We start from the raw sequence: 71,912 nt of genomic DNA, 5'->3' as shown, positions 1-71,912 counted from the left end.
ACCAGATTCATTAGCAGCCCCCACTTCCAAGATTAAACAGTGAAGAAGGCTAAAATTTCTTCCGGAGGGGAGACATAAAGCAATGATTACCCCTCCTCCTAAGGTCCCAATGACAAACCGAGGCAAAATTCCCCCAGAGTTCACTCTGGGGAGCTAATGAGTTTATTGGGACTTCCATTCAGATCATAGGTAGGGGGGTTACTTAGAGAGGGGTGGGTACTTCTCCCCCACCAGGCTAAAACTGAAAGGTCCTTTACCCATCAAGGATAAGGGCTTTTTTGTAGATGGAGCCCGCTCTCCGCATTATTCCCCAGGCTCTTCCAGAACTAGGCAAAAGAGTAGTCTAAAACCAGACATCAGCAGTGACCTCTCAAGTCACAGGAGAAACACGACAGAATGGTCTAAAATGAAAATTTGCTCCCGTGATTCCTTTGCCGCTCTTCTCCCTGTGTAACCAGATTCTTGGGGTCCCTGTTAGAATGACCAAGGAGTTTTAAAATGCGCAAACGGATAGCTGGAGAGGCGGCTCATTGGTTAAGAGCATCCACCGGCTTGCAAAGGACCTCTTCTCAATTCCCAGCACTCAGGCTCACAACCAACTGCAACTCGTACCCGGGCATCTGAGGGAGAGTCTGACGACCTGAGTTCAACCCTGCACTTCACGTGGTGGAAGGAGAGAACCGATTCCCGCCAGGGGTCCTCTGACCACCACGCATGCACGGTGGCCTGTGGGCACCCCTCCAAATAAACTAGTGTAAATACAAGAACACTCGACCCAGCGCCTGCTTCCGTGAGTTTAAAGCTTCTTAAAATGAACCAGCACTGAAAAGCACGGGTCTAGTAAAACTGTTTGGATGCAAATTTTACGTCGGGATTTCCGAAGGCGCCTCATGGCTGGGCCATCTGTCCCAGGAACGGAAAGAATTTGGAGAGTTTCCAGCGTCTTCCTGGCAAGGGGAGAGACCGTTTGGCGCCATCGCCCCCTCGCGGCAGCACTTGGTAATGGTTGACCTTGTTTCCATTGTTTTCAGTCATCCAGGCTCTTCTGAGCCTCCAGAAAAAAAAAAAATAGCATCTACGTGATGCTGGGTCATCAGGGTCCCCCCGATATGAGTGTCCGTTTGCCCCTGCCTGCCTTGTCAGCAACGGACTTGGAACTATAAACCCAGGGCAAAGTTTAGGGACGTGCTCTTGTCGGGAGTAAACAGCTGGAGATAATATGCTACAGAGTAGCTTATCACACTTTGAAGAAAATTCAGGCAGGACTGGGGTGTGGGTGTGGGAAGGAAGGAGAATGCCAGTGTACAGTTCTTGCCCTTCTGTGAGGGTAGAAGTTCAAGGTCAGTGGGGTGCCGCGCAGCGAGAGACAGTTGGGAAGTCTAACCAGGGTGGACTGGGCCTCCTGTAACTGGTGTGTAGGGAGAGATGGTCTCTCTAAAGAACACCTGGGAAGCTTGCCCAGCAAGCTGCTGGCAGAGCCCAGTCCAGCCATTATAATCCAGGAGGCCTGGGAGGCTGGGAACGTGTGGAGAAGCAGAAGCCAGGACTGAGGGTAGGGGACTGGTCACAGGAGCAAATCCCAGGAACAAGTCAAGCCGGTCGTTTTCAAGCTGAGTGCCAGATGGAGATAGGAGGGAGCCTCGGGGCTGAGGTCACATTGCTCCCTAGGAGAGTAGGGTTGGGTATGGAGCAGAAACAGGGTAAGGAGACAGGAAGACAGGGTACGGCCACCAGGCAGCAGACGAGGCTAGGGGCACTAAACCCACTCAGAGCAGGGTGTGACTTAGATGGAGATGCAGGGCTTCTACTCTCCGGTATTGCCTTTCTCCTCTGTCAGCTTCTTGCCTGCCTCCTTTACCGCTTCTCTTGCATTCTTGCTCAGGCTTTCCCATTTCCCGCCCACGCGGGGGGGGGGGGTGGAGGGGGGACGGGGGACAGGGACGTTCTCTTCCTTCACACAGCCAAGGCACACCTTCACAGTCCATGTTCTCCTCAGGGTGTTAAGGAGAAACAGTCCTAGTCCTTAAAGCACTCTCCCTCCTTCTCAAATATTCACACCGAAATCAGGGGCTGTGCTTTAAACTCAGTTGGTTAAGTACTTGCTTAGCATGAGTGAAGCCAGGAGTTTGATCCCCAGGCTCTGCATAAACTGGGCGTGGTAGTGGATGCTTGAGGCAGGCTGAGCAAGAGTTCAAGGTCAAGCTGGGGGTGGAGGTGCTGTGCACCTTCAAACCCAGCACTCAGGAAGCAGAGGCAGGTGGATCTTTTTGAGTCTGAGGACAGCCCGGTCTACAAAACAAGTTTCAAAACAGCCAGAGCTACACAGAGAAACCGTGTCTCGAAGCAAACAAAAATGGAGTTCAAGGTCATCTTTGACTACACACCTAGTTTAAGGGCAGCCTAGCTTGCAGGAGACCCTGTCACACACAAATATCAGAATCAGACCGGCCAGCCAAAATCCATTCCAGTCTTTGCACAGTGCACACTGTCTCATTTGTCCCAAGCCCACCCCCCCCCTCAAGCTTTCCCAGCCCGGAGCAAAGCTCACACTGGGCTGTGAGGAGCTGCCTGCAATTCCCTGTGGCCACCACACTTTCCGGATCTCATGTTTAATGCAAGCAAGCTTCTAAAAGAGTTCAGGATGCTGCTGCAGACACACAAGTGCTGCCCTTTGCAGAGCAAATCCAAGTGCACAGAGCAGCCGGGCTCGCAGCCTTACAGTAATTGTGCTCTCATCTGTACAGATGTAAGCAAACCATTTCTGTCAGAAGACAAGAAAAATCTATATACAGGGGCCTCTGGCCTGGAGAGCCCTGGGCCAGCTCTATTTGAGTCTCTCGGTGGTTTCCAAATGAAGGGATGCCAGATTAACTCAAGGAGAGTGCAGTTCATTGCAAACATTTCTTATCAGTGACTTGATATTTTAACACACAGAAGAGAGTGAAATAACACTAGCTTCAAGGTAATTACAGGATTTTTAAACTGTCATCTTTCATCCTGAACATCGGTAACAGGGCACAAATATAATGCTGTGTGTGTGGACACTCACATGCACACGATCTTGCACATGCATATTCATGTGTGGGGGTGGGGGTGCAGGTGCATGTAGAGGTATCTTCCTCTATTGATGTCAAGCTTTTTTTCTTCCAGACAGGGTCTCTCTCTGATTCTGGAGCTGACCAGCAAACCTGAGGGATTGTCCTGCCTCTGCCTCCCCAAGCTAGGACTGCAGACATGTGGCATTGTGTTTGACATTTATATGGATGATGAGGATCCATACTGAAGCCTTCATGTCCCCACGGCAAGAACCTTCCCAACTCTGCCATCTCTTCAGCCCAACGAATGACTCCTTTCAGACCGAGCCATATCAAATTCCTTTGGAAATTGAGCCAAAGTTCTGGAATGGAAGTCTTGTGTGGCCAGGATCAAGTTCGTAACATTGGTGATTACGGATGTTTTCCTTCTACTGGCAGACATCCATGTCTCTGAGCAAGACCTGCCCTTCCTGCTTGGCTCCTGCTCTGGGTAGTTTTGATAGAATACCAATGTCTTTTATCCTAAGAATATTCAGGTTGAGAGAATTGCAGTACAGCAGCCCACTCCAGGCTATTTGGCCCCCTAGCAGTGAGTTAAGCATTGCTGTGGAATTGTTTCTAAAGAAACTCTGAGCTTCTTAAAGAACTAAAGTACAAACTGTATTAAATGAGCCTGAAATATCTTATAGTCCAAGGAAGCAAAGAAATACTCAACGCCAGACACAAACATGCAAACAGCCTACATGTTTCAAGAGCCCGACTGGACAAAGCTAGAACAATTTGGAGGGCAGGGTAAAATCAGTGAATCAGTCCTGGATTCCCACCACAGCTTAAAATAAATGAGACCATCCTGATTTAAAAAAAAATCAGAGGGGGACAGATTTATGTAGGTCCTTCGCCTTCAAAAAGGTGTAGTGTGAAGCGGCAGGGCTGCGTCCCGCCACCCGGCCGCCGGCTAACTTTACACCCGAAATAATTACACGGAAACTGTATTCTTTTAAAACACTGCCTGGCCCATAGTTTCAGCCTCTTATTGGCTAATTCTCACATCTTCCTTTAACCCATATTTAGTAATCTGGGTAGCACCACGAGGTGTGGCTTACCAGGAGAGATCTTAACCTGCGTCCATCTCGGAGAGGAGCAGCATGGAGTCTCCTATGGCGACTGCCTGAAGTGTCTCCCCAACTCTACTTCCTTGTTCCCACAATTCTGTTCTGTCTACTCCACCTACCTAATTTTCTGTCTCTTAAAGGGCCAAGGCAGTTTTCTTTATTAATTAACCAATGAAAGAAACATAGACAGATAACTCTCCTCCATCAAAAAGGAAACACATTTCATTAACTGTGATCATATACGCAGTGGTTTGCTCCACAGCAGAAAATATGGAAAGCGGGGTGAGGGAGTATTTAGGTTGGGGGGGTCGCAAGGACATCAGCACGCTGCGTATTTGCTCTTCGTGTGTGATGGTGAGATGGGAACCTAACGTTTGCGCCATTTGTTTTGCAAGCCTGCAACCCTGCTTTAACTGTGAGGAAGACATGGGAGGAATTCCTGCACTGGAGGACTCTACAAAGGACTGACCATACACCGCAAAAATTTCAAGGTTGTCAAAGACAAAATTCAAGAGCTGCTTGGGACACAAGCCCCACAGCAACGCCTTCGCTGGGGTCTGAGCTGCCACTCTGCAGGGCATCATTCTCTGCCCTTCTAAAGCCCCGAAGGCCACGCCCCTTTGGGTCTGCAGGCTAGGACGGCCCCGTTCTTGTTGCACTAATTTTCTCTTTAAAAAAATATCTCTGTTGTTTGTTTATGTGTGTTTTGAACTGATGCACAATTAATAAAAACTCCGAGAGAGAAACTGGAGTTCAACCTGAATGTCAGAAAAGCAAAACAGCCAGCCACTGGCTCTTACCTTAACCTCAGTCTGAAATGGCGATCCTGCCTCCAGGAATCTCAGAATGAGACTGTGTCTGAGGTCTGTCTCCTCCCGTTTTATAATCCTCTAGGTCTGGGACTAAAGGCATGCACGGCTTGGATTAAAGGCTGTACCACCTAGTTTCTGTGGCAGCTAGTGTGGCTACTGGGATTAGAGGTGCATAAGGCTGACCAGTGGGGCTGTTTTACTCTCTGATCTTCAGGCGGGCCTTATTTATTAAAAAACATATGAAATGCGGTGGCAGTGAGCCTGCATGTGTGCATGCATGCCACTTGCATGCTGGAGTCACTGGGGGCCGGAAGAGGGTGTTGGTGACCAAGGCAAGACTGAAGATCTGGTTAATCCAACATGTTTTTAAAAACAAAAAGAAACAGTGAAGTAATTGGTATGAAAAGGAAGAAAGGAAAAAAACAGCAAAGAAAGAACGCTCTTGTGTGGTTTCTGTTCTGACTGAGCAGACTGATACTGTTTGAAAGAGACCCTAGGAGATGAGCTTGGAAATTGGTTTGGTTATTCGTTCTAAGTGTGCTCTTTGTCTACAGGAAAACTATACCAGTGCTCCTCAGCACAGAGAGGCGGTTCCATCAGCACTCTCAGGGGCCAGGATTGTAGTGGGTCTTTCTTTGTACCACTAGTTCCTGAATAACGACATGGAGGCTTCTTATTAAATATAAAAGCTTGGCCTTAGCTTAAGCTTGTTCCCAACTAGCTCTTAAAACTTGAATTAACCTGTTTATATTAATTAATCTATTTTCTGCAACGTGGCTCATTATGTCTTCTCGGTATCATAATCCGACTTCCTCTGCATCTAGCTGGCAAATCCCTCACCTCAGATTCTTCCCCCAAGTTCCTACCTCTGCCCAGAAGTCTCTCCCATCCTCTCCTGCCTAACTATTGACTGGTCAGCTCTTTATTAAACCAAACAGAAGGTGCCTTAGGCAAGTGAGGAAGGAGAATCTTCACAATGTGATCAATTGTTGTGCAACACAGAATGAAATAGCTACTCAGGGGGAAGGGTCAGTGAGAAGGTTCTTTTTTTTTTCATATACAAACAGAATGGAAAGGGACAACAATTTCTACTGTTCTTTGCTTACTCAAACTATGCTAAATATGTCAGTAATTATATGTGGGCAACTGTCTCTTTTTTGGTTTTGAGACCTTGTCTTCTGTCTGGCCTTCAACTCCCGATCCTCCTGTCTCTGTTTCCCAAATGCTGGTATTACAGATGTGTGCCAGATTGTATCACGAATCTAATATTATAAACATGAATACCAGGAAATGTGTGATAGTCAATACTGTCTACTTGATAGGATCTAAACCACCAAAGGGCCAAGCTTCTAGGCCTAGCTATGAGGGGAATTTTTTAGATTAGGTTAAGGTGGGAAGACCCATCCTAACTGTGGGTGGCACCGTTCTATGTGCTGGGTCCTGCATTACATACATAGAAAGGAGAGAGCCAGCCACGCACAAACATTCATTGTTTTCTCTGATTCCTGGCTGGGGGGGGGATGAGCTGTGGTCACGTGTTTCTTACCTCGCCCCCTCACCGTGGACTGTATGCCCTCAATCTGCGAGCCCAAATAATCCCTTCCTCCCCTAAACTGCTTCTCACTGTGAATTCAGTCACAGCACCAGAGAAGTTTCTGAGACAATGGTTAGGACGGCCTCAGCCAACCGGCAGTTTTCAACGCTGCAATTACTGCCCACGACAGAGAACCAGAGACATTCTCTGGCAGCGCTGAGGTGACCTCGTTTTTTGTTATTAGTAGTAAGGACCAATTTTACACAAAAATACAACCAAAAGACTCAGTTGGACATTATGATGCAAACTGCACTTAGCCTACCCATGACATTGACTGGAAACGCATTATTTGGAAGGGGTTTGGAATGGCCACAACTGGGAAGAGTCAAATGAAGTTGACATTGTTAAAGCCAGATTCTTTCTCTGCCAATGCATGCTTTCAACTTTTAGAACTATAACTGGGGTCAGCTCTCAAGTCCTTTGAGAAAAAGTAAAGTCTAACAGAGGAAAAATTAGACTCAACAGAATGCAGTATCTGACTGACTTGTACAGGCAGCAGCCTGGGGTTTACTGTGGGAATGAAGTCATGGCCCATTATTAAATAGGTGCATGGAATTGGAGTCTGGACTTAATATGTCAGTCTATATAGTTGGAAGCGTCACTAGACTTTTCTTGGTTGATTTAACGAAACACACACACACACACACACACACTTACTGGTAGCTAATGTCCTATGAGCTGAATTCCAAAGTACACTAATGTAGCAAAATAATCCGCAAATACAGGAAGACAGGGATGGGGGCATCCAAAGCACACTAATGTAGCAAAATAATCCACAGATGCAGGAAGACAGGGATGTGGGCATCTGCAGCACAGATTTCCCAGCATAGCTCCTGGGGCCAGCTGGTAACCTCTTTACTCCACTCGAGAAATTGTTAGTGAGGAAAGTTCCAGAGTCCTTGCAAAGCCTTGGGGGGGGGGGGTTCTCCTCCAGAGCCCTGCATTAACACTGGAAGATGCTGCCATGGAGAAGGCTTAGGGAGAGAGAAACAACAGAAGAGAGATTCCAGCAGGAAACTTAGCATTGTGACCTCGTTGGTGATGGTGAGAAAGACTAATTGCTGAGGTCATCAGAAATAACCCAGGAAGCAACTGCCATTACAGGGGCTCTGCAGGGTTCTAGGTGGAGATGCTAGTGAGGAGGGGTGCACCCTGGGAAGATAGAAGTCGGTCCTCTGATGGAAGCTGCCACTCTGCTGCCTTGGAGGCTTAAAGAACATGGAGGGTTTTGACCCTTCCTGAACTTATTGCTTAGGTGACCTTGACAAACTCAAAGGAAGGTCCCTCCTCCTCCTCCTCCTCCTCCTCCTCCTCCTCCTCCTCCGCCCCCAACAAAACCAAGCAGAAAACACATTTGGAAAGGGACGGTCCCATCTGTAGATTTTTTTTGCCCAGACACAGCGCAGGACACAGGCGTGCAGACTTGAACTGAAGGACACAGTACTTTGTCCCTTGGATCTTAAGAAGCAAATGTTGAACAGGCAGGGACCTCTGTCTGTTGGAAGCCCCTCCCCTTGTCAGAGCCAAACAATACTTTTTTTTTTTTTTTTTTTTTTTTTTCGAGACAGGGTTTCTCTGTGGCTTTGGAGCCTGTCCTGGAACTAGCTCTTGTAGACCAGGCTGGTCTCGAACTCACAGAGATTCGCCTGCCTCTGCCTCCCGAGTGCTGGGATTAAAGGCGTGCGCCACCACCGCCCGGCGCCAAACAATACTTAATCAATATTTGCTGAACATCATGCTTGAAACAGTATGTCCCAGTTTCAGAATTCAACTTTATAATGGCTTCCAAATACGGGATTCTGTGTGTCTAGTTAAACATGTCTCTCCACTCTGAAAAGGATCTTTAGGAAAGTCCTGTCAGAGAGCAGAGCCCCGCCTCTGCAGAGAGGAAATGTCTCTTGGGGTGAGTGGTTTGCAAAATAGAGGTCCTGAAGGCAGCTTATCTGCTCCTGGAAAAGGACTTTTTTACAGGAAATGTGATTGCAGTCAGATAGAGTGACTCCCACCTGTAATTCCAACACTTGAGAGGTGGAGGCAGGATTATTGCAAATCCCTAGTAATCCTGACCTATATAGTGAGTTCCAGGCTATCTAGGGCTACTTGGCGAGACACTCTCTCACCCTCGGCAGCAGGGGAGGATGGACAGAAGTCTTTGTTAAGGGTTAGGAGCAGCTCCCATGGTAACTGTGTTTTTTGAAGAGTTTGCAGGTAAAGATAAGACATAGGTCTGAGGAACTGGTAAGGCTCAGGAGTCAACAGAAAAATCGAGCATGCGTGTCTACCCAGCGTCTTGCTTTAACCAAGAGGTCCATGGCAGTTGAACCGTTGATGACATAGATCTAGAAAAGGGACCAACATGCAATGGCTTTGTACCAGAAAGGATAGCAAGAGCGAGCAGTACAAACGGGGACAAAGAACTTTTAATAATGCGAAGGCCTTAAAATGGTGTTGAGATTGAAATGCTCAACCCAGAATTATCTGTGTCAAATTAATTACACTTCCCTCATCTTTTCTTCCCATTGAAATAAAAATGATAATGAGCAGCACTGTTCCGCAAGATGAGTATCAGCTTTTCTTCTGAAACATTTGGAACTCAATGAATATCAATTATAGTATATGCTATGCATGAGAAGATGCCAGTCATTCAGGGCTGTGAAAAAGTATTTTTATTTCAACATCAAATTTCAAAGAAAAACACTCAGAAATTGCTATGCGCATTTGCCTTTATGGCTTTTATTTTGGGGATGTGATTCTGAACCCAGATTGCAATGAGTCTCATGTGCGCCTGCCGGCAGTGTGTTCAGAGAAAGATTCAGTTGATGTGTGCCACACCGGATCATTTTGTGGGAAGCAAAAGCCTTTACATCATCAAATGTGCTTTTGTCAAGGAGCCCATGGACCATGAGCCCACGAACAAGTGCTTGCTTCCTTCCTGTTTCTGTTGGAGCCCAATACTGAGGCAGCTGAAGGATGGTCTGTTTACTAAACAACACTAAAACAGGCTAGAAACAAAGGCCACAGACGCTCAGCTGACATAAGGAGCCAGCTAAGCTCACAGAGCCTTAAGAGGTGTCGCCCAACTGCTGATAAAGTCAATGGAAAGGAAGTATCAGCACTAGTAAACGGGTTTGTTTGCTTCTAGAATGCTCCAGTCCAGGGGTCCCTAGACATGTCTAGTAGCCTGAGCCCCTCCATGCTGGCCTACTGGAGAATGGAACGAGGGATATGGAATACATGGATGAACGTCATCCTTCCAGCTTTGAATGTAGCTCTTCCCACACCAGTCACTGGTGTGGCCGCCCATCCTTCTTCATCACAGTAACGTTGATTTTATGATGGCTCTCTCCTCGGTGTCCTACTGGAGGGCCTGTGCTGTCTTCCCTCTCCCGGGCTGGGTGCATCCCTTGCTCTTTTGCCCACACATCTAGCTCTTCCAGCCTGCAGTTCTGGTAATGTTCTCCATCTTGACAGGAGTGCTCTGTTCAACACGGGATGTGCTCTTGGCTCTTTTGGGGCCTCTACACCGAGCATACGTCCTGGCATCTTCAGCCGATCTCTGGAGAGAGGGGATTGAGACTGGCATGGATACAGCGAGAGGATCTGGGAGGAGCTGAGGGAGGGGAAAGACTGAGATAAAAATACATCCTATCAGCATCCACCCCATCTATGACTTGCTGGAACGCGTGAAGGGACGGGTCCTGCAGAACTATGGTTCATTGGTCTACATGACTCAGGGCCACAGCGGGATGTCCAGGGAGTTTCTGCAGGGATCCAGTGGTGATGGTGTGCGGGAGGCCAGAGGCCGTGAGCCTGGCCAGCAACGCATCACACGGTGAACATTTGTAAGGAAACCGCCTGGTTCATAGCCGCTCCCAATGCCTCTGAGATGAAAGGAGGTGACGGAGGGCAGAGATGGAGGATCAAAGAGCTTTGTTTTGTTTGCTTGCTTTTCATTGATTTGTTTGTTCTTATTTGAAGTTGATATTCTTCTTTTTTTTTTTTTTTTTTGGTTTTTCGAGACAGGGTTTCCCTGTAGTTTCTAGAGCCTGTCCTGGAGCTAGCTCTTGTAGACCAGGCTGGCCTCGAACTCAGAGATCCGCCTGCCTCTGCCTCCCGAGTGCTGGGATTAAAGGCGTGCGCCACCACCGCCCGGCTGAAGTTGATATTCTTATTTGTAGATTTTATTTTTATGTATTTATTATTTTGTTAAAAATTATTTTCTTTTAAAAATCTATCTTATTCATTATTATCATTAATTAGTTTTCCTTTGCAGAGACACTACAACGGTGAGGGGTAGGTGTAGACGTAGAGGGACTGAGAAGTGGGTAGAATTGGGATGCAAAAAAGTTGAAAATTGATTAAAAATATGAAAGATCACATGGTCACCATATTGTAAACAAATGTGTGTCACAACATAGGTACCATTATGAGCTAACAACTGTGAATCCAGGAACACAACCTTCCCCTCACCTCCTGACACTAGAACAGAGGCCCAGTGTAGCAGTCAGATTTCTGGGAGTCAGCTGGTGTGATCTGCTTCCCTGGGAGAATTTGCTCAGCCCATTGACAGAATCAATACCCTAATGCTGTTTTCTTTTTCAGAGACCCCTGACCAGTCCCCATATACGTTGGCTAGCCTATCCATAGGGAAGAGTGCAGTTATGTCATCGCATGATGTCATCACATGACATCATCGAGTAAGCTGATGCCATCACATGACATCATCAGGCACACTACCTTTCCTTTTCAGTTCTTAGATGTCACACATACTTGGGAAGGCAGGAAAACCCTTTGCCATAGATTGACTGGGATGAAAGCAAACTGAAGATATTATCTTGCTTGCTGACAGGTGTAAGCCCTGGCTTGGTGGAGTGTCAATCAGGGGACGTTTTACCCTACACCTCTCTGCACACATGATGTGGGATTCCTCTCTGTATGCTGTGAATACCATTGGTTAAGAAAGAATCTGCTTTGGGCTTACGGCAGAGCAGAATATAGCAAGGTGGGAAATCCAAACAGAGATATATAGAGAGAGTAGGCAGAGTCAAGGAGATGGTATGTAGCTGCTGAAGGAGACAGATACCACTGGAACCTTCATGGGTAAGCCATGGCCTGTGATGATACACAGATGAATAGAAACGGGTTAAGATGTAATAGTTAGCTAGAAATATGTCTGAGTCATTGGCCAAGCAGTGTTGTAATTAATTATAGTTTCTGTGATTATTCAGGTCTGTGCAGTCGAGAAATGAATGAGCAGTGTCCACCTACAAAATGGTGCACCAACACGGGGCAACTACATCTACATGAAAGCAGAGAGTTTGGGAAGGAATTCCAGACACAAAAGAATAGAATTATGGTGTAGGAGGTCCTTCTGTATATGTGTTATTTTTATTGGCTAATGAATAAAGAATCAGCCTTGGCCTGTGATAGGGCAGAGGAGAGCTAGGCAGAGAAACTAAACTGAATGCTGGAAGAAAGAAGGTGGAGTCATGAGAAGTCATGTAGCCCTGCAGGAGACAGATGCCAGATTACAGATGGAACTTTGCCTAGTAATACATGGCCACGTGGCAATAAACAGATTAATAGAAATGATTAACCAAAGATATAAGAGCTAGCTAGCAATAAGCTTAAGTGATTGGCCAAGCAGTGATTTAAATAATATAGTTTCTGACTGGTTATTTAGAGTCTGGGCAGTCAGAAACAAACAAGCACCCTCCTACTACAGATTGGTGCACCAACGTGGTTAAGTACATCTACATAAAAACCTGAAAGAGCTTGAGGAGGATGGGCATCAAAGAGGCTCCTCATAGAGTTTGCTAGCCATTTGGGCAAGAAACTGCTCTTGCCTGGACTGCTTGATGCTATGCTGTATGAACTGGACAAGCAGGGCCCACAGAGAAATGACTGTTGAACTTGCCTAAAGGGGAGATGGTCCTTTGGGGTTCCTGCTTCATAAAAGATTCTGCCAGAGGTTCTGCAGGACACAGAAGAAAGTGACTGACAAACTGCCAATAGAGGAATTATTGAAATTTCCTGCTTCATGAAAAAGTCTGCTTGATACTATGGGCTGTATGCTGAAGATGGATGCCCCAACGGTACAGAAGAACTTTGAGTGACTGTCCAGGCAGTGAGATGTCTCCGTTAATTCTAGAGTTTTGGAAGTTGCTTACAATACACTTCCTGTTAACTTATATTCTATCCTCTGGGATCTTTGATGGAGGTGAAGAACAGATGGTTATAGTTTTCCTTAGTTATGATAAAAGATAGTCAAAAAACTTTAGACTCACAAAATAGGATAGATGATGAGTTATTTTCCTTAATTTTCCTAATGTAAATGGACTAAATATTGTAGCTGTAATTCTTTTATTTATTTATTTATTATATATACAATATTCTGTCTTGCGTGTGCCTGCAGGCCAGAAGAGGGCACCAGACCCCATTACACATGGTTGTGAGCCACCATGTGGTTGCTGGGAATTGAACTCAGGACCTTTGGAAGAGCAGGCAGCGCTCTTAACCACTGAGCCATCTCTCCAGCCCCTGTAACTGTAATTCTTGATTGATATGTTTTGTTATATGTAATTTTACTATGTCAAAAACTTTGTTTTGTTTTTTATGTTTTGTTATATGTAATTTTACTAAGTTAAAAACTTCCTTCTTAATTAGACAGAAAAGGGGAGATGATATGGGATTCCCCTCTGTATGCTGTGCATGTTTTATTACCATTGGTTAAACAAAAAGCTGCTTCAGCCCATGGTAGGCAGAATAAAGCCAGGCTGCAAGAGATAGAAAGAGCAAGTGTAGTCAGAGAGATGCCATGTAGCTGCCAAAGGAGACAGATGCTGGAACTTACTGGTAGGCCACAGCCTGTGGTGATACACAGATGAACAGAAATGGGTTAATTTAAGTATAAGAGCTGCTAGAAATAAGCCTATGCTATTGGCCAAGCAGTGTTGCAATTAATACAGTTTCTATGTGATTATTCGGGTCTTGGCAGCCGGGAAACAAACAAGCAGTCTCTGTTTACAGCTGTGCTGCTTAAAATGCTGTTTTCCTTGGAAATCTATTGGGGAAAGTAATGGGACTCACATCACTTAAGCAAAACAGCTTGGCCTTCCAACCTAATATCCCCATTCATTCTAAAGAATCTGGGCAGCAGTGACTGAGTGGTCGAGAGGAACAGCTTCTCCTTCTAGCTGCCCACCCCCATTTCCAATTAAGGTATTTGGGCAAATACTCAAGTAAACGGGTAAGACTTGAGTCCATTTTAAATGTCAGCTAAAATGAAAGGTTTTAGAATGTTGGAAACATGCTCAGAAGCAGTAGTTTAGATGGCTGTTTGCCCAAGATTCCCACAAACGTCTCTTCCTTTGGGACACGCCTGTCAAGGAGAGAACTGAGAGGCACACGTGGAACTCGCCCAGGTAACCCACCAGATGGTAAGCTCTCCCACAAACACGGACTACCGTGACTCAATGACTGCAACATCCCATAACCCTTTGTCTGCTGAAAACCACGGGGGGGGGGGGGGTGAAGAAAACCACGGCTCCACAGTGTCTTCTGGCATGACGCTTCGGTGACACTTGGGAACCACAGCCACTGCGGCTACCTGTACAAGATGGGCCTGCCAACACGCCATCACGAGTGCAGGAAGGGTCCATGAGGCCTTGCTCCTCCCTAACATGCTATATGAATGATTGGTGGGGGTCATTTTCTTTAGTGGTGTAGCCACTGCCAAGCTACCTTGCTCAGCAAAAAGCTGTACACCATGCTCACACCAGCAAGTCCAACCTTAGTGGATTAAAACAAGACACAAAAACAAGAGAGTAGTGTTGGGAAGAAGGTGTTCAGCTGGTGGGAGGGGATGGGAGAAAGTAAAGAGGCAGTGAATTATATTCATGCGTGAAACTGTCAAAGAATAAAAACAAATAATTGTAAAAAAAGCACAACTTCAGACTTAGCAGTGGATAAAATATTTTCAGTTAAGAATTCTACAAAATATAAGACAATATTTTGCTTAAATTACATTGATTTATTTTCTTGATTTCCCTCTTAGTCCTGCATGCACTGTTAGCGCAAAAGCCAAAGCTGATCTCCACCTCCCAGGAAGGGACGGTAGGCACACAGTCATCTGAGAGCTTCTCCGTCAGTGACCACCATCAGTGACCGACATGATGTTCATAGAAAAATGTATCAAATATCCTGTTTAATGTAAACAAGGCAGAGGCTAACAGAGTATTAGTGATGATATTTTACAGGGCCCAGAAGTAGGATTATCTGTCTTAACATAGCAAGTGTCACGATGACATGCATATTTTACTTTATTGTACAATCCAAGTATGTACAATTACCACATAGTTTGTGGGTTTAGCATTTCACTGTGACTTCTGTTACACAGTAAACGTAGAAACTAAGTGGTAACTGTAATGTGATAACTTATAGAGACATTACCATCAAAGTACAAAGTCATTCTATAATTTGTGCCCTGTAAAATTAAATGTAACAATCCTTACACTAGCAACAGTGTAAGCAAGCTAAGGATTTTGGTCCATATACACATATGGACCAAATATGGTCCATAAACATATATATATACATACACACATTTAAATACATTTATGTACAAACACAGTAATATACAGGTAAGCCAAAAAGCTATGAATCCATCCATAGCTTCATATTGCACAGATACAGTATGAGAACATTATAGTTATAATGTGAGCCCTGTAATAAAAATTGGCAACGACAAATCTGATTTTGTCAAGTGAAAATGGCTTGTTGCTGAAAATAAACCCAAAGGCTGCTGCTAGAAAGTTAGAAAATAAAAAATGTGCACACCAATTTCCTATTTATACAACCACGGAGCAGGTAGAGTTCAGTTCGGAACTCACCATGGCAACCACTTGGCTAAGGTGGTACTTCCACGCACCCGGTCTGTGGAAATCCTGGAAACAGCCAGGTCTCTGGAACTGTGGGAAAAAGCCTTAGGGATGTGGCATATGGTTTCCTTAACAAATCAACTCAGTTCTCTGACTTGTGCTGACTCTAGGTCTGAATTAAATATGCAGAAGAAATTACACAGAGAAGAAGTCGACCAACCCTAGCTGGTTACAGATCAAAGTCATTACGGTGACTCAGGAAAACACTATTCGCAGAAGCAGCAAACACACAAATTATAGTTAAAGCTTTACTGAGCTCATCTGTGCGGATGAGCAATAAGGTCCTGCAGGGAAGTCAAGGACAAGTATTTGGTCTGGGAGGTAACCTCATTACTACCACACCTACTGAGCACTAGGAAGGCATTAAGAAATATCTGATACCTCTCAATGTCTTATTTTTAATACACCTTCATCTAAGTAGACTGCAGCAACATTTAAAAATGGAGGTGTTACGGTGATTCTCGCACAAACTGGTCAATAAATACAACAAAACCATTTCTCATCACTCACAGCCACAGAAGGAAAACACGCAGGGAATCACTGTCTCCTGTTGTTAGAAAGGAGTTCTTGAATGAGCAAAGAACTTTGCATCCTATTGGAAATGCATAGTTGTTTTGTTTTGACAAGGATGACTGCCCTAGCCTGAGGGAGGCTATTCACACTGTCAGTGTTTTGTTTCTAAGTAGCAGAAACTGAACTACAACAGAAGTGAACTAGTCAAATAGACTGAGCCAAGTGTCAAACGCAGCTCTGAGCACACGCCAGGGGCTGTGGCCCTGCACACACATCTGGTGACATCACAGAGGGGTGGAGGCGGACCCTCTGGAGCCAAGCCTCCCGACAGCAGAGAGGAAAGCACCTGCCGTTTAACACAGAAGCCCCACATCTGAGGGGCTGCAAAGACAGGCTGAGCACGTGACCCGCAGCTGTGCCCTGCAACTTGGCTCACCTACACATCCTGCATCCAGGCCACTCTCAGACACACTCAGGCTCCTCAAATCCTCTAAGGTGTGAACTCAACACGGAAAGACTTTTTAAAAATCTCTTTAGAATCTCTTAAGACAAAAGACGGAACGAAATGAAAGCAGATGTAAACAGTAAGAGGCCCTCGGCACCCGGACGGCCTCTTCAGACGTGTCAGTCAGCTCCCACCTGGACACGCCCACTCCACTAAGAAAGTCAATTACGAGACAATTTCATAAAGCCATTTTCAGAGAAGGAGTGGGCAGGTCTCAACCCAGTGTGTATTAAGTAGCTCTACAAGATATTATTTTAGCAGACGCTACCAATGAGGGGATGAGCCCAACGCCGCTGCAAACTGAGTGTGGGTAAACTACAGCCACACAGGGAAACCAACACGAACGTGGCACAAAAGAGTAAAAGAACATTTCTTTAAAAATATATATTAATTAATACTTTCTTTATCATATTAAATTGTTTTCTTACAAAAACTGAAGAAGTTGATGCTGTTCTCTGTGTTTCATCTCCTAGAGAGACTTCTGAGGGCTCCTCAACCACATTTCTTTCTCATTTACAATTTTCTTAAATATTTTGTATGATAAGAATCTTAACCTTAAAAAGTTATAAAATTAGTGATTTTTTGCTGCTTATTAATACAAAAGAATATAAGCATTTAAGTCTCAGAGAATGTCAAAATGCTTTGCTGTCAGATGTCAAAATAACAGAAGTAGCAGCAAAGTCCCAACGTCAGGAGTTTTGCAGCTTTCGGTCACTGGAAATGCTATCTCCGCAAGTTCTGATTGCATCCCGGGTTTCAACAACGTGCAATTTATACAGAGAATCATGACGGAGCCAGGGAAGCCACATCAGGACTGTTCACCGGCAGCAGTCAGGCAGTAGATTCCTACTTCATTGACAAGGTTTTTGTCTTTTCATGGCTGGGGGGAGCTGAGTCTTCTTGGATGAAATGTACACATAACGCAGGTTCCCAGAGATCATGGTGATGTCACTCACGGTGTGGCGGAAGCATGGTACTTCACAAACGCAATGGCTGCCAGCTCCTTGCAGAACTCCTCTAAGACAATCACACCCTCTAGCAAGGTGATGTGGTCGATACTGGAAAAGGCAGACAGAGGATCAGGGGACAGTACACACTGGGCGGGTAAGATCTGTGGGCAGGGTATGTAAAACACTGACTCACATCTGGCCTTCAGGCTCCAAGCCGAGTAGTCGCTTTCTGACTAGGAGAAGCTTGGGGGTGAAGTCTTGAATACGCTGAATTCGCACCATCAGGTCACCAACAACCTGCAGCAGAAGCAAGGCTTTAGCCCGAGTGACTCCATAGGGATTCTTGGCAGAGACACCTCCCTTCCCATCACCAAAGAATGCCAAGAGTCACTATTATCTTTGACCAACCAACTCCTATCTAATCTTCAAAACATAAATGTCAGGGCTGGGAGAGGACTCATGGGCAAGGGGCTTGCTGTGCCAGCGTGAGCACTGAGTTCGGATCCCCAGCCCTCACATGCATGCTGGGCGGGGCAGCAGGTGTGTAACTCCAGCACTGGTGGTGGATGCGGGACAACCCAGGGGCTCACTGGGCAGCTTGCCCAGCTGGAAGGGTGAGCTGTGGGTTCAGCAGAGGACCTGACCTCAAAAACTAAAGTGGACAGTGACAGAAGACCCCAGACGTCAGCCTTAGGCACACACAGAAGCACACACGGCCAAGCCCACCCCCATGTGCATGTACGCATGAAGCATGGGCCTATGCACACATGCACACTCACTCATACACACGTGCACACTGTATAAATAAAACAAACCTTGAGGTTTACTTACTTTATGTGTATGTGTGTTTTGTCTGTATGCAGGTATGTATACCACATGCATGCTTGGTGCCTGCAGAACCCAGAGGATGTGGGATCCCCTGGAACTAGAGTTACGGATGGTTGTGAGCCACTGTATGGGTGCTAAGAACTGAATCTTGGCCCTTTGCCAGAGCAAGTGCTCTGACCCTGCTTTCTGGCCCACATATCAAGAACTTAAATGGATTCTCTTAACCATTTAACGGTTCAGAAAGCAGAGCAATGACCTACAAGCAGGAGACACACCCTGCTTTACACTAACCACGCAGTGATATGAGGATGCTGAGCGCAGCTGGGGCGCCCAGAGAGCAGAACGTTAATGAACTCACCCTGACGATCACAGAGAAGAGCGATCTGCAGCCAGAGGCAAGGCTCACATAGGGGTCCAGAAGGTACTCATGGGTGTGGGGGTGGGGAAAGAGGCAGAGCCTGGACAACACTGAGGTCACCTGCAGATTCACATCATACGGCTGCAGGAAGCAACAACAGAAATACTTATCTCCTGTGCGGCCCAACACTCCCCCCACAGCCTGACCTCTCCCATTCTCTTCTGCAAGGGAGACACTGGCAGCTGAATTAGCCCTTACCAAGGAAGTCAGTGCACGTACTGCACAGTGCTGGAATTTACAAACAGAAAACAAACAGACACCTACAAAAGGCAAAGCTGCGATGCAGGAGACAGCTGCTTTACGTAGGCTGACGTCAAGAATGCGTGCTGCAGCCATCAAAGCTGCCAGCACGTCAGATGCAGTATTGATTATGAACTGTGGACACACTGACCCAAAGTCCTAACAAAGGTGTTTGAATTAAACACGGAAGTAACTTCAGGGCTACTCCCCACGACTCAACATGTGCACGCAGCTGCCCTGACATCTCTTGCACATTAATTGTTCACTGCTGTTTACAGGCCATAGAAAGCCAGCGTTAGAGAGAAAGGTATCTTTAGAACTTCTGACGGAGCCACTTGCCCCTGCCTGTTCTCTTTCACTGAAGCAGACAAGAATCTGGTGGACTCAGAACTAACTAGAAATAGATGAGGCAGCTGGGACAGCAGAGGTGTTCAGGACCAAGTTTAGAAGCAGAGTGAACTCTGCTTTATCACCATTCACCGACTACAATGAAAACAGACTGCCCTCTCTGGTGCTGAGAACGGCTGGACACGGCAGAAGACAGCAGGCATGCTGATAAACGTAAGCTCCCCCTATTCTGTTACAAGGGAACAAGTCCTGGCTCTAAATTCAACCACGGGTTTTCTTATATAAACTCAGGGTTTTGTGAGAGGAAGAGCTTCCTTCCAGTCACCCTTTCCACCATCTTGCCTTAAACAAGACAGAGGAAAGGAAATCTGAAGTTTAAAGGAGAGTTTAAAAGTGTAATTTTCCTACTTGTAAATGTTTACAACAGAACACACACAGAGAGAGCCTTCTTCAAGAGAGAGTCCCTTGGCCGTGGGAATTCACACCCTTTGGACAGTAATCTAACAGAAAGACTAAGCTCAGACAAGATTACTCAGGAGGTCTACCACATTTGTATGAGAATCAGTATCTTCCGATGAGTTACCTGATCAAGAATTCTTCCCATTCTGTCAAATAAAACTTTCAAAAAATGTCCTTCAAAGAAGGCTGCTTCTAAGTCACACTTCTCCAGTGGTTTGGGGGCTCCGGGCCACTCCCATCGCAAACAGACAGCGCAGTAGTCTCGGAACTGGGGGAAAGCATTGGGTCATTAAAGAGCAGCCAAGAAGTTAATCGGGATGAAGCAGTCATTTCCTCAGAGAGCGCATAAAGAAGCACACGGCTGTCGGCTGCACGTGAGGTGCCAGGGCCAGGTGGGAGCACACTCGGCCCTGACTAGGAGTACAGGAGACACTACAATGGCAGGGCACATCCAGGAGGGTGGGAAACGGCATATGTGACTCGAGAAGTCACTCCTTCAGTACCTGCTACGTCCTTCCTTTAAAGGATCGAATCCTTCAGTCATCCTGACAGACTCGGAGAACATTTACAAAGCAAGGCTCAGAGCCCAAACCTCATGTGTCTAAGGTGTTACATGTAGTTATGTTACATGAGATATGTTACACACATTGTTACATGAGGTGCATGGACAATGCCTGTTGTCAACCAAGCTTACTGTTCTTAGAACATACAGACATGGGCATGTCACCATGAAGGGACAGAACAGTACCCTCCAAAGGGTGGCCCATGGGTCAATGCTGACCCTCAAATTCTTGTGACCACCATCAGTGACGAGATTGGAAAAGGGAGAGTTAGTGTGCACAGCCCACATAGTTGACTAGGCAGTTTCATATTGGCCAAATCTAACAAGGAAAGGTGCTTTTTCAATTTTCATTTTTCTGGTAATTTATTCTTATGTTCAATGAAGTGTTAGTATATGATAGAGCAGAAATAAAAACTAGTCATTGAGAGCCACAGTTTCACTAATCGGTAATCCTGGCTCTTGGGAGATGGAAGCAAGAGCTCAAGGCCATAAGCAAATTCAAGGCCAGCCAGACTAACCTGAGACGCCAAATCAAAAATAAATTAATAGATGATAGATAGGTAGGGAGAGAGAGAGACACACACACACACACACACACAGAGAGAGAGAGAGAGAGAGAGAGAGAGAGAGAGAGAGAGAGAGAGAGAGAGAGAGAGAGAGAGAGAGAGACAGACAGAGAGAGACAGACAGACAGAGAGACAGAGATAGTGTCAGCAGATTGAAATCTCATTTCTCGGGTGAACTGACTCCTTCCTTCTGAGTAATGGTTGCTGGCAACTGGGCAAGGTAACAGAACGGGCAATAAATGTGTGTGCATTTTATGCCCACCCCACCCCAAGATCAGTCGGCTCTGTCACTTACCTGCCTGTGAGCATCTCTGAGGTAGGTGTCATAACCAGTGCCCTCGACATGGTAGGATGACTTTGCTTCATCTGGTACTAAACAGAGGAAACTTAAAGGAAAGAAAGGCCACAGTGAGCAGAGTCTCCGCCACAGTATCTCATACACTCAACCCCCAAATACACTGCGAGCTTAGCCAGCTATAAACACAATGGAAACTTGAACAATCAAAGTATACATTGCTTTGTAAAGGCTTTATTAAAAAATAACTAACTGCACGTAACACAAGTCTAAAACAGACAATACTGTGTCACAATAATGGGTTGCTTTATTTATTAATCTGAAAAACTGGCTTTAAGTAACTGAACTTGAGATATTTTTATAGACTGTAATTTTACTTTTGAGCCAGATGCAATTATTTTGTTATTATTTTATTTATTATTTATGCAATTATTTTATTTGCCATGATGTGGGATTCCCCTCTGTATGCTGTGAATACCATTGGTTAATAAAGGAGCTATCTTGGGCCTGCACAGAACAGAGATAGGTGGGGAAAACTAAACTGAATGCTGGGAGAAAAAAGGCGGAGCAGAGAGAAGCCATGTAGACACCGGAACTTTACTCAGTAAGCCACAGCCTAGTGGCAATACACAGATTAATGGAGATGGGCTAGTTTAGGATATAAGAGTTAGCCAGAAATACGCTTAAGCTACTGGCCAAACAGTACTGCAAATAAAATGGTCTCTGTGGGATTGTTTCAGAGCTGAGCAGCCGGGAACTAACCAGCGGCCCCCTACAACATTGCAAGGGCCAGGCATATCATTGTCAGCATTAAAAGCAAAGACACTAGAGAAAACTGTCATGAAAAAGATATTTTTTAAAAAAATGTAAAAATACACAATGAAAAAAATAGTTCAATGCTTAGCACACATGCGAAGTGAGAACATTTGTCAGACTGGCGCTTGCCTACTCTACTGTCAGTGCTGGGGATGTGTGCGATCCCGGCACACTTAACCATTCTCCTCAGTTAATCTTTCCTCTCTTCAGTGGCTGTGCTGAGGCTGGTCTGGGAAGCAGACAGACTGCCCGCATGCTCCTCCACTGGGCTGAGAGGAAATGACTTTTCTATGGAGCTGGGTTTTCTCATGGCATCCACTGTGGCCCCAGCTGCCACCTGCTATACAACTGAGACAAAAAAGCTCACAGCACCTGCAAATACTGAAGTCACAGTGCACTCCTGTGACGGCCTAGGGCAGATCAGTCACAGTGACTCACCTGTTGACGATTTTATGGACTTCCGTCTTGCCATCATTTTTGGGGTGGTCTGGGCTGGCATGGGGTGAACTGATCCACTCTTGGTTTGGCAGAATGTTATCTGGTGAAATGTCAGTAAATAATGGATCTTCCTCCAGATCTCTACGTTTAATTTAATGATGTATAAAAAACAACATTTATTATGACATTTTCTAAACCAAAAGTTTCTTTGCTAGTTTGAGAAATATTACATAATTTTTCTAATACAAAGAAACAATAATGTATTTAATATACAAATTCCCACTTTACACTAACAATCTCCAGTGCCCACTGCTACTTTTGTTACCGGGCTCAAGGGGTAGTTAGCATCCCCCGGAATTTACCCACGAGGAAGTGGCCAGACTGCTGGGGAGAGCTGCCCCCGACACTTACACGGCTCCGGCCACCAGCCCATTCTCCACTGCATCCTTATCTTCTGGGCACAAAGGCCTGTATTCCGTATAGTTCCTTTCCTCCAGGTTTCTCAGGACCAAGTTGTAAAGAATGTGCTCATTGGGCTTCTGCAGAAGATGCTCAAACATCCTCAGGGTCATGATGCTAATCTGAAAGCAACAATGACAAAAGCCCAAGGAATGACAGTGTCAAGTCAGCAGCCCTGCTGAAGCCACATAGAGAAACTCACTTGAAGGGTCACAAGCAGAGGCTGGTGAGGTGGCTTAGTGGGTAAGAGGGCACATGGCGGAGGAGAAGACCGACTCCTGCGAGCTGCCCTCTGACCTCTACAGGTACACCATGACACATGCATGCCACCACCCCCAGTCCCTCCACCACTCCTACCACCACCACCTCACCCCCTACCACCCACACCACCACCAAATTAATCACAAGCACATTAGAAACAGCACTTCGAGACTCTAAGCCAGCCCTGTTGCGCATGGCTTACCTCATCAGATATGTGATCGCAATGCTCGATTAACCTATGTCTTAGGGGATGCCTGCCAATTTCTGACAGCGTTTCTGGCTCTCTCTGCTCTCCGAGGATAAAGGCCACCATCTCCTGAAGCAGGATGTCCGAGGTCACTTGTCGAACAATGCGATGCAGCAGAGCCGTCGATGTCAGGATCCCCATCTCGGAGCTAGGGAGGCAGATGGGCCGTCAGTGGGAGGAGTGACAGCAACTACTTGACTACTCTACTCTACGGGAGAGGGCACTCACGTCTGCATCAGCTGAGGCTCCATGACACCGATAAAGAACCTTTCATGGATGGCTTTGGCGAGAGCAACAGCAGCAGTCTAGAACACAGCATGAACATCAACAAATCACCTTGGGCCTAAAGAGCATGGACTCTCACTAGAAGCCATGTGGAGATGGGGCCCAAATGTGGGGCCTCAGCAAAGCAGTTGCTTGCTTTTATCCTGCCCCATTCCCCCAAACTAAAAAGATCAGGGAAAAAATTTCCATAACTAAATTTAGAGTAATTAATATCACCCCGAAGGGGAAAGCTGGAGGGGAGCCACCCCTGCACAGTGAGCGTCTGTAAAGCGCGTGGGAGCCACCCCTGCACAGTGAGCATCTGTAAAGCACTGCACGTGGGAGCCACCCCTGCTCAGTGAGCATCTGTAAAGCACTGCACGTGGGAGCCACCCCCGCGCAGTGAGCATCTGTAAAGCACTGCATGTGGGAGCCACCCCTGCGCAGTGAGCGTCTGTAAAGCGTTACACGTGACACTTAAAGATACTTTTGGAATAGTGATTCACATTTTACTTAATAAGTACATTTTAAAACTATCAACAAACAACAAAGAATTCAAACCTTTTGTGCTTCCTTGATGAGTTGATCACAATAATCAAACCAGGAAAGAAATGAAATTAAGGCTCGCTTCCCAGGGAACGCTGACGCGTCCTCTTTATGACTATAGGAGTCCAACCTGCATGAGACAGAGAACAAACCTCAGGTGAGCATGCATGCCAACCTACATGGCACAGGGAACAAACCTCAGGTGAGCGTGCATGCCAACCTGCACAACACTGGGAACAAACCTCAGGTGAGCATGCACGCCAACCTGCACGGCACAGGGACAGTATGGGGCCAGGTGAGCGTGCACATGGCCCTTTGTGCTTACAAGCAGAAAGAAGGCCCTGAACTAGCTCATTCCATACACAGTGCAATGGTGGGTCCCAATCAGAAGAGATTTAGGAGACACAGATGAGAGCTGTCTCTTCAGACAAAGCCACAGATCAGTTCCCTCCTTAAGTGGGAAACCATCAGATGGCCGGGGTTTGGCCAGTGAGACAGTACAGGAGCAGGGAACTGGAAGGTCTGCCAAGGCAGGCAGCCTCTCTGCCCTAAGATGTCCAGTGCTCATGATGTCACCAAGTGTATCTGCCTGAAGGACGCAAGCAAAACAGCGTGGGAAGACAAGAGCAAAGAATAAACTTCAAGGAAAAAAAAGGCAAAAGGTTAAGAAGATTAAAGCATTAGCCTGGCCTTAAATTGTACTTGATGGGTTTAGAACAAAGGGGGTAATGAGCTGGGTGGGGAGGAAGGCATGGGTGATCTCAGGGGAGCTGGGAGAGGGCCTGAATATGATCAAACACACTCTGTGAAATTCTCAAATAATATAAATATTTAATTTTCAAAACAATGAAAATATTAGGCTGCTGGTAGGTAGAAGCTTCTCAATAGTAGGTAATGTTGCTTTTACCTTAAAACAATTCATAAATGTTACACAAAATTCGTATTTTCTTAAAGATTTTTGTTTTTAGTGTGTATTGTGTGGAAATGTGTGTGAACACAGGCTCCCACAGGGGCTCGAGGAGTGGTCCCTGGATCTAGGATTAAAGGCAGGTGTGAGCTACTCCGTGTGGATGCTGGGAGCCAAACTCTGGTCTTCTGCAAGAACAGTATGAGTTCTGAACTGTGAGTCACCTTTCTTGGCTAAAAGTCATATTTTCTAATGAGAATAAAGTGAGAGAGTTTGAGAAGTGGAATTGAAGTAGGGGAGTCTACGGCACAGCCACGGGACCCGACTGTCTAGTCTACGGCACGGCCACGGGACCCCTGCCTGTCTAGGGCAAGGGAAAGTTACTAAAAGGCAGTCTCTCCTAGGTTAGGTAAAGCCCAAGGCAGAAGTGGGTGGATCGAGTCCCAGGCCAGCCAAGGCTACACACTGAGAAATTGCCTCAAAAACAAAACAAAAAGTCCCTCTTCTGTTGTTAATATAATAATCAGTTATTGATCTTGACACAAACCCTATAATGGGCAAAATAAAGGGAGCTGGACTCTGTAACCCTGGGCTGTTCCCACACTGGTTTGTCACCCCCTAGGTAACAGAAACAAAGGTCACGGTAGAGCTAAATTTTCCAAACTAACATTCTCGTCACTGTAAAGCAAGGTGGACTTTGGCACGCAGGCACACAGGCAGGAAACAGAGCGGTGCTTACCCCCAGTTCACTGCCTCCACAGTTTCAATATCCAAGGGATCCACTGACTGAGGGAGGGCCTGGTACAGGGAGGCGAGTCTGCCGGTCAGCAGCTCGCTCAAGCAAGTGCTCTGAGCGAGGCACTTGGCAGCCGCAGGCTCCGGCAGGCTCACCAGGAGCATCAAGCCCTCACACGCTTTCACGGCTATCCGGCCGTCCTGAGAAAGAACACACATGTTATTTGTGGAGTTAGACATGAAAGGATTCAGTGTTTTCCATTAAAGAATAAACGTGTATCTACTTTAGACACGTATGACTGTGACCATGTTGGGAGCACAGGCTGGGACTCACAGGGCTCTTTGTCAGGGTCAACAGAGAATTCACTAAGTTGTAATCCTGCTTCGGCCGACCCTCGGAGGCCTCTGGCAGTGAGGTGACATTGAGGTCATCCAAGCTTGCAGACAGCTCATCCATCTGGTGAGGGGGCTCTTCCTCTGGCTCCGTGTGCCCCACCCCAGGAGCACCGGGCAGATCCTGCGGCTGGTGGCACTGGCTACTGTCTGCTGACCTGGGAACTTGACTCTTGGGGACATCAGCTGAGATGACACTCAGAGTTCCTCTGGAAGCCAGCGACTTGGACTTGTTCTGAAAAGGAGCGTGTGTCTGTGAGGGCCACGGTCAGGACAGACATCGTGCTGCGTGGGGAGGCCCTCCTCAAAGGAACAAAACACAGATCACATCGAAATGCCCCTCCCCTTCCTCTCTGGTGTGCTGGGGATCAAGGCCGGCGCCTCACTCGGGCTAGACACGCGAGATCTCTCCGTCTACCTCTGAGCTACACCTCAGTTGTAGATTTGGGGTTAGGGTGGCGCAGATGGGGAACACGAAGCCCCAAGCACTGCACTGCTGTGTAGCACTACCCGTCCTCTCCTGGATATTTAGTGACTCAGGCTGACCCTGGACCCACTTTGTAGCCCCGGCAGGTCCTGAAATGGCAAGCCTTCTGCCTTAGCCGTTAAGTAGCCTGCTAGCAGCTGCTATAGCCGACCTGTGCCATGAGGCCCAGCTTGGACTTTTCTAGGAAAAGCATTCAAGGTGACTAGTTAAAGTGGTAATAAGCGTTACGTCAAAAGAAGACGTACAGACTCAAACCACATTTTAGATGGATCTCACAGTCACACCAAGTTACCGACTCGCCACACTACATGCATTTGACCACCTGACTCCTGAGAGTTCCCAGCTGCAGTAGTTACTAAGTTATCACAGATACATCACCTCAAGGTCAGTCCTACTAGGGAGGGTGCAAAACCTCAAAAGTTCAAGGGTTGCCAGCATTAGACTTGAGGTTTCTAAAAAAGCCTCACATTTTCTTTAATTTGCTAAAAACTTTTTCTAAGGATTTTCAAAATCTCAACCTCTGCTTAGAACATAAGGAACCTCCCCGAGGATGGTTTTAATTGTGCTGGAGGAGTCCATTTGCCTGCCTGATCCCCACATCCAAACACGAAGAGGTTCTTAACAGGAGCAAATCATAAGTTTCAAGGCAAATATGTCTTGCTTCCTATTTGACATAGAAGAGAAATCAAATTATTCACAAGGCAAAGTTCCCCTGATGCCAGCCTCACCACAGGGCCGACAGGAAAGGCTGAACCAACTACTTCCCCGGCGCCGTCATCAGACACCATGGCCACCACTAGCCCGATCTTGAGAGACGAGCCCACAGCACACGATTCAAACAGCCAGCACTAGCCCAACCTTGAGAGAGACGAGCCCACAGCACACGATTCAAACAGCCAGCACTAGCCCAACCTTGAGAGAGACGAGCCCACGGCACACGATTCAAACAGTCCCATGTAGCCAACGACTTGCCAACTGCCTACAAAACCACAACTCTTCTACATGCATGTAACCCTAGCAGATGCCTGCAATGGCCGGTTACATGGACAGGTTTCAGATGCACTGGAGAGCTGCAGAGCAGTAGTGGGTGGTGACGATTGCTACTGTCCACATCAAGGTGATAAAGCTCCGTCGCCTGGAAGGCTCGTCATTCAGTGAGGATCAATCAGCCAGGAGCTAGGCTTTGTTCGCTGTAAGAAGCTGTGCAGACCCAAAGATTGACAGGCAAAACCACTGTCCTCAAGAAGCGAACTGACCATCAGGAGGACATAAAAGGCAAGTCAGGTCAGTAATTCCGGAGCTGGGGAGGCTGGGCCCGCATTCACTACTATCTACTCAGCACCATGAGCTATGCTGAATAAAGCAGACCTGAGTTTTAAATGGAAATGCTTCTCTGAAGACAGGTGTGTCAAGTACATCTTACGACCAACACTCACAAGCCCACAGACTTCCTCTGGTCCATGTAATCACAAGACGAATTTCAAAGATTTTCAGGCATGTTTTGGGGGAAAGCCATCTAAAGTACACTAAGAAAATATTAGAATAAAAAGAACTTTGAAAAGAAAAATCTTAGCCAGGAGTCATGATTCACACTTGAAATCGGAGCTTGCAGGGGCTAAGAGAGGATTTCTGCAAGTTTAAGGACAGCCTAGGGCTGTACTGAGAATGCTAGGCCAGGATGGGCTACACAGTGAAATTCTATCTCAAACATGAAAGCCAGCCCGGCACGCAGGCAGAGGCAGAGAGTGCTTCAAGTGCAAGGCCAGCCTGGGCCACATAGCAAGTTCCGGGCCAGCCTGGGCCACACAGTGAGCTCCTGTCTCAAAGCACACCACAGGGAGCCAAACTAATCTATTTCTTATCAAACATTAAGAACAAAAGAACTATAATGCAGGTCTAAGTAACTTATCTTTAGAAATCCAAATTCTTGACTAACAGAACTATTTTGATGCAAACTTGAAGAAGACGACCATACGGGCACATATTAACAGAACACAGGCATCTCATGGCCCTGGTATACCCACAGAATTAAATCCAGCAATTCTGCAACAATGCAGCTTGTCAGCCTCCAGGAACGTTGCAGATTATTTATTCAACAACAGAAGACGAAGCAACACATCACAACTGCAAACACTGAGAACATCTCGAGGCCCTGGACAGTAGGCACCGGCACACGCTGCCGACAGAGGGCTGACCACAAAGCCGCTTTCCCTCAAGGATGTCACTGCTAGGAAAAAGAATGGGACAAGGGCATGGCTAAGTTCTTAAAATGGCTGCCTCTAAGCACAAGGGCTTCAGCTGAGATTCCCAGCACCCACTACGGGTGGTGCCTACAACCCCTGCACTAGGCAGGTGGAGCCAGGAAGACAGATCCCTGGGGTTTGCTGGCCAGACAGTCTACAGTCTATCCCAATTGATGACCTCCAGTTTCAGTGAGAATCAGTCTCCCCCGCCGACCCCCCACGCACACGATACACAAACATACATTTTTTTAAAAATCTAAAGAAAGATTAAAGGAAAACAGTGAACAAAAGCAGAAAGTAGACACGATTTATTTTCCTTTTTAAAGCTGTAAATAAAATTTAAAACATCAATTAAAACAGACTGTGGCTATAAAAATAGTACAAAATACGGCAGCCATTCAAAAGGAAAGCAAAGCTGTGGGTAGCTGGAGATGCTGTGCAGCCTGCCCCTCTGTACCTGCTGTTCCCCCCACGACTCCCCGGTGCAGCGCGTGTCTGGTTCAACTGCATTCCCTGAAATTCCCCTTCCATGGTGACTTCAAGTTGAAAGAAACACTGATCTTAAATGAAAACTACTTCTGGCAGGCAGAACTTGCAGGCCTGAGTTGCTCCTGGGGACTGCATCTCAGTTTCCACAAGGAGCTGCGAGTCCGAGAGTGTGGCATACCTCCAGAAAGAAGTTGACCAAGTAGGGATCCTGTTTCAGCTTCGCGCAGACGATGCAGAGAAACTGGATCTCTTCATTTTCCGTCGGTGTGGCGAGCACCTCGCCACACAGTCGGATTAATTTCTGTCAAAACATTTTTTAAAGTTTAAAACTCTCTGTGATGTTGTGGAGGTAAAGCAACAAGAAACTTTACAGAGAAGTATAAACATGGCGAGATAAAAGAAAACCCAATGTCTGCTAATTTTTATGCTATGAGAACAATATCCTCTATTATTCTTACTCCCAGAAAAGCAATACAAAATGACTTGGATACGGGATCCAATGAGCTTTTAACCTGCAGCGGGGAATGCGCACCTGCACCGGCCTGTGAACGTTGATGTGCGGAAGCAGGGGCTGCCGGATTCTTCCCAGAAGCTTGGTATAGAACAGTAAAACCTGCTGCTTCATCCCCGGAGGACACTGGGCACAAGACAGACAACACACGCAAATGTTCACAGCCGGAAAGACTATGTCTGTCAGCATAGCCCCCCTCAAAGACAATGCCAGTGACCAGTTAATGACTTTGCCATAATAAAAATTTCCATTCATAGCCATGACTAGCATTCTAGAAACACAATTATACACCTGAGACCATACATGGCACGTGGGAACACGGCCTTAGATGATTACACACCAGGGTGTGCACACACTGTTAAGACTAGCAGGCTTCAGGCACCATCAGGCTGGTTACTGCTGGGACAACACAGGCCCATGAGGGCTGACTCCCTGCCAGACCAAGGGCAGATCTTGTTACTTAGAGCAGTGAGCAGTTTATAACAAATGCATGGATATTAATAAAAGGGATCTTGTGCATTGACTCCTTATGCAAACTGCCAAGATATCTGGATTATAAGCACTACAAAGAACATCAGTAGGATGTTCTTAGAGCACGCCAGCTACTGAAAGGCAGTAATCCTGATGCACACTCTGGATTAAAAGAGTGTGAGTCACCCAAGTCATATGCTCTGTAATAAAGCAGATGACACTGCCTACGTTCAGTTAGAACAGTCATGCGCATGTGTATGCCCACGGATCATCACAGACATGCTACATGGAAACAGGCTAAATATAATCCTCAGCACATGATATTTTTAGGGAAACAACTACCTTATGTTATTCAGATAAAATGCTAACAATATTTATAATCATTTATATCAGAAATAAGCTTATTAGCAGTAAAATTACTAGCATCCTACTAAAACATCCAACTAATTCAATTCAGTATGGAAAAACCGCACACTCTAAAGAATGGGGCAAGGGAACACAATACAGCTCAGGCTATCACAGAGCAGATCTGCTTCTCAGAGAAGGGCGTGCTTAGCTCAAATGCACTTAACTAGGACATTACACACTTCGTTAAAAACAAATTGTCTTTAATATGATTTACACTATGTGGAATTAAAATACCATCATCTCATTTAGTCTTTTACATGGCAGAAATTCGCAGAACCACTGAGGTTTCAGCTGGAGGAGGGTCTACCATCACTTCCAGCTGCCCGAACTGCAGTTCACACTAGAGAGTAGGTGTGCAGTGGGCAGCATTCTGGCGCCTGTGAACACCATGGTGTCCACACCACGACAAAACCAGCTGACACATTTCTCAGACAATGCCTCTGTGGCTAAGGATGCATAAATTTGAAGCTTCTGTGGTAAAAATACCACATTATATTATAACTAATATTATATCTAATATTATAACATAAAGGTTTATGTTATAATATTAGATTTGCAAAGATTTTTCAAAATTCATTAGGCCCAACATTTGCATTGCATCACTGAGTGGTTCAGGGACCGTCAGGATAACAACGCTGCTCCCTTTCAGGACCATGACCTCTTCCAGCACAGCTTTCCTCCCCTGACTGTGAGCTGTGGCCCTGAGCAGTGGCAGCTCCGCTCTCGGTGGCTGTCATGGTACACAGGACACAGGAGTCCCCCATCTCCCCAGTCTCAGGCCCAGCACTGCCACGTGCCATCCCCGTCTCCACACTTGGACTGTGCACCTGGAGCTTTGCCTGTATTACACAGGCTGGGTCAGGGGCTTACGTCGGCTTTCCCCAAGGTGTACAGTGTTTCCAAGATCTTGTGATGGAGCAGGTACTCCATACATGGCCCCGTCTCTCCAGACTCCCGCTCACTTTCCTCTTGCACCAGTATGTCCAACATCTGCTCCAGGTGGGACGGGATGTTCGTATCCGTCACAGGGGCTTTATCATCTAAACGATAGAAAAAATACATCAAATACTCGGAAAATTTCTTAAACTTTCTGTGTGCAACTACATTACCATCCTTCCTGCCTCCATCCCAGCTCTGACTGAACGGAGTTCTGAGCCACATGTCTGAGGTCTTTGTTAGCATGACACGGTCAAGCTGTGACCCACAGCCTGGAACATATCGTCAGTGAATGCTCCTCCGATATCATTTGGAAATGGTCTCTGAAGGCAGAACCCAGCCTCTGTCTCCTCCTGTCCCCTGTTCCTAAATTATTAGCTTTCCTGTGGCCCCTACACACACTTCTGCCTGCAGTGCCTCCTGCTCGTCTGCTCAGGGGCTCAGCTCCCTTAGAGCCCAGATTAGACCTTGCTCCCTCCAACTCTCTTCCTCTCCATCCTCCACCTGTCCCAAGACTCTCCCCGACTCAGACCGCATCTGTCCCGCACTAATGAATGTGCACACTTGCTTCTGCTACAAGATAGAGAAAAAAAAAATCCTTTAAAGCAAGAATATTTAAATCCTTTAAAGCAAGGCCTTAAGGCCAAAGAAGGAAAAGTAAAATCACAAAAGCTGACAGTAATATTAAATGTGGCTTGTCTCAAAAGAGAAACCTCTGCAGGTCAGCGGCTAAACACAACCGCACGTAAAGTGCATGTAAAGTGACTTTACATCTGAGGGCCACACCCTGGCCACACCCCAGCCACCACTGAATGCACAGCTGCTTCTGCACCTCAGCAGCATAGATCACACACACAAAAGGAGACTACGCGGCCTAGATGGGCTAAAGTCCAGTTTGCTAATCCTCAAGCTAATCTACCCAAGCCCTTCTCCTTACTGATTACAACAGGAGCAACCAGGAGATAACACAGGATTCGTGGGGTCTACTCCTGGCTGGTCCGCTTTCTGCCTTGTTTGCATGGGCGAACCATCCACTGTCCCCAAAGTCCAAGTCCCCACTTCAGTGCTAATTCTCTCCTTCCTACCTAGTGATGACGCTTGCCAACAACCCAGTCTGACTCTGGAATTTGTCCTTTCCTCCACTGGATTCTCTGAAACCTATCTTACATCCTTCCGTCTGTCTCTCCACTGTTTCTTTTTAAATGCTGGTGTTGGATGCTGGTGTTGTGGATGCTGGTATTGGATGCTGGTGTTGGATGCTGGTGTTGTGGATGCTGGTGCTGGATGCTGGTGTTGGATGCTGGTGTTGTGGATGCTGGTGTTGTGGATGCTGGTGTTGTGGATGCTGGTGTTGTGGATGCTGGTGTTGGATGCTGGTATTGTGGATGCTGGTGTTGGATGCTGGTGTTGTGGATGCTGGTGCTGGATGCTGGTGCTGGATGCTGGTGTTGTGGATGCTGGTGCTGGATGCTGGTGTTGGATGCTGGTGCTAGATGCTGGCTGGTGTTGGATGCTGGTGCTGGATGCTGGTGCTAGATGCTGGCTGGTGTTGGATGCTGGTGCTGGATGCTGGTGTTGTGGATGCTGGTGTTGGATGCTGGTGCTGGATGCTGCTAGTGTTGGATGCTGGTGCTGGATGCTGGTGTTGGATGCTGGTGTTGTGGATGCTGGTGCTGGATGCTGGTGTTGTGGATGCTGGTCCTGGATGCTGATGTTGTGGATGCTGGTGTTGGATGCTGGTGTTGTGGATGCTGGTGTTGTGGATGCTGGTGCTGGATGCTGGTGTTGTGGATGCTGGTGTTGGATGCTGGTGTTGTGGATGCTGGTGTTAGATGCTGCAACAAACTCGTGCCAGGCAAGTGCTCTACCACTGAGTTATCCCCCATCCTAGGACCTTACATCTTTCCAAGTAATTAAAACATTTCCGGGGTTTTGGGGAGGTGGCTCAGTGTGCAAAGTGCTTGCTATTCAAGCACAAGGACCTGAGTCCAGATCCCCAACACCCACGTAAAAGCCAGGTCTAGTGGTTGTGGCTGTGATCCCAGTAGTCTGGGGAGAGAAAGACGGGTGGACCTCAGGAACTCACTAGTCGGCCAATCTAGCAAACCCATCAGTTTCAGCAACAGACAGAGTCTCAAAAAGCAAGGTGGAGAGGGTCAACAAGATGGATCAACAGGCGAAAGTGCCTGCTGTGCCTGGTGACCCGAGCCAACCCTGGGAGAGAGCCAACTCCACAAAGCTGTGCTCTGATCTCTACACAACCCGGGAGAGAGCCAATTCCACAAAGCTGTGCTCTGATCTCTACAAATACACCAAGGCATGCTTATTCATATACACCACACACACACACACACGCACACACACACACTACATACATACACACATACATATCACACACACACACATACACTGCACACACACACACACACTACACACACGCATACAAGGGGGGAGGGACAGGGACAGAGGGGGATGGAGAGGGACAGAGGGAGAGAGAGACTGAGAAACTGACCAAGTTTTACAAACATAAAAAGGTGGAGTTACTAAAGGTGCCAGGTGTGGCCTCTGTCCCCACCCGGCTCCCACCCACCCTGGGTCTCCTTACACAGCACTCCGCATGGGAGCGAACCACAAACTGTCCGTCTATTTTCCACCCGTTTCTCCTAAGCTTCATCTATCACTGATCATCTCAAGGACACCCGTGTGGGGCTGGACGGACGCGTCAGCGGGTGGGAGCACCCAGTGAGGGCCTCTCCAGACAAACGTGACCAAGAGGCAGTGCTGTCTTCTCAGGACTGAAGTGGCCACCTGCCCACCTGCCCACCCGCCCCCAGCCTGCTTCACCTCCCCTAACACTTGGCTGCCACGTGATACGGAAGTTTCCATTTACTGGGTGCCCCCCCATACAAGCTCTGTCAGGACAGAGCTGCCGGGGCTGCTGCGTGTGCGAGGCAGCTGCTCAGTCCCCGCTGCTCAGAACAACAACAACATAGGAGGTGCTCCAAAGGGACACTGAGAATGTCCCTAAGAGAGGGGTCAAAGGTAAAATAACAATAAAGTTACTGAGAACTCATCTTGAAGCAGATCGTAGGCACGCATGTTCCTTACCTGAAGTTTCTATGTAGTAATGGGTGATTGCCTTCCAATGATAAACAAAATCTTCTTGTAATGGAAGAGACGGTGCAAGCTACAAACACAAAAGACCAGACTTTATAAGTGTGAGGCACTAGAATAAGGGGCAGACTTAACTTGAACTCAGATATCAAATACAATCAAAATGAGTTGAATCCAAAGAAGTAAAATGATTTACTAGGAAGAAGCCATCTTTATCAATACTATTACTAAACTCCCCCACATTCAACTCCCCCAGCTGCTGCTATCACATGGCTGCAGGTGACTAAACCAAAAGGACACGGTATCGCGAAACGGCTACTGATAGCCAGAGTGCGCACCTGGGACTTTGGAAGGGGAAGGGTGATGAGTAGCTGGCAACTGCTTACCCATCAGCACAGCAAACCCGCAGCACTGCCAACGTCATAATCAGATTAAACTGCTCCCTACTTCCCATGGCTTTCTGATGTAAATCTTTTTCTTTGTAAGCCTAGGTCAGGCAGTGTATATTTTTAGCAAAATAACTACATGAACAAGACACTACCAATTTAAAGTCTATAAAATGTGTTAAACAGCAAGCTTTGAAAGGCACGTCATAAGTTTTAAGGCCAGAATTATAGCACTAGCCGCCTTGCCGCAAGCCGACCAGCATTAGGGAATGCGTGTTGAACGGAAGAAAGGCAGATGTGGTCACTCCTCTGCCTCTGGGCTCTTTTGCTAAAAAGGGGTGGGGGATGGAGGGACAGAGAGGTGGGGGACACCCTAGAGGTGTCATCGACTTCTGTCAGAAGTACAGCTCTGATCACGGTTGTGCAGGGTAGAGGTTTCTATCCCGAGAACCGAAGTCTGACAGGAAAACTGCCGTTTCATGCTCGGCCTCTAAGTGCCAAGAGTGTCCAACCGTCCAACACTGCGGCCAGCGGTCATCTACAAAGCTCACGCTTGGCAGTGCAGCAAACTGAGCACACATAAGAACTTGAACAGGCATGTACACACTCATCATGTCCTAAGAAGTCTGTGGTTCTGTGTCGGCTGCAGGTTGGGGACAGCCATCAAAGGACCTGCAGGCAGATCTCTCCTACTCTTCCATTTGTTCCACGATGACCTTTGGTTTCCCAGCCAGCGACCTTGTAGTTGACAACTCTGTCAACACAATTTCTCAACTCTTGTGCAACTTACGGCTATAGTCACAGACATGCTAAGTGGCTCAATCTACCAGGTGAAATACATTTATGAAAAGAAACTGGATGAAGAATTTCACACCATCACTGGTTTCTTAAAGCTGATTCTTCCTACACTGGCCTGTGTACAGAGATCTTGACCGAGAAAGTAGAACTACCCAGGGCCACTGTGAAGGAGTGAACAGGCAGTTAAACTTTACTTAGTTTTGTGGAGTTAAATTTACTAAAATGGGGCAGACACGGGAGGAAATGAGTGCGTGTTTAATGCAGCAACAATTCGACCTTTTAGGTGGTGACAGTGTCCCTCCTCCAGCTTCTCCCCAGCAGTGACACAAAGCAGGCTGGAGGCTTTGCCAGCTGTATATAAGCAGCCTTGCCACAGAGTACCAGCAAATCCCAAGTAGGATGGCGCTATTACCTCGGTGTCGGAGGGAGGAAAACGGTGGAACTGTTCTGAATTGCCAACAACTCAAAAGAGTAACAATATCATTCAAACATAAATAAATTCTTACTTTGTGAGACTACAGTGAACTTGTCTTTTCTGTTACTAAGATGCAAATGACCTGTTACCACTGCATAAAAACATCTACCCTTTGACAGGGATGTGTGACTCAGCACCAGGAGACTGGAATTTAATGTTTTAGTATTCGGAGATTAAATTCTCAAAACTCTCATCTCTACAGCCACTTCAAATTGTCAGGTTACCTATCTGTGACTTCCTGTTGTTCTCCTACCTGAGACTTCCTGTTCTACCTGGGACTTCCTGCTCTCCTACCTGGGACTTCCTGTTCTTCAATGTGGAACCTCCTCCTCTTCAGGAAGTTTTCCCTCTCCACTCTGAGGCTTCCTCCTAGCCTTGACCCCAACCTTTACCACTGTTTAACTGCTTCTCTCCCTTAGGCTGGAACTGGACATCATTTAGACTCCTGGTTACAACTCAGCGATGGAGCTGAATCAGCACCAAAATACTCATTCCATGAACAACGGGTGACCCCGTCACCGTGGACATGCAGGCCAGCACTGCACTGGCCAAGCGCATTACCGAGTCTACTCACTGGCAGAAGCAAGCGCTCCACCATCGGGCCATACCCCTAGCTTGCTTTTAACTTTCTGGTGTTGCAGCAGCGTCTCACGGTATATTCCAGGTAGGCCTTGAACTTGCAATCTTCCTGCCTCCGCTTCTTGAGTGCTGGGATTACAGAAGTGTGCCACCCCAGGCACCCAGCCTAAAATGGTGTTAAAGTCTCATTCAGAGTTCCTCTTTTGCTCAAACTCCCATCAGAGACCAAAACACCAGTTAGCTGACTTGCCTTAGGTAACAATGCTTTCTGCTAGGAACCTGGACTTTGTCCAACATGTCCAATATGCAAAAGAACTTTCATCAACAAACTGGACAAAACTTTGTGGCCACAACCTCTGCTTTAAAGATCTACAAAATGCACATCCTAAAAGATCCTACCCCAAACTGTCTTTGTTCTGTTGTTTGTTTTTGTTTGAGACAAGGTCTCTTGCAATCCCAGCTGGCTTCAAACTCACTATGTAGCTGGCCTTGAGTTCCTGATCCTCTAGCTTCCAGCTCCTAAGGGTTGGGATTACAGCAAGTACAACCCACATCTGGGTTTGCCCTGTTTTTCTTAAGACAGGGTTTCATGGTACAGCCCAAGCTTGCCTGGCTCTCACTCAGGAAGGTCTCAGACACGTGCGAGCTACCACATCTGTTGCCAAGTTCCTTAACAGCCTCCCTCCCTTTGCTGTGTCTCTACTACCTAGTTCTAGTCTCAACCTGAGAACCTTCCCCAACCACACCTAAGATCAGTTTCCTTCTTTCTACAGCCCCCAGCCGGGCCAAACCAACCTTGGAAGCATTATCAACCAAGCACCACACAAAGCTCCCCTACACACCTCATTTACCCTCTGCAGCAATCTACTTACTCCCACTGCATGGAGAAGGAGCTTCAAAGAAGACACAAACTCAGTCAGTGTTGCTGTCAGGACAGAGGCTGGCCCGGACCCCTACTCTGGCTCCAGGGCTGAACACATCCTTGTGTGTACCGTACCGTATGACATCCCACGTGTTTAGCCAGTGGGCACTGGGAACCAAGATGCAGACACACCATCTTCACCCTGGCTGTTAAAAGCCTCACTCTGTGAGGAAGGGACTCGAGTTGGGCTGGGAAAAGAAGTCCCAGGATGGAGTCATTTTCTAGAATTGGTGACCACTAGCCATGCCACTAGGCAAACTGTTGAAGGGAGCAGAGGATCAAGGCCCAGAGGTAGAGGGCTTGCCTGACAAGCAGGAGGCCCAGGTTCAGTCCCCAGTATGGTGCATGGGTGGATGCTGTCCCCCACAACTGCCCATTAACTACACTTGGAAAACACTGATTCCATTCTGTAGGATGACTTCCACTGTGCTGGTTAAAACAGGTTAAAAGTCATAAAGGGAAACTTCCACTGTGGTACCCCGCAGGACCTGTGATACCCCCGCAGCACCTGGCCCTCGGCAAACACTACATGGGAACTGGTAAATAGTCTAGTCTAACCTTAGAACAGGCTACATCAGAGCTGAGACATGCGGCACCTGGCTAATGACATGTTCATTCCCGTGACTCTTCCTGACAGACCCATGCAACATGAGAGGAGCAACCTTTCGGGAAAAGGAGGTAAGAATCACATTCCACCCTTGGCTTCTCTCCTACCCTTATACTGTGTCTATCGGCTTAGAACACATTTATGAACGTGAAGCTTTGAAAACATCTTTCCCCCCCTCTGTGTAGTTACTGGCAAATGAGGGAAACCATTTATATATCCATGCCAGGTGTGAGAGCATGCTGCTGTAACCCCAGTTACCTGGGGGGCTGAGGCAGAAGGACCACAAGGTTGAGGACAGCACAGGCAATTGAGTGAGACCCTATTTCAGAATAAAAACATAAAGGCTGGAGAGATGGTTCAGCAGTTACGAGTACTTGTTGCTCTTGCAGAGGACCAGGTTTGGTTCCAGGGACTTTGGCATCCTTTTCTGACCCCCACAGGCACCTAGCATACACTTGGTTCAAATACATACATGCAAGCAAAACTCTCACACATGAAAAAGTAAATGTGTGTGTGTGTGTTTAAAAGTTTAAAAGGGGTAGGTACTGAGATGGCTGGTGTCTGACCACCTGTGTTTGAGTCCCCAGGACTCATATGGTGAAAGGGAAAGATGTCCCCAGACTTGCCCCTGATCAAGTGCTGTGGTCTCTCTCTCTCTCTCTCTCTCTCTCTCTCTCTCTCTCTCTCTCTCTCTCTCACACACACACACACACACACACACACACACACACACACACACACGCATGCACTCACTCAAAAAGAAAAGCCATGATAAAAATGTTCAGAAAAGGTCAGGGGTGGGTAGAAGACAGGTACGGAGCTCCCCTAGCATTTACCACGGCCCTGGGTTAAATCCTCAACACCAGAAACTAAACAGAAAACAAAGCACCAGCCAGAAGTCCCAGATCTTGGGGGAAGAGGGGGCAGAAAGATCAGGAGTTCAAGGTCATCTCTGGTGACTTAGCAAGTTTGAGTTCAATCAGGGACCTTGACTCAAAAATAAAACACAACAAAACAAAAAACTTAAACTCCTAATCTAGATGAATATATATCTGATCAACCTTAAAAAAATATAGAAGGCTCATCTGACTGCTATGGACACTTGGCCAGCGACAACACTAGGAGGCCAGGTAGGGCAGCACCGTTCTGAGGACGCAGGCAATGAGAGGTCCGGTCACCCACAGGCCTGGGATTCCCTCCCAAGTCTGCAGAACCCTGATGAGTCTATGCACTGGAATGCTGCACCAGAACATAAAAAAAGAAAACGTCAACAAATTATGGAATGGAAAGACTTGTTTATGAATAAAAACAAGCGAAAAAGTCAATGAGTAACCAGGAACTAATCTTGGGTTAGGAAAAACATTCAGCTACCAAAGGATGGCTTATTTACCATTATCTAAGAGTTCTTTCCCAGGAGAATGTTGAAGGGGGCATAAAAAATATTCTTCAAGGGATGAGAGGCCAAGTCTATAATTCCAGCCCTTGGGCAAAGGAGGAAGGAAGATCTACAAATTTACAACTCTAATTGTTTGCTGACCCTAAAACTCACCATGGTATTTGATTTTTTTTTTTCTTTAAAAAGGTATGTGAATTTGAAAGTGATTAGGTCATTCTCAACCTAAGCTCAGGACCAGCCTGGGCTATCTGAGACCCTATCCCAACGAAACAGCAGAGCAGAACCGGCTGGATTTCAGGAGCTGCACTTTCTCTTGGTAAACTGTGTAGGTGGCACAGCACAGCTTAGAAAGCAGCATTGAGCAAGCAGACTTGACATTTCCAGGGGCCAGACATTTCTCCCCAGACTAGGCAAACCTAGTGAACTCATTCCCCTCACTAACAGAGCAAGACAGAGACAATGACTATTACCTAGCCAGAGTCTCTCTCAGGTAATTTGGTAGATGTTAATGATACGTGCAATTATAAAAAGATTACAAAGTTAGAAAACACAGGCCTTAGGACAAAAACGAGCTAGAGCTAGGCTTGGGGACGTGCCTAGAACTTAACACCCCAGAGGCTAAGGCAAGAAGTTCAAGGCCAGTTTGGGAAACTTGGTAACATTCGATCTAAAAAAAAAAAAAAATATGGAGAGCTTCTGCCTAGAACATGACAGGCCCCAGGGCTTAATCCACGTAACTTAATTATTTCTAATTTATCATATTACATTTGATAACTCTTTATAATCTAAAGTATAATTCAAAACATCAATATAACTGTTCTTCAAACTTTTATTTTACGAATGTAGACTGACTATATAAAGCAGGAAAAGCAAGCGTCTCACAACCCTGTCCTTTGCCACCTGTGTCAATACAGCTCCTCACCCTCTTTCTTTCTTGGTCTGATGTGTCACCAAGGGGGGAGGGGGACAAAAACATAACACCTAAATTCCATATACTACATAACTGGCAACTGTATTAAAGATTTGTCTCCATAACTAAAATTCACAATTCTAATTCTGTTAGCTGACCCTTAACATCACTGTGGTATTTGGTTTTTTCCCCCTTTTAAAAAGTAGAGAGAAGTTGAAAGTGTTATTGTCTTTCTCAACATGTAAAGAAAATGTCATCTTAAAAATGAACTCAGTAACTTTCTTCACACAAAGTAACACTCAACCCAAAATAAGCAAGTTAAAAAAAAAGCCCTGTCGAGCACCGGCAAGGTATTCTCCTTCTGGGTTGTTCGGGTCTGTCAGGAGGTTTGTGTAAGGTCCCTCTGTGCGTTTAAGACCGGCCTCAAAGTACAGCGGTTGCAGGCTGCGCCAAGAGCGTCCGGGAAGCGCAATATTAGACAAGAAAAGGGAAACAGATGGTGCGAGCCCGACGATCGCGGACCTGCAAACTCCTGCAGATCCATCACCCAGGTCCGGCCAAGGTGGGCCGCCGGGCCCGAGCAAGCAATCGCCGGCACCGGCGTCACCCGGTCCCCGCGGTCCCACCCGCACGAAAGCCAAAGCAAGTCCAGCCCACCGGCGCCGCCGTTCTATTGTCTTGCGCGCGGCCGGCCCGGAGGCCCCGGGAGCCGCCCGGTTCGGGGCGGGAGGGAAGAGGCTGCGGTGGGGAGGAGCGCGCAGGCCTCCCCGCAGCCTCCCCCGCGCCCCGCAGCCCGGGCGGCCGATCCCCGCCACCCCACACCCCGCGCGGCCTCACCGCCTCCACGGCGTGCTGCAGGATGGACGTGAGCTTGGAAAACATCCTGTCCCGGGACTGCAGCAGCCTCTCCCGGGACGACCTGGAGAGCTCCTCGATGCGCCGCCGCCGCCCCTGCTGCGGCTGCCCGGGCCGCTCCAGAGTGAAGGCGGGTGCGGGCGGAAGGCTGAGGACGGAGGCCGAGCGGGAGGCGCGGCGGCTCGGGGAGCGCGGCGGGGCGCGGGGAGCGCGGCGGGCGGCTCCGAGGACACTCGGCTGGGACTCGGGGCCCCGCGGAGCTCGACAGTGGCGGCGGCGGCGGCGGCGGCAGCGGACACGGTGGCAGCAGGCTCGGGCTCTTCCGGCAGCACTGCCCGCCGCGTCCTGCAGGGGGCGCCGGTGCGGCCCGTGGAAGCCGAGGCCTCCGCTGCCTGCGGCGCTGGACGTGGGGCGGGGCGCGCAGAGGCGGCGGCGGCGGCCGGGAGGGCGGGGCCGGCGCGGTGCACCGGGTGCTGCTCGTGCTCGTCTCTCGGTGAGCAGCGCAGGGTGGGGGTTTCGCAATGACACGTTGACATGGTGCTTACGTGTGCACCGTACGGGGGCGGGGGCAAGTTGGGAAGGCCGCTAGGGAAATACCGGCATCCCTAACGCCAAAACGACCGGTGGGTCCGCGTGCTAGGAACTCGAGCGCAGCAGAGGCAGGTGGGGGGCAGGGGGAGAGTCTGCTGGACTGTAAAATAGCTTTATCTTTTCAAAACCGGAAGTTCCGAGTGGACACGTGGGACGAGGGTTCGGTTAAATAACTCAGGATAGTGCCTAGCACCGTTTCAGTGTGTTCCTGGAAAAGAAAGGAATCTTTAAGATGCCTCAGACCGATGAGTGGAGTGTGATAAGCACTGAGCTGGAGGCTTCCTAAAACAGTGTGTGCATCCGTGTTGAATCCTAGAGGAAACACTGATTTCGACTGGACAATTTTAATTTGGTTGATAGGACTTCTGAAAAACTCTGGTGAACTTTGCTTTAAGCTGATGTTAGCATTTCACCGAGAGGATCGATCAGGACGTTCTGGATTAGAGGAGTTGATTTCTCATAACCTTGGGTGAAAACACCTATTTACAGTAGAATTCCTTGAACAGAGGACAGGAAGGGCAGAATGGGTCGCCACCGCGCATAGCCGGTTTAAGAAGCCGGTCCCTGAAGCTGGGTGCCTGCTGGGGTCCAACTCTACCACTCTTGGGCGTGGGGTACACGGATTTTCACAGACTTCCCTCGTTGGTGTTATAGCAACAGTCTAGAGATTGGGAAAACAAGGCATAAGGTAAGGGGAGACTTGAGTCTTCTCCTTTGCTTCCGTTCTTGGGTTGTATGTACTTATGTGCTCAAAGGGCGGCAAACACGACCTCACTTTCTGTAAACTAAAATGCTGGCAACATCCTCTATTATTTGTCGAATATTGAAATGTGTTCCTTTGCAAAATCAGGCTCCTTGTTCCTGCTCCAATCCAGAGCACATAATGTTTGTTGTTATTATTATTCGTAATACTTATTAACTATAATAAGTTTCCTGGCCTAATTATATGGCGTTTTGTGTTTTCATAATGCCTAACAACCACAACTGTGTGACGAGGTATGTTTAAACAGACTATGGGTTGTATAGGACGGATATTTAACTTTGCATACTTATTATAAACACAATAAAATATATATTTGGCTGTGGGTTAATACCAATACTCAATGATTTATCTACCTGGTACCTAATTTCTGAGATGCACAAGTTAACCAGATCTGTCACCAAGCCAGTGGTTATGGTTGCTATTCTCATCCCGGCATGCTTGCAGTGACACTAATGTACAGCATGCTGAATGCGTGGGTGCAGTTGGACGCACCTCAACAACTGATTTGAGAAAGCTCAGGAAGAAGCCGTCCTTACCCTTAAAAACACCGTGGTTGCCTGAAATTCCTCAGCTGGGACCTTATGTGTTTATTTTGTTTGCTTAAGACAAGTCATAAATTTAGTCCTTTTTGAAAACTGAATTGGGGCTGGAGAATGCTTGCTAAGAATGCTTGCTGCTCTTCCAGGGTTCCCAAGTTCAGTTCCTCACACCCGCACCAGGTGGCTCAACCTCCTGTAAGCCCAGTTCCAGGGGATCCGACACCCTCTTCTGCCTTCTGAGGGCATGTGCATGTCTGTGTACTTGGAAGAAGCACACACACTTAAATAAACACAGAAGACCTGGAAAACTGAGGCCCAAGTAGGATGGAATTGAGAGAAAACAAACAAACAAAAAAAAAAAAAACAAAAGGAAGAGATGATGCTAATTTTCATTGTTTGGCGACTTCTGATTCACTGGTGGATGGGAAATAAAAAAAATTAGCAACATTCGCTTCGCAAATCCTGCTAAACTGAGTAAAAAGTTTCTCCTCTGTAAACTCAAAAGGACAAGGAAGTCGGTAGAAGAGACGGTAGCAGAACTAAAAGAACTGGAAGACGGCTAAAAAGGGGTTAAAAGCCAGGAATCGAAGCATTGCATTAATTCCAAGAACTTGTCATGGTTTAGGGATTAGTAACAGAGAGTGGTTTTCGTGTGAAATGTCCGCCGTAGATAGTTATGTTTGAACACTTGGTCCCCAGCTGCTCCTGCTGCTTGGTGAGTTAAGGAACCTTCAGGAGACGGGGCTTCCTAGGGGAAGTGCACCCTGGGAGCCTGGCTTTGAGATTTTATAGTTGGCTCCACTTCTGGTTCCCTGTCCGTGCTCCCTGTGTGGGGGTGAAGTGAAATGGGATCGCTCAGACTTCTAGACTGGCCTCAAGCTCGGGCTGCCATGTTTTCCCTGCCATGATAGACTGCCCTCTCTGGAACCGTAAAGTAAATCCTTTCTTCCCTAAGTGGCTCTCAGTTGTGTTTGTCACAGCCACGGAAAGGCAACCGAAAGAGCAAGTGACCCAATCAGGTTCCAAAGTGGTGGGGCAGGTGAAGTTTGTTGCGAACTCAGTAGACCCCTCACTGCCCTCTGCAGACCTGGCATAAGATGGCTTAACTCAGGAGAGGGTAGAAAGGCCATCGGGATGGTGGGAGAGAAAAGAAGGGAGTGGGAATGGACAATGGAAATGCACACATTTCTACCCCACCCCCGTCTCCTGGGACGGTCAACCAGCCTGGTCCCCCTGTCTCCTGGGATGGTCAACCAGCCTGGTCCCCCTGTCTCCTGGGATGGTCAACCAGCCTGGTCCCCCATCTCCTAGGATGGTCAACCAGCCTGGTCTCCCTGTCTCCTGGGATGGTCAACCAGCCTGGTCCCCCTGTCTCCTGGGATGGTCAACCAGCCTGGTCTCCCTGTCTCCTAGGATGGTCAACCAGCCTGGTCTCCCCTGTCTCCTAGGATGGTCAACCAGCCTGGTCCCCCTGTCTCCTGCGATGGTCAACCAGCCTGGTCTCCCTGTCTCCTGGGATGGTCAACCAGCCTGGTCCCCCTGTCTCCTAGGATGGTCAACCAGCCTGGTCCCCCTGTCTCCTGGGATGGTCAACCAGCCTGGTCCCCCTGTCTCCTAGGATGGTCAACCAGTCTGGTCTCCCCTGTCTCCTAGGATCATCAACCAGTCTGGTCTCCCTGTCTCCTAGGACTGTCACACCAGTCTGGTCCTGGTGGATGGAAAGAACGGGAATTGAGAAAGACCTGAAGATACTGACGGAGCCCAGTGCAGACCCCTGAGCTCCTGCCATGTGCTCAGAGAGCTCAGTCAATCTTATGACCTCTCCTAAGTGGATCAGACACCATGACACCATCAGTAGTATGAGGAACATGTATAAAATCCATAATAGAGACCGAAGAAGGACGTGAGACGGTAGACAGACTCAGAGAAGATGAGTTTGTATTGAACAGATGGAGACGAAAACTTAAGGGAAAATGTTCCCGCCACTCTCCGGGAACAAAAGACAATTCTGCCTGAATAGAAAGAATGATTTGCTGTGTAAAGCAGCAATGGTAGAGCACAAAGGACGGCCTAGAAACCAAGGGTAAAACACAGAAGCTAAAAACGAATATAAAAAAAAGATGGAAACACTTCCCCAAGTGTTTCCTAAAGACCAGTGAAAAGCCAGGTGTGGCACTGCCCGTCTAAACCCCAGCTCTCAGCGTCAGGTATTCAAAGCCAGCTCGGACAACAAAGGATTCTCGGCCAGGCTGGGTTACACAAGACCCTGTCTGTGATAAAACACGGACCAAAGCCAACTTAGAGAGAAATGTCTTTGCTTTATCTTAAAATTCTCGAGGTCACATTCCATTACTGAGGGAAGCCGCGGCAGCAGCTAGAACAGGGCAAAAACCTGGTGGCAGGAGCTGATGCAGAGGCTATGGAGGGTGCTGCTTACTGGTTTGTTCCCTATGGCTTGCTCAGCTTGGTTTATTGTAGAACCCAGGATCACCTGCTCAGAATGGTACCACTCATGGTGAGCTGGGCCTTCCCACATCAATCGCCAGGCAGGAAAACACACTACCATTAAAAAAAAAAAAAAGCAAAGACAAAACAACAACAAAAGGCCAGGTGAAAGAACTGTTTTTAATTAGACAGCCTGCTAGTGGTCACATGAAATGAGGACTAGTTAAGAAATTACTCAGTTAATAACTTGCTAATTTCTAAGCATGAGTTACCAGGTTGAGAGCACCCATTCCATATCAGAACAATGAATGAACATAAGCTTACTCCATCAGACACTTGTAAAATTTCAGAACGCTACATTTGAAGATAGATTGTGAATACTTCGAATGAGGGAAAACGAAAGCATGTTCTTTTTTTTTTTTTTTTCCTTTTTTTGGTTTTTCGAGACAGGGTTTCTCTCAGCTTTTTTAGAGCCTGTCCTGGAACTAGCTCTTGTAGACCAGGCTGGCCTCGAACTCACAGAGATCCGCCTGCCTCTGCCTCCCGAGTGCTGGGATTAAAGGCGTGCGCCACCACCGCCCGGCCTCGAAAGCATGTTCTTAAAAGCCTCAGGAGTCACGGCGACCTGACAGCTCCCAGCAGCAGCATAGGAAGGAAGAAGGCACTGGGCAACGCTTCAAGTTTCTGAGGCAAAATTACTTCTAGCCTCAAGTTTGACTAAGACAAGGTTGTACAGAGTGTGAGAATAAAGGAAGACATTTCTGATGCAGGAGATGCTGAAGTTTATTCCCATTTTGAAACTGAGAGTGTTCCATCCAAACTCAGGGAGTAAACAAACAAAGCTGGGGAGGGGGCAAGACAAAGAGGTGAGGAAAAGTGAAGGAAATTCCCAGGACAGATCAAGTTGAGTCTGAGGATGACAGCAGCCGGGTGAATGACCAAGCAGTCGAGATAAGAATGGTCAGAAGATTTTGGAGGGTGTGGGTGGGGATGCAGTTGGTAAGTAGAATATGTATGTATTTGAGCAGGTTTTCTAGAGAATAGGAAAGTTTGATGTTGGCGTAGTAATAAAAACAAAACAGCTAAGTAGCGGAGGTGGTGGCAGCAGCAGGAGGAGGAAGATTCTTGTTAACACCAAACATGCCGTGTTGCAGAATGTCTGTTTACACTGTGAAGATGTGTCTCTGCCAGTGCACCTTCTGATTGACTTAATAAAGAGCTGAATGGCCAATAGCTAGGCAGGAAAAGGTTAGGTGGGACTTCCAGGGACAGAAAGGACTCTGGGAAGAAAAAGGGTAGAGTCATCAGCCAGATGAGGAAGCAGAATGGGCAGTTCAGAGACATCAAGGAGGCACTGAAGAGGTTGGATATATGGTACAGGGTAGAGGTGACTGAGCCACATAGAAGAACATAGATTAATAAAAGCAGGTTAAGTTATGAGAGTTAGTGAGGCAAACCTACGCTAACGCCCAAGCTTTCATAATTAGTAATAAACCTCCATATCGTTATTTGTGAACTGGTGGCTCAAATAAAAGTTCAACTACATAGTGATATATGAGCAGGCAGTCAGTCTACATGGCACTGATGCTCATAGTCAGCCCACATAGACTATGTTGATACATAGTCTACATGCTGCTAGTACATATAGTCAGTCTACATGCTCCTAGTACACACGGTCAGTCTACATGGCACTAATACACACAGTAGGTCCACCAGACACTAATACACATGGTCAGTCCATGTGGTGCTAATACACACAGTCAGTCTACATGGTGCTAATACAGTTCACAAGCACTAACACACATAGTCTACATGGCACCAATACGCATACCATTTACAAAACCATTATAACATAAACTGTGAATACCAGTCCAGTTAAGGCAATAAGGCAATGACATTACTGTATCAGGAAGATGAAAGGATACACATAGGTAGTATGATGGTGTGTGTGTGTGTGTGTGTGTGTGTGTGTGTGTGTGTGTGTGTGTACACTGAATCCTCTTCACCTCAGTGGGGAAACATCAGCACATTAACAACCACTGAAGAAATGGCTTGGAGCTTGAGAGCACACACTGCTTTTGCAGAGAGCCTAGGCTGCTTTCAGCACTCACAGGGCTGCTCACAAACAAACCTGTAACTCCCACTCCGGAAGATCTGATGCCATCTGGACTCTGCTAGTGCCTGTATGCACTTGTGCATATGTGCACAAGTTAATAAAACGAGGGTTGGAGAAATGGCTGCCCTTCCAGAGGACCCAGGTTTGATTCCCAGCACTCACGGTAGCCCACAACAATCTGTAACTTTCCCCCCGAAATTTGAAGTTCCCTTTTGGCCTCCTTTGACACCAGACCAGCACATGGTAAAATGATAGACATGCATGTTAAAAAGATAGCCATCCACCTAAAAGTAAACACATCTTTTAAAAGTGCCGTAAGCATTTTTTTCAAAGAAAGGAAGTAGCTAAGGACAACATCCTCTGACGGTGTTGACAGAGGTGGCTCTGTGAAACAGGAAACGGTTTGAAGGAAGGACGAGGCTTTCACAAAAAACCCTCTAAGAAGCTCTAGGTGAAACTGTGTGCTGGCACAATACAAAGTTTGTTTGGCAAGGGCAGAAACAAAAGGCATTTTTAATGTTTCTTACAAAAGTTCAGACGAGATCACAACCTGTGGGAGTTAGTAGCCTGTCAGAGAGGAGGAGTATGGTGAACTCAAAAACCAAGGTAAGGCCAACCACAATTTTCAGGTTACAGAAAATATGAGCATAAATGAGAACAAGAAGCCAACTATTGCTAAATTTTGGCTTGGACGAGGCTAGTGAAAATGTCATTATTGAAACAGTGAACGTGGAGACATATGGGTCTTGGGAGACAGCCCAGTTGCTAAAGTGCCGTCCACACAAGCTCAGGGACCTGAGTTCAAACCCCAGCAAACAGAAATAAGTCATGTGCTGGATTAGCCACTTGCAATCCCAACACCAGAAGTGGAGACAGAAGGACCCTGGGAGCTCAATGAGCTCTGAGCCAATGAGAGACCCTGTGGGGAGCTCCTGAGGTTGACCTCTGGCCTCCATGTACACACGCGTGCTCACTTGCACCACTCATGAGCAATAAATATGCACACACAGAAGGGAATAACGGAAGAAGTGATAGGAAAGGGGGATGTGTGCAGTGTGTAGGTTTGGTCAGTTGTGTGATTACTAGGGAGATGTGTGCAGTGTGTAGGTTTGGTCAGTTGTGTGATCACTAGGGGGATGTGTGCAGTGTGTAGGTTTGGTCAGTTGTGTGATCACTAGGGGGATGTGTGCAGTGTGTAGGTTTGGTCAGTTGTGTGATCACTAGGGAGATGTGTGCAGTGTGTAGGTTTGGTCAGTTGTGTGATCACTAGGGAGATGTGTGCAGTGTGTAGGTTTGGTCAGTTGTGTGATCACTAGGGAGATGTGTGCAGTGTGTAGGTTTGGTCAGTTATGTGATCACTTCTCTGAGAGGTGCCTGGTTTGAGGTAGTAAATTTGGCTTGAGAAGTTAGAAGACAGATCTGGGCTTGGAAGAAAAACATAAGAATCATCTCTAGAAGTCAATAGTCAAGATACAAGAATAAAGGTAGCTCAATAAGTGGTATAGCCAAAGGAAAAAGACAAGTAAATACAAACTTGAGATCACCTGTAACAAAGGACTGGGAAGTAATTTATTTTTAAAACGAGCTGTCTGAGACAGGAAAATATATTTTATGGAATTCCAGAATGAAGTGTCAAATTTCGAGCGGCTCGTTCACACTGTAACGGTGACGGTGACTTTGGTACTGGTCACACAGGCTTGGTCTGCTGAAGGTAACTCTAACGTGTATAGTTTATATATGAACTGTCCCCCAAAAGGCTCACGTATTCAAGGGATGGTCCCCTGCCAGTCCATCCAGTGACTGTATGACAAGAGCTCTAACTTCTTCAGAGGGTCAGCTCCTTGATTGGGTCCCTTTGTGCTGGCATTATTACGAGGTGGAGCCCAATTGGACAAAGTAGGTCACCGGGGCCATGCCCTGGAGAAATAATACTTTTATCTACTCCCTCCCATGTTCCACCCTGCTTCTCTGACATTCTCTCTCGCCGTTTCTGTTTCCGGATGGCCTGCTCTGTTGCAGCCTCTCCTGAGATGTTCTGCTTCACCACAGGCCCACAGCAATGGCACCACGTGACCTTAGGCCAAAACCTCTGGAACTCTGGGCAAAGATACATCTTGCCCATTTTGAGATGTTCATGCCATGAATTTTGTCACAGAAAGTGGCTAACACATCACAGAAACAAGGAGAACCAGGTGGATCTCAGAAAATAGGCACTAAAACCTAAAAACCCTGCTTTTTGGGGTCACAGTCCTTCCATGTACTTCTTGTGGAATAATCTTTTTGCATACTGTAAAGGTGCCTTCTGATTGGTTGAATAAAGAGCTGAACAGCCAATAGCTAGGCAGGAAGAGGTTAGGAAGGACTTCTGGGCAGAGAGAGAAGGGGAGATGAATTTAGGTGCAGGACAGATGCCAGTGGACTCAGAGGAAACAGGAGCTACAGCATGGAAGAGAGGTAAAAAGCCATGAAAAAAACATAGATTAATACAAATAGGTTAATTTAAGTTAAAAGAGCTAGTAGGACAAGCCTAAGCTATTCACCAACCTTTCATAATTAATAAGGCTCCTTGGTTTTTGCAAACTGGTGGCCCAAAGAAAACTCCTTCTACAACTTCTGATGTCAGCCTGCAAACTCAGCTCTTGGTGACAGTGTCTAACCTTATCCCTGGGCTCATCTGTACAGGACTGTGCCTCAAGCCAAACTGCCCCCATCTTCAGGAGTCAGGCTGGGTCTGCTGGTCAAAGGCCTTTACAGCTGGGTTTGGTGATTCCTGATGCTACCTGTGCAAGGAACTCTGAGAACTCAGCCACCCCTCTCAGACAGTGGTGTGCAGTTCAAGGTCCCAGAGTCTCTGAGAGGGGCAGAGGATATGGGCAGGCAAGGGAAGGGCTCCACTGGCACAGCCATGGGGTTTGGGGGTGGGTGGGTGGGGGCGTCATCCGTGCCCGTGCACAGCCTGCAGGGAGACCGCTATAAGGTCACCTGTCAGTCTGTAAACAAACCTAATATATTAATTTGTTTCCTAGGGTGAACTCTGATGGAATTACACCTTGTTTTGTTGTTGGGATTGCAGGAAGACTAGACACGGTTTATACTACTCCAAGAGAAGGGATTTTAGCAACTCCTAAGCATTTTACCCATGGAAAATTCTCTGTGGGAAAGCCTGCTGTTTTTAGAAGGACAATGGAGTTTGCATTCACTGGAGGACTCGGCCAGTGGGGAGAGAACCTGAAGGCTGAATATTGCACATCAGTCCTGTTCTTCATGGAATTCTGAGAAGTGGTCCAAATACTTTTTGTGAATTCCCAGTGGGATCATGTGCCCAGTGAGCATCATGGGGACCCCAGTGAGCGTCATGGGGACCCCAGTGAGCGTCATGGGGACCCCAGTGTCCCTCTTTTGCTTTTCTTGTGTCTCCCGTATGCTCTCCACATCCTCCTTTCCTGAGATCTGGAGTAAGCCACTACAGCCACATTTACTTCCAGATCTACTTTTAAGCAAGTCCACTGTGTTGGAAGAGCTGAGTGAGCAGGCCAGCTGCCACAAGCAGGGGAAGGCTGAGGGAGACACAGCCTTGCCACCTCCCCTCCGCCCTAGCCTACAATAACAAAGCAGCTCCAGGAAATGACCAGTTCCTGTTAGATCCAGCTGCACGGAACAACAAAGTCCCACGTAAAGTGGCTTAAAGCAGTTTATTTCCTTAAGTAGACGAAACCTGGGGTGGCCAGAGAGGTAGCTCAGCCCTTAGAACAGTTGCTGCTTTTCAGGCCCCGCACCCACATCAGGTGGTTCACCAGCACCCTCTTCTGGTCTCTGCAGGCACTGCGTATGCATGGCACACACACACACACACACAAACACAAAAATAAACCTAAATACAAATTTTTAGTTAATTTTTTTGATTGTTTAAAAATGTGTATGGATATTTTGCCTGCATGTAAGTATCATGTGTATCATGTGTGTGCCTGGTGCCTAGGGAGCTAGAAGAGGGCACGGGTCTCTTGGAACTGGAGTTACAGATGGTTGTGAACGGCCACGTGGTTTCTGGGAATTGAACTGGGTTCTCCACAAGACCAGTCAGTGTTTTTAACCACCGCGTCCTCTCCAGCCCAACAACAACAACAACAAATTAAAGACGTTTCCTGGGTTGAGTTAGAGCCACTATGATGGTTCCGAGATCACCGCGTGTTCCTAACAGTTCTAAACCACCACCGCACACAGCCACGCTCAGGTCTTCCTGGTCCCATGAAGGTGCGGAAGCGCCGGTTCCCGACTTTAGGGCAGGGATGAGGAAAGGAGAGAAGAACGCTTCTGCTGTCTCCTTAGGAAGCCACGCACCCCTGCTCACCTTCCTCAGGTCAGAACCACAGCTAAGGGGGAGGAAAGAAAATTAGAAAGTGAAATGTTCGATTCTGGGCAACTGCCAGATAGCCCCCTCCATCTAGTGTGACGCAGGAAAGAAGAGAGGAAGACGGAGAAAGTGTCAACTAGGCTTTTCCATGAGGAAAGCTGTGAGCGGGTTTAAATCGCCAGTTAAAAGTCGGAGGATTTTTAAATAACACCATCTTTAATTGTTTTTTTTCCTGTTTTTATTATTTTTTATTAGCATACCGAGGAATTGGCTTTACCATGGTGTGTCCATACTCACTTTGTTCTTGTTCATCTCCATTTCCCACATCCTCCCCCTCCCTGTCCCTTTCACCTCCCAGTCGCGTGGACTCCTCAGCCCTCTCCCACCACACCTGCTCCTCAGATCTTATCTCCCCTCTTGTGCGCTCCATGACCTACATACACACAGACACAGAGTTCACAGGCAGAGGTAACACTAGAATCTCCACATGAGAAAAAGAACCGACTTCCTTTCTGAGTGGCTTATTTCACAGCATGACGGTTTCCAGTGGCATCCTTTCCCCTCCAGATACCATGGTCTCCCTCTTCTTTAGAGCCGGCTGGAACTTCAGTGTGTACACGGAACACACGTTCACTCCCTGCTCATCTGTGACCTGTGCAGCAGCAACCCCGGATGTGCACATATCCGTGTGGCACTTAGAGTCTTTTAGGTATGAATTCAGGAGTTTGATTTTATTTTTAAAGCTCAGTCCTATGATAGTTCTATTTAAAAAAAAAAGCACTATATTTTCTAAAAGTGATAGATTTAATAGGGAAGGGACAGGTTCAAATAAATAAAAGAAAATCAGAATTTTTTTAAAGCCAGTATAGGGGCTGGAGAGATGGCTCAGAGGTTAAGAGCACTGACTGTTTTTCTAAAGGTCCTGAGTTCAGTTCCCAGCAATAATACGGTGGCTCACAACCATCTGTAATGAGATCTGGTGCCCTCTTCTGGCCTGCAGGCAATGGAAGCAGAACACTATACAAAATAAATAAATAAACCAAGATATTAATTGTGTCATACAATATTGGACCAAAGATGTAACATCTCTCATAGGAGATAAGTAAAATAATTGCATCTCAAGAACACACGTTGTCTGGGCTCGTAACATACATAATGAATAGGCACAACGTACATCAGGCCTTCAAGACAACATGACATAAATTTAAATCTAGACTGGATAGGAGAGAAACCATACAATATTTTTCTTAAGTTTGTTTTACTTAACATAATGATATCCAGTTCTGTCCATTTTCCCACAAATGTCATAATTTCATTTTTGTTTACAGCTGAAAAAAATCATCCAACTATGCACCACATTTTCTTTGCCTATTAAGATGCGGCTGGACTCTGTCTGATCTCATAGTTTAATTATTACAAAACTCCAGCAGCAACCAGGCCACACCTGCATCTTTCTGCTATTGCTGATAGCAGCCGTACATGACCGTCCAGGCAACAAGATGTCTCTGTCAATTCTAGAGTTTTGGAAGTTGCTTACAATGCACTTCCTGTTTACTTATGTAATATTATATCCTTCTGGGGTTTTTGATGGGGTTGAAGAATAGTTATAATTATAGTTTTTCTTAGTTCTGATAAAAGATAAAGTAGATATAAATATTGTAACTGTAATTCTTGCTTGATACCTGTTTTGTTATATGTAATTTTACAATGTTAAAGTTAAAACCTTCCTTTTTATTTAGACAGAAAAGGGGAAATGATGTTGGAAGTCCTGTATATGTGTTGATTTTATTGGTTAATGTATAAAGCTGCTTTGGCCAATGACTTAACAGAATATAGCCAGGCTGGAAGAGCTATATAGAGAGAGTAGGCAGAGTCAGAGAGAAGCCATGTAGCTCCCATAGGAGACAGACACCTCCGCCAGAGCCCATGGAATCTTTGCCATTAAGCCACAACCTTGTGATGATACACAGATTAATGGAGATGGGTTAGTTTAGGATTTAAGAGCTAGCTAGCAATATGTTTAAGCCATTGGCCAAACAGTATTGCAATTGATACAGTTTCCGTGTGGCTATTTCGGGTCTGAGTGGCTGGAACAAAGGAGCAGCCTGAACGAATGACTGGCAGGAACCAATGAGTGGCCAGGAATGAACGAGCGGCCTCCACCAACAATACTTCAAAAATAAATGGATAAATCAGTAGGTAAGGCAGGCAAATGAGCAGGTGTCATGTGGATAAATCAAGGGAAGCAGAGACCTGTGGCAGAGAGCCCCACAAGCGCAGATGTCTGATGATGGGAAAGCTCTGGGCACGGCCCGCATGGATGCAGCAGGGAAGTGAAGAAGTTAAGTGTGCAGTGACAAAGAGCCAGAAGTCAGAGCATGCAGAACAGTGTAAGCCCTATCAGAGCTCTCTTTGTGTGATGTAGGAAGGTTAATAGAAACATAACCCATGCATCCTGACGTCTTAGAAAATGTCCTATGTTGGGGAACACCTGGAGGAAAATATACTGCATATCTGTGGCATGACTATTGATCTCCCATCAGGAGGTCCTCCTGTCAAATGAGTCCCTGCCCTTGTGAATTGCCCAGTTTCAGACGCTTGCTAAGAAGTTCACCTGCATGCCCTACTCATCCAGCCGGATCCAGCTTTTTAGCTCCCAGGCCAAGTGATGCTTTAGTATGCTATCCATCCATTCCATTCCAATCCCATGAGCATCTTGATCAATAATTTGCCAGCTCAGGCTATTCTGGTTACTTGATGTGATGTCTGGTTCCATTACAACCATCTCTCTCTGAGCTTGATTCTCGTGGTTGGGTGCAGCAATCTGGTCGCATTATTTCGGAATCACCCTAAGTGATTGGTCAACCGCTCCGGCAGCAACACTCAGTCTTCCACTGCCACAGAGCCTTTCCAGGCCTGGCACCATCTCCCTGAGAGTAGCTCATCATGTCTAGTGCACAGATGTCTTCTTACACTCCCTTAAAGATCTAGAGGGGGTGCGGGGAGGTGGGATGCAAGATGCGGATCGTAAATGAGTTTCACATTCCTTCATGTCTATGCCAAGAATGTTCTCTAACGTCAATTTTATGGAACGCTGAACCCAAAGTTCAATCAACCAACCAAGGAAAATACCAGAGCCTCTTTGGCTACGCTAGCATGCACACATCAAATCTAGGCTCGTTCTTAAATGCATCCGTATGAGTACATTTGGGTTAATCTAATTCTGACTTATTTCCTCCCCGGAGTAGCACACTTCAAATTCATTGACAACATGTTACTCGTTTTCTAAAAAATCTCTATATATACACTAGAAAAATATGGAAATTCTTTCAAAATCTAAACCATATGCTCCTGGGCTAAACTTAGCCTTCATCCCTTTGAAGCATGTTGAGATCTGACTCTAGTTATGAGCTTGCAAGTCATCCATGTGGGTCAGAGAGGGACTTGAAAAAGGCAGGCGTCTTCCCCAAGACCTGACCTCCCCATCAATCAGGAGGCCTTGGGTCCACAAGCAAGCCAAGTTTAGGAGAGTGGAGTTGGTACTGATTAGATGCAATTATGCACATTTAACACACCATAGAGACTTGATTACAATAAAAGACATGAGGAAATATAGTTGTGATTTTATAGCTATATGTAGAGTCATCATGAAAGGGGCAGCTATAAATGTGTTCAGACTAGACTGGGCATGTTCAAGGTGGTATGGCCGTAGAATATAAATTATTCAGACATTGTGTAGTCCTGGGGATGCAAACTACAAGAGTGGTCATGTCAAGAATAAAGTGAGTTGCCAAAGCGGTGAGAAACTTTTGATAATATTCAAACAAAATGTTATTATTTTTCTTACAGAGCAGTGAAGTCTTGAAATTTTATTGCACACTAAACAGTCAAGCAAGGGAAATGCTTTTATCTGTATGACTATCTGCCCAGATATTGAAAAGTTATATAGGAAAAGAGGTGGTTAGTACTTTATGGGTATGCACTGTATATTGCAAAAATAGCCCCCCCCCACAAGATCCCAAAAGAACTGCAGGAGAGGGTCATACCATCATCATGAAGACTAACCAACCAGAGGGTCTCTCCCAGAACATGGCATGAGGATTTTGAATTTCATCATGAGTGAAATTCAAAGCCAGATGGACTTTTGTTGTTGCTGGTTTGTTTGTTTGTTTGCGTAGGTCCTCAATACATAGCATAGGCTGGCCTTGAACTCATGATTCTCCTGCCTTAACCTATTTAGTGTCGAGATGGCAGGTATATGCCACTGAACCCAACTTACCCTGTAGTTTCTGTATGGAGAAGAGACTGTGGAGAAGAATGGGAAGCTGAGGTTAGAGATTCCCAGTATTCCAGAGCGTTTGTACTATTGTAGTTACTTCACTGAGAGAACTCAAGGAATGGGAAAATTTGTTTTGCTTCTTGATCTTTAGCGTTCAGTCCAAAGTTGCTTGAACAAATTATGGCGATGGTTCTTTACCTCATAGTGAGCAAAAAACAGAGACACAACCTTCAGGAAAGAGTCAGGGTGAAGTAGACAAGACCCACGAAGAGTTACTTTCCTCCAACCAAGCCTTGCACTGCCTCCCAACAACACCATCCTATTATGAATCCACCAAGGGATTAATCCACCCATTAGGTTGGAGCCCTCGGGATTGGCTTGCCTCATGAAGTATCATCACAGACACCCCAAAAGTGTACTTAAGTCATTTACTGATGTTTCTGAATCAGATAGGTTTAGAGAAACCACGACAGAGGGGGCTGTGGCTTGAATGAAGGTAATGGCCATACACAGTCAGGTTCCGGGAGTGTTTCTCAGGGAGCACAGGTAGGATTTGCTGAGAACTGATCTCCAATGAGGGAGAGATCAAGGGTCATGCTATGGGTCTAGCAGCAGCAGCTCTGGGAGGTGACGCTGTTGACAAGTACGGGAAACAGGGGTGAGGTGTTCTTTAGGGGTGGGAGCCAATGGTCCTGCCATCAGCCTGGAAGTTTCCTGTTAGGTGGAGGTGGGGGGGAGATGCTGAAGCAGTGGGCGGAGACACCAGGATGGAGCAGGTGGGCGGAGACACAAGGCTGGGGCAGGTGGGCGGAGACACAAAGCAGAAGCAGGTGGGCGGAGACACAAGGCTGAAGCACGTGGGTGGAGACACCAGGATGGAGCAGGTGGGCGGAGACACAAGGCTGGGGCAGTGGGCGGAGACACAAGGCTGGGGCAGTAGGCGGAGACACAAGGCTGGGGCAGTGGGCGGAGACACAAGGCTGGGGCAGTAGGCGGAGACACAAGGCTGGGGCGGGTGGGCAGATCAGGACTGGAATTCGGTCAGAGCGCAGACAGAGCTGAAGTGGATGGAATCTTCCATGAGCTTGACTGTAGGGAAGAGAAGAGAGTGGAAGGGTTCACCTAGAGGCAGGGAGAGGGAAAGGCAGCGGAACAGGAGAGTGATGCCCTTTGTTCTGTATTTTCTGACCACAAAGTAACAACAGTGATAGCAACTAGTGTCGTGGTCGGTTTCTCGGTAGGGCCAGGAAGTGAACCGCCGCCTTGTGCTTGCTCAGCGAGTGCTCCACCATGGAGCTATGCTCCCAAACACCATGCTAGTAACATTTAATATTAGCAATTACTCTGTGTTTGCTTTGTTAATGACGAATAAACTCGAAGCAGAATGGCTCCAACTAGACATTCTGCTTGTCTGGACGTGTACAGAACCAGAGACGACTGCTACATAATTCCGAGCGAGGGTCGATACATTCACTTTGAAATGGCTATTTTATGTCATGTGACTATCACCTCAACAAGAAGTAAAAGAACAATTATAAACCCAAGGCGACCAGGGCTGGAAGGGTGGCTCAGTGGTTCAGGGCCCTGGCCCACTTAGAGGACGGGAGCAGAGAGCGGGAGGACCAGGACCAGGTGCTCGGCAACTCAAAGTCAGCTTACGCTGTGAGTCTGAGACCTGCCTAGGCTACTCGAGACAGTCTCAGACAAACAGACTCACAGAGAGAGAGAGAGAGAGAGAGAGAGAGAGAGAGAGAGAGAGAGAGAGAGAGAGAGAGGAGGGAGGGAGGGAGGGAGGGAGGGAGGGAGGGAGGGAGGGAGGGAGGGAGGGAGGGAGGGAGGGAGGGAGGGGGAGGGGGGAAGGGGAGGGAGAGGGAGAGGGAGAGGGAGAGGGAGCAGTGTCTGAGAATGTGTGAGGAAGTGGAATTCCGAGCACAGATGGAGGGATTGAAATAATATCAGAAGAGGGAGCCCCTTTCATTTTAAAAGAAGAAAAAATGAGTTCCGGGCATAAAGTGTGTTCACTTAGTTAATTTCCATTTTTTTCTAGAAAGGAAAGAGAAGATGAGGTTTGAGGGTATGCACCGAGTTCTGAGTAAAGTGGAGAATGTCTGCAATAGTCGTTAGCGTTTGTGGGTGGGTAGGAAGGGTGACCCACAAGGACTTGGAAGGAGTTGGCAAGACAGACAGCCATAAACCAAGTGGGCGTCACAGTCACTGAGAGCTGGTGGGAGAATGTAGCCAGGATGTCTAGAAACGGCAGCATGGAGAAGCATGGTGGGACATGAGAGCGGAAAAGCAAGCCTAGAGATGGCACTGGGGGAAAGGTCACCAACACGAACGATCCCATGGCTCAACTCTCTCTCTACAGATGAGAAAACCGAGGGAGAAACTGTGTTAGTCAACGTTCGAGATGTCTTGGATGTTCCCTACCTGCCGGTGCCCACCCTCTGCCGCAGGGGCTCAGGGTCTGTTTGTAGCAGGAGGGACCGCAGGACTGATGCTGTATTATACATGACACTGGCTGTGGTGGCCCTTACAGCCCTATCTGGTTGTCCTCTTGATTTCTTTGATAAAGACAGCTGCCGCCGGCTTGAGCCACCTTAAGCAGAGGGTAGGGAACTAAAGCTCTTTGTGATGGGCTTGTGAGTGAAAATCTCCAGCCCAAGTTGTCCTTCAGATGACAGAACGCTAGCTCACATCTCCTTTTCCCTTGCTGAGACTCTCTGAGTGCACCAGCTTAGATGGCGCTGAACCAGCCTAGGGTAACTGGAAGATCGCACATGCTCACTGTAAGCTTCACACTTGGGGCAACTTGTTAGGCAGCGATGGGAAAATAACAGGAAGAGTTTTGGTCACTTTATGCAAAACCACAAAGCCAGTGAACAGCGGATTTGAAGTGGGGGCTCAGGGCTCCTAACTCTCAAGCTAATGTTCTGTTAAAGCACACTGTGCCCTGGTGTAGCGTGGACTTTGTGTCACGGGATGTCCTGGCTGGTTTAGTGTGTCAACTTGACACAAGCCAGAGTCATCAGAGTAGAAGGACCTCAGTTGAGGAAAGGTCTCCATGAGATCCAGCTGTAAGGCATTTTCTCAATGACTGATCAATGGGGGAGGGCCCAACCCATAGTGGGTAGGGCCATCCCTGGGATGTTGGTCCTGGGTTCTAGAAGCAAGGAGCCTGATCAAACCAGTAAGCAGCTCCCCTCCATGATCTCTGCCTCAGCGCCTGTCCCAGGATCCTGTCGTCCTTAATTTCCTGTGCTGACTGCCTTCAGTGATGAACAGCAGTGTGGAAACGTAAGCGAAGCAAACCCCTTTCAGCCCCACTTTGTGTTTTGGTCGCGGTGGTTGGTGGAAGCGGTAGAAACCGGGACAAAGACCCTGGAGATAGGGACAGAGGTAGTGATGATGATGTTAGACTCCACATGGGAAGAGCCTCGGTGAGGGATGAGCTGGATAAGATTGTGGGCGTGTCCATGGGGATTATTGTAATTCTATCAGTTGATGTGGGCGCACCTGCCCACAGTGGGCGGCACCGTTTCCTAGGCAGGGGATCCTAGGTTGTGTAGAGAGTGGGCTAAGTATAGGATGGAATGTGGCGTTTGTTCTTTCTCTGCTCTTGACTGAGAGTGTGACCAAAGGCTTCCAGCTCCTGCCTCCTGGCCCTCGGCTGGGATGGACTGTGAACCTGGAGCTGAGGACAAAAATAAATCCTTTCTTCCCTAAGTTTTCTGGCAGGTGTTGCCTCACAGCAACAGAAAAACAAACAGACAAACAAAACTAAGACTCCATCCCCCATAGAAGGCTCCATTTTCCCTTAGGGACCGGTGTTCATGCCAAAACAAAACTGAGATTTGCGGCCTGGATGAATTTCAGGGCAAGTCAATATGAAGCAATGCATTTTAACACAGTCCTGAAGTTACGTGGTTTCCAGAAACAGGTAGAGGATGAGGCATGCCTGTGCGCAGTCTGGCTGTCTCGAGGGGTCACTCTTAGTTTTCCTTCTTCTTATTTTTTTTTTTTTTTTTTTTTTTTTGGTTTTTCGAGACAGGGTTTCCCTGTAGTTTCTAGAGCCTGTCCTGGAACTAGTTCTTGTAGACCAGGCTGGCCTCGAACTCAAAGATCCGCCTGCCTCTGCCTCCCAAGTGCTGGGATTAAAGGCGTGCTCCACCACCGCCTGGCCTTCTTATTTTTTAAAGGTGTGTTTATTCCTATTTTATGTGTGTGAGTGTTTTGCCTTCAGGTATGTATGTGCACCATGTGCGTGCCTGGTGCCCAGAGAGGTCAGAAGAGATCCAAAGTGTGTCAGATCCCCTGGGGCTGGAATTACAGATGGTCATGACAGACATCGCCGTGGTCGCCACAAAAGTTCTCTCCCCATTTTAATGTCTCTCCAAGAGGATTGCTCACAACAAGGTTAAAAGTGAAGGGATTTTCCTGTATACAGAAACTTAAAAGGTGGTGTTGGGTAGTCGTGACAGTGGTGTTTAGATTTAGGAAGCGTGCTAGGAACCCATATATGTTTTATTTAGGTCCAAAGTAAATATAGCTTAGCTAGTGTTTCTGTGTTCTTTTCCTTTCCTTTCCTTTTCTTTTCTTTTCTTCTCTTTTTTCTTCCTTCCTTCTTTCTTTCTTTCTTTCTTTCTTTCTTTCTTTCTTTCTTTCTTTCTTTCTTTCTTTTTTGACAGGATTTCTTTCTGAGTAGCCCTAGGTGTCCTGGAACTCGTTCTTTAGACCAGGCTGACCTGGAACTCAGGGAGTGATCCACCTGTCTCTGCCTCCCAAGTGTTAGGATTAAAGACCTGCATGCATCACCATAGCCCAACTTACTTAATATTCTTGACAACTGTAAAATAGATATTGTCTCTGAGGCAATTTGGTCTTTATCAATGATACCTGAAGTTTCCTGCCTTTCTCAGCAGAAAGCGCAGCTCAGAGCCTGGAATGAAGGGCCCATGCTGCCCCTATGGTTTTTTCCGTCTTTTGGTCTCCCTCGTTTGGATTTCACATCGGTGGGTAGGAAAGTGTCACCGGGGCTCAGGAAATGATTCATGGCTCATGGTTTTGCTTTTTCACAGGAAAGGAAAGTAAAACCTGTGCCTGCCTCCTCCAGGAAGACTCAGCAGCACACATATGTTCCGTGCCCCCATGTAGTGTTTCTAGAGGGCCCTTACAGCTTTTGGGCTCTGGAAGGATTGGGATTGATGCAAGCATGCAATCTCTCAGTGGCGAAACCAGGAAAGCATTTCTACTAGGATTTTACCCACTGGCAGGAATGGGCTCACGTACCTGGGTATCAGTTAAACCCTTCAAATTCTTCAGTGAAGTCAGACATTTCCGGGCAGTGAATCCACAACAGGATCTCATGTCCGCATTTCTGCGTGTGACCTCTAAGTGCAGTGTTCTGAGAAGGGCGGGCTGCCAAAAAGGCACTTTGTGGCTTCCCCTCCTGCGCTGCAGCCTTTGTGAACGCGTATGCAGACGGCCGCTTTGTCAGAGGAAGGTCTCCAGTTTCTGTGGCCCTCTGACTTCTAGTTTGGATCTCGGATTTTAAAAGTAAAAATGTAACAGTGGCCTTAGTTTTCCCTGCCTTAAAAATATAGCCAGAATCAAATTGCTTTTAAACTCTTTGGCCGGGCGGTGGTGGCACCCTTCTTTAATCCTGGCATTCAGGAGGCAGAGGCAGGTGGATCTCTGTGAGTTCGAGGTCAGCCTGGTCTATAGCATAAGTTACAGGGCAGCCAGGGCTACACAGAGATACCTGTTTCAAAAAAAAAAGAAAACAAAAACAAGTATCTCATCTTTGTTCCTGTAGAGGAGCGCAGCATCCTGCCCCATTGGAGAAGTTTCTTTTTGAAGTGAACACTGGATAACACAACGGGTCCAAACGCAGATAAGCGACTGTGGGGTGTTTCACTCTAATGGGAGAGCTATAGCACCCAGTCCTGTAAGATTAGTACCTTGTAGAAGAGGGCAGCAGAAAGATCGTGAGCTAGAGGTTGGGGGCACTTTGGAGAAACAGTGTCCTCAGGATGCCACAGGGCCTTTGTTTTCAGGAAATCAGGTCAGATCAAGTCAACGAGCAGGTGGGGGAGGGCCACCCCCAGCTGAGGAGTTACTAGCAGCTGATAGTTGTTGGGAGAGGAAGAATCATTCAGGGAGGTGGGCCCTGGTAGGTGGGTGACTCTACACTCACACTTACATAGGAAGCTCTCATTGGACTGGTGATGGCAGTGGTTTGAACGGGAAATGTCCTCCCATTCTGAGCTATAGTCTCAGAGTATAGCTACTGAGGCCATGGACCAATCACACACTCTCTGGGCATTCTCTTGGCCATCACAGAGACCCTTGCTCCAAAGAGGCACAGGAGACACAGTCTCCTGGATTACAGTGTAGGAAGACTTTGCTAAGGGATGTGTTCTGAAGGTTAAGCTGACTCCATCTGCCCACAGATATGGCACAGAAAATGATGGAAGAACAGGAGATATAAACACCTCCATATCTTCTATTGTATCAGAAATATGGGCCGTTATTTACCGAGGCTGTAAAGACAGCGAGAATATTGGAAGAGAGAAATATGGAGTTCACGTTCATCCCGTTTGCTCTGAAATGTTGACCAGACCTTCAAATGGAGGGTGGGGAAGCCAGATGAGTATACAAGCTTGGCTTCAAAGATGATATCTACTCTGTAGACACAAATTAAAAATCATCCATGCACATGCATTCTTTAGAGACTCAGGGTTAGCTTATTTTTTTTTAAAAAAATGTGTCCATGGTGTGCCTATGTGTATATATACATGTATATATGAATGTGGGGGCCTTGGGGTCCAGAAGAGGATTTCAGATCATCTGGATCTGGAGTTACAGGTGGCTGTGCGCTGTCCATAAGGGATGCTGAGAACCAAACTCAGGTCCTCCGCAAGTGCAGTGTGCATCCCCCCTCCCACTGAGCCTCCTCCGAAGCCCCTAACTTGGTCCATATCTGATGGATGTATGTTGATAGAGAAGAGTTTCAGGTAATGCCTACAGGAAGGAGACACCCCCAAAAGACAGAAGGAGAGACGCTCAGTGGGCACTATGGGGGGCACAAAGGGGCAGAAATAAGTCAAATAACTGTTTCTGGAACAATAAATACTCATGATCTGCCCTACTGTTTTAATTCGATGTCTGTTGGATGAGAGTTCTATTAATACCTTGATAAGGGGACTGGTTTTAAATGATTTGGAGGAATGTATGGGATGTAAACATGATTGACTATTTTGCTGAGTCCTAAACCTGCTGTGTCAGTCGCTGTGTGTCTCGTGACTCATTTCTTAGCCTCTGTTTGCTTCTGCATCCACTTTGTCTGTGACGGGAACTGCAGAATTGACAAGAGCACCGAGTTAAGAACAGTCAGCAGTGGCTGAGATGATATCCAATAAACGGTACCCAGCCAGACCACGCTTCCTGTCTCGGGTTGCTAATGGAGAAGCTATGACGGAAGGGTTCAGTGCAGGTACTTTCAGATCACACTGTCCTGACCAAGCCTGACTGTTCTTTTTCCTGGGGTGCTGGGGAGACACACCCTAGCAAACACCCTGCCCTGAGCTACACTCCCACTCCCAACCCCCACCTTATTTAATACAGGGCCTAGTGTAGTTCAGTCTGGTCTCAAACTTGTGTAGCCAAGGCTGGCCTTGAACTCCAAATTCTCCTGCCTCTATCTACCAAGAGCAGGGATTATAGGTGTGTACCACTATGCCCAAGCCCCTGTCCTCTTTTTTTATTTTGAAGTAAAATTACTTTTGAAAACCTGCACACTTCTTTCTTTTTAAACCAGTTACAAACAGAGGAATAGCCTCTCCCTCTTTCTTTTGGATTTTTGAGACAGGTCAGGAACTCAATATAGCTGCTGCAAAGAAGGCTCAGAAAGTAAGAGCATTGGCTGTACAAGCATGCAGACCCAGGTCCCCTCTCCAGCACCAACATGTGGATGTGGCCACATGCACATTGCTCCTGTGACTCCAGCACTGTGGGCCACTGAGACAGGCAGATCCTGGCCTGGGACTTGCTGGCCAGTCCAGCCAGAATAGGTGAGCCCCTAGGTCAGTGAAAGACCCCGTCTCCAGAGCACAAAGTAGAGCCTCACAGTGCCTTCCTCTGACCTCTGTGAATGCTAGTGGACATGCTGAAATGTGTTCCTCCACAAGAATTCATTGCCTAGCCCAGACTCACCTCATGTCCATCCTCCATGCTGCTCTAGCAGAGGCTTCTAAAATGTGAGCATGGGCTTGGCGGTAGTGGCACACACTTTTAATCCCAGCACTCGGGAGGCAGAGGCAGGCAGATCTCTGTGAGTTCATGGCCAGCCTGGTCTACAGAGGGAGTTCTGGGGCAGCCAGGGATTTATTTAACTAGAGGTTGTTTCACAAAACCCTGGCATAAGATGAGGCAATAGCGCAAGCACAAGTGAGCATGTGCAGACTCACAAACAGCAAGTAAAACTGGCCAAGACAACCTGTCAGCGGATGAAAAGCGTGGTAACCAGTGACACGCGCTCCTTGCCAGTCACAACATGCCAGCAGTGGTCGCCAGTTTCAAAAGGACCAACCAGAAATGTTCCTGCAGCAGCTTAACTTTCCTAACCCCATAAAAAACCCCAACCTGTTTAAAATAAAGAGCTTCTCTATTGGAATCTCCCAGAGTCTGTGCCGTTGCCTCCACATCTCCTCATCCCCTGCCCCCCCCCGAGAAATGGGGACCGCACAACAGACAGCAGCAATAAGACCACAAAACTACATTTGTGAATTCTTTATTCATTTGAAAGCAAGATGACAGCTTTTCCAAAAACTGAACCTGAAAATAAATGTGCACATATACATGTATACACATACATGCCCAAACAGTTGTACAACCCCACGTTACATTCATATGCACACAAACACAAGAGCATATACATGCCCTTCATATACACATGTATACCTACACATGCACACACACATAGATGCAAATATACACACATACAACCACACATTCACACATACATATACACAACCATGCATGAATATATACACATACATGTAAACATGTATGAGGACATGCATACACACAAAAGTATTCATACAAATATACACTTGTATGTACATGTATAGAAACAATAGCATACAGATACACATTTTGACACATATACACAAACACACATGAACACACAAACACATACTGGCATATCCAATATGCACACATCACACATATATGGGAGAAGGAAGGCAGAGCCAGGGAGAAGCCATGTAGCTCTGCCAGAGACAGACACCAGATGGAACTTTACCTGAAAAGTCACAGCCATGCAGTGACCACAGATTAACAGAAATGGGTTAAATTAAGATGTAAGAACTAGCCAATAAGAAGCTAGAGTTAATGGGCCAAGCAGTTATTTAAATAATATAGTTTCTGTGTGATTATTTCAGGATTCTGGACAGCCAGGAAATGAACAAGTGACCTCCTACTATACTCATTCATAAGACGTATATGCACACGCAGAAATCCATGCACTCACAAACATATAATATACATGTAATGCATATGTGTGAACTCATATGCAAACACACAGATACATATGTATGCACACAATAAACACACATTTAAACACAAGTATAAATACATGAACACATACACTGGGATTACAGGTTCTTCTAAAACCTTTTTTCTTTTAGTTAAATTTATTTATTTATATGGGGGAGGGTGGCACACATGTGCCATGTTGTGCATATGGAAATCTAAGGGCAACTGTCAGGCTTTGCGGTAGGTGCATTTCCCACTGAACCATCCCGTTGACACCCAGTTTTTCTTAATGCAGTGACTGACACATGATAGCTTTCTTTTAAAAATAAAATCTGTAATTAGCGTTACAGTATTAGGTGTCATTATGGTGTTTTTTGAACAAAAATTATTTTTGTTGATTCTCTAACTTCCTTCTCCTCCATTTCCTGACATCTTGTACCCTTTCTTTCCTGGCTCTTTACTGCTTTTGACAAGGGGGAGGGGTACATGCACACGAATGGGTGTGCACATATGTGTGTGTTTTATTCGATGCATCAGTTGTACAACGCAATAGGTCTCTTTATGATATTTCCCCACAAGCCACATGGAAGTTGGTAAATATTCTTGGGGATCGCCTCTGTGTTTCCTGGCACCTGCAGGTGGCAGTCTGAGCAAATACGTTCATTGGAGCTGCATGCAAACTCTAGTTTCATGTACTATGCAAAAAATACATAGAACAATGAGGGCTGCTGAGAAGCCAAGGATAATGACACTGGGTTTTGATCCTACTGCATGTACTGGCTTTGGGGGGGCCTAGCCTGTTTGGATCCTCTCCTTCCTTGACCTGGATGGAGGGGGGAGGACCTTGGACTTCCCACAGGGCAGGGAACCCTTACTGCTCTTTGGACTGGAGAGGGAGGGGAGGGGAGTAGAGGGAAGGCGAGGGAACTGGGAGGTGGGGAGGAGGTGGAAATTTTTAATAAAAAAATGAAAAACATAAAAATACACAGAAGACACTTTAAACACACATACATGGAATTTTCGCAAAAGGAAGGTACATTTTGAAAGTGTACCAAACAATATAACTTTCTTCTACCTACCATCAAACCAATTCAAATTCACATGTGGTCCAAACTCTAGCAAGCCACAGTGCTTTTTATATTCCTCTGAATGTTTAGAGATGGTGCGTAGTTTTTTTATATTTCGCATATATTTTTTATATGCGGTAAGTGGGGTATTTTCAGATACGCACAGCTTTTGCTGTGCAAGATGCTATTGGTTTTGCACACTAGTTTTGGGTTTGCATTGCCCTCTGCTAGCCCACTCTGGCTTTGCTAGAAACACTCAGATAACTGCCCAAGTTTCTGCAAATCGCAGTGCTCCTCTTTATTTCCAAACAGCGCTAACACTTTTCCCCTACTTCAGAGATCTACAGGACAGGCAAGGTGGCTCAGCGGGTAAAGATGCCTGCTGTCAGTTCTTTCTGGAACCCGGTGGTGGAAGGAGAGAAGATTCTCACAGGTCCAGGTTGTCCTCTGACCTGCCTTGGCACCCTCACATACATACACATGCACACATGCACACAATAAATACATAAATGTAATAAAGAAAAACATGGTTCTGGGGGCTAAGGAGATGGTTCAGTGGTTAAGAGCACTGACAGCTCTTCCAGAGGACCTGGGTTTGATTCCCAATATCCATATGATGGCTCACTACTGTCTGTAGCTCCAGTTTCAAAGGATCTGACACCCTCTTCTGGCTTTCAAAGATATAAGACATGTAAGTGCTCCAGGTCATACAGGCAAAGTGCCATACACATAAAACAAGTTTTTTTTTTTTTTAAAAAAAAAAAATCTCTAAAAGCAAACACCTATGATTCTACTTACCGTATAATAAAAATGCAGATACAGATGGTCTTCAAAGCTATGCTCATTACACTCACCTGGCATGGGGAAGGGCATGATCACCAAGACGGTTTTCTCATGGAGGCCCATCCATTGCTCTCTAGGCCACGGCATTCCAAATCCAGGAAACTCAGCTGCATAGTTTGTGCTAGAGTGCCCTCTCTGCTGAAATATAAAAAGAGAGAAAAGCTATTCCTATCAGTATAAGATTTTACAGTCACTCAAAACTATTATTATAAATGATTTAATACTAGAGTTCAAAATGCATGCATAATCTAATAATTGTATTTACACAAAAATGATACAGAATTATAGAAACAGGGCCCTGATTGTGTATTGCATCCACTCCCTGCTCCTGTTAAACCAACAGTCTCACCTTCTCTTTCCCCTCCCTCTCTTCCTCCCTCTCTCCTCTTTTTTCCTCTCTCTCTCTCCCTCCCTCCTTCCCTCTGAGACAGGTATCACTATATATGACTGACCTGCAACTTGCAATGAAAATTTATTGCCTCTGTCTCCCAAGTGCTGGTGCTGGGATTAAAGGGGTCCACCGCCACACCCGGTCCTAAACTGATTGTGTTTATTCTTATCCAAGAGTCCTATCTTTGTACAAAGACAAAGGCCCAAACACACCCAACAGATGAAATTAAGACTCCAATCGACTTATCCCACCATTAAGAATAAGTATAATTTATTCTTAGTTTACTTGTTTAAAATGTGATTCCTTTTGGGTTTCAATTCAGGTTTTTACCAGAAAATGGCATCGCTGCAGCCTGGTTCCTTACCACAGCCAGTTCTAACCGCGTGCAGTATACTCTGTATCCCAGCTGTGAAGAACTAGAATCTATGAATATGAGTTTACAAGGTAGCACCTTAGGTGTTTAAGTTCACAGTTATCTTAATGTGTGCTGATTCATAAGCTGTAGAATGCAACACTAATCAGAATATTTATTTGAGATGTAGACATTACACTAGGTGGCGCTGTTTGGCAAGGTGATACTTGGATTACCTTGGAGCATGGATTTCTCTGTTTTAGTATTCTGAGGCAGGGTCTTTCTGGGTAACCCTACTGTCTGCTCTCAACTTGAAGCAACTCCTCCTGCCTTAGTGTCTAGAGTGTTGGAATTACCGGTGTAAGTCACCACATCTGCTAAGCGATAATTCCGTTGTACTCTGTCATATTCCACCGTCACGCAGCAGGTACACAAAACAATTCACTGTTTGTGACTTCACAATAATAAGCTCTTAATTTAAAAATAGGGGGTGGCAGAAGGCTATCAACAGAAAATCCACCTGTAATTCTATGTTGTGGCAGTTTTTGAATTTCATTTCTCTATGGCTTAGGAGCCTCTCTGAGCCAAGCCTGGGTCCCACCCCGCCATCCACTCCCATAAAATACATTTGCAATCAGATTCACAATCTCATTGAGCTGTAGTTATTTGTGGTCTTTCTCAATTTGGACTCTTCTCCCACTGCTAACCTTTTCCTATTATTGTTTCAGTGTGTGTGGGGTGTGTGTGTGTGTGTGTCTGTGTGTGCATGTGTGTGAGTAGACTGTGTTTTGTTTGTGTTTGCCTGCCCTCCTCTTCTGTCCCTCCCCCCATCACTGATCCCCTCCCCAAGAAGAGTTCCCCTTCTTTTATGTCATAGCTGTGGATACAGATGCAGACCCAACACATGAGAGAAAGCGTGCAACATTTTGTCTTTCCTTCCCCATTTAACCATTAGGAAATTGCAAATTAAAACTATATTGAGATTTCACCTCACCCCAGTCAGGAAACAATTAGAAACAAATACCAGGCAGGATGTGGGGAAAGTGGAACCCTGATTCATGCTGATAAGAAGCCATGGGTCTTATCACCTGTACTGGCTGATTTTGTGCATCAATTTGACACAAGCTAGAGTCATCAGAGAGGAAGGAGCCTTAGTTGAGGAAATGCCTCTAGGAGCTCCAGCTGTAAGGCATTTTCTCAATTAGTGACCAATGGGGGAGGGTCCAGCCCATTGTGGGTGGTTCCACACCTGGGCTGGTGGTCCTGGGTTCTCTAGGAACCCAGGTTGAGCAATCCATGGTGAGCAAGCCTGTAAGTCACACCCTCCAAGGCCTCTGTCTCAGCTCCTGTCTCAGCTTCCTGCCCTGCTTGAGTTCCTGTCCTGACTCCCTTCAGTGATGCACAGCGCTGTGGAAGTGTGAGCCACACAAACCCTCTCCTCCCCAACTTGCTTTTTGGTCATGGTGTTTCGTCACAGCAATAGAAACCCTAAGATATCACATTTTTTCTCTATAGTTTTAGGCCTCTGCTTTCATATCCCTGCTGTAAGATAATGCTCTTTTATACTGTAAAGATTTACCACTCATATTGGTTTAATTAAATGCTGGTTGGCCAGCAGCCAAGCAGGAAGTATAGGTGGGGTGATCAAATGAGGAGAACTCTGGGAAGAGGAAAAGCAGAGTGTCAGTCACCAGTCAGACACAGAGGAAGCAAGATGAAAAGGCCTCACTGAGAAAAGGTACCAAGCAAGGGGCTGGAGAAATGGCTTAGTGGTTAAGAGCATTGCCTACTCTTCCTAAGGTCCTGAGTTCAATTCCCAGCAACCACATGGTGGCTCACAACCATCTGTAATAAGGTCTGGTGCCCTTTTCTGGCCTGAAGGCATAATGCAGAATATTGTATACATAATAAATAAATAAATGAATAAATAAATAGAAAGAAAGAAAGAAAGAAAGAAAGAAAGAAAGAAAGAAAGAGAAAAGAAAGAAAGAAAAGGTACCAAGCCACATGGCTAAACATAGATAAGAATTATGGGTTAATTTAAGTTGTAAGAGCTAGTTAGTAATAAGCCTGAGCTAATAGGCCAAACAGTTAATAATTAATATAAGCCTCTGTGTGTTTCTTTGGGACTGAACGGCTGTGGGATGGGGCAGGACAGAACCCCTTCCATCAAACACACATATAGTTCTTCTTATATGAAAAGTTGAGATAACTGCCTTTCCAAGCCTGGCTTATTTCACTTAACGTGTTAGTCTTTACTTCCATCCATTTTCCCTGGGGAATCACTCATTCATCCATCATTACAGCTGAATAAAACCCCACTGTGTATAAATGCCATATTTTTTGCACCATCTGTATAGATAGGCACCTGGGCAGGTTCCTTTCTTAACTGTTGTGAATAATTCAGCCCTACAGATGGACGCACAAGAATCTCCACGCTCTACTGATGAAGCTTCTTCCAGGGGTTGGACAGCAAGCAGGCCATTGGGTGATTCTATCTTCTGTGTGTTGAGAAACCCCCCACACCACTGAGAAACCATATTGCACCAGTATATACTCCCTTCAGCGTGAATAAGGGATCCTCTTCGGCCATGTCCTGCCGGCATTTGCTGTTTGTTTTTCTGACTGGGGTGAAATGAAATCTCAATATAGTTTTAATTTGCTTTTTTCTGATGGTTAAGGATGAACATTTTTAATGTATTTATTGAACAATCTGCCACTCCACAACCCAGAAATGCCTTTCTCGGTATCACCAGCGATGTGCAGGCTGACCAATTCAGTTTCCTGGTCCGTGACATCTCATGCTCCT

At 46.6% G+C, this 71,912-nt stretch overlaps 1 protein-coding gene and 1 long non-coding RNA gene across 3 annotated transcripts; one reads left to right on the top strand and one right to left on the bottom strand.

Annotated features, from left to right (window-relative positions):
- Positions 1-14,564: 14,564 nt before the first annotated feature.
- Fhip2a (FHF complex subunit HOOK interacting protein 2A) lies at positions 14,565-42,107 on the bottom strand. Its single transcript, XM_038323737.1, has 17 exons — positions 41,812-42,107; positions 34,896-34,974; positions 31,722-31,891; positions 29,994-30,098; positions 29,640-29,762; positions 26,184-26,477; positions 25,854-26,050; positions 24,223-24,337; positions 23,626-23,702; positions 23,353-23,545; positions 22,842-23,011; positions 22,431-22,571; positions 21,177-21,267; positions 19,878-20,021; positions 18,647-18,787; positions 17,654-17,757; positions 14,565-17,568 (listed from the first exon to the last, which is right to left on the bottom strand). Exons 1-17 carry the CDS (start codon positions 41,854-41,856, stop codon positions 17,463-17,465), a joined length of 2,295 nt encoding a protein of 764 aa, XP_038179665.1. The 5' UTR covers positions 41,857-42,107; the 3' UTR covers positions 14,565-17,462.
- A 295-nt stretch (positions 42,108-42,402) lies between these two features.
- LOC119805942 lies at positions 42,403-46,553 on the top strand. 2 transcript variants are annotated; one of them, XR_005284044.1, is made up of 3 exons: positions 42,403-43,108; positions 43,869-44,437; positions 45,410-46,553. It is a non-coding gene; the product is annotated as an uncharacterized LOC119805942 (long non-coding RNA). The 2 variants fall into 2 exon arrangements; XR_005284043.1 differs by lacking the exon at positions 45,410-46,553 and having other exon boundaries at positions 43,869-44,676.
- The last annotated feature ends 25,359 nt before the right edge of the window (positions 46,554-71,912 follow it).

This window comes from Arvicola amphibius, chromosome 1, assembly GCF_903992535.2.
Source record: "Arvicola amphibius chromosome 1, mArvAmp1.2, whole genome shotgun sequence".
In the NCBI taxonomy this organism is placed as follows: domain Eukaryota; kingdom Metazoa; phylum Chordata; class Mammalia; order Rodentia; family Cricetidae; genus Arvicola; species Arvicola amphibius.
The sequence above is the reverse complement of the archived record's forward strand: the minus strand, read 5'-3'. Positions and strand labels throughout refer to the sequence as shown.

Coding starts and splice junctions, on each gene's coding strand:
- Fhip2a (XM_038323737.1), bottom strand. CDS start 41,856: ATGTTTTCCAAGCTCACGTCCATCCTGCAGCACGCCGTGGAGGCG. Junction 31,892..34,895: donor TTACTACATAGAAACTTCAG/GTAAGGAACATG, acceptor TCTATCGTTTAG/ATGATAAAGCCCCTGTGACG. Junction 18,788..19,877: donor TGGGAAGAATTCTTGATCAG/GTAACTCATCGG, acceptor TGCTTCCTGCAG/CCGTATGATGTGAATCTGCA.